At 46.4% G+C, this 71,645-nt stretch overlaps 4 protein-coding genes across 4 annotated transcripts; all 4 read left to right on the top strand.

The window, feature by feature from the left end:
• The first annotated feature begins 18,668 nt into the window (after positions 1–18,668).
• LOC128343743 (olfactory receptor 13H1-like) lies at positions 18,669–19,574 on the top strand. The gene has a single exon (XM_053293175.1). The coding sequence runs from the start codon at positions 18,669–18,671 to the stop codon at positions 19,572–19,574; it is 906 nt and encodes a 301-aa protein (XP_053149150.1).
• Positions 19,575–27,088: 7,514 nt separating this feature from the next.
• LOC128343742 (olfactory receptor 13H1-like) lies at positions 27,089–28,021 on the top strand. The gene has a single exon (XM_053293174.1). It carries the CDS (start codon positions 27,089–27,091, stop codon positions 28,019–28,021), a length of 933 nt encoding a protein of 310 aa, XP_053149149.1.
• Positions 28,022–47,277: 19,256 nt separating this feature from the next.
• On the top strand, positions 47,278–48,234 carry LOC128343741 (olfactory receptor 13H1-like). The gene has a single exon (XM_053293173.1). It carries the CDS (start codon positions 47,278–47,280, stop codon positions 48,232–48,234), a length of 957 nt encoding a protein of 318 aa, XP_053149148.1.
• Positions 48,235–60,897: 12,663 nt separating this feature from the next.
• LOC128343740 (olfactory receptor 13H1-like) lies at positions 60,898–61,854 on the top strand. Its single transcript, XM_053293172.1, has one exon. It carries the CDS (start codon positions 60,898–60,900, stop codon positions 61,852–61,854), a length of 957 nt encoding a protein of 318 aa, XP_053149147.1.
• Positions 61,855–71,645: the final 9,791 nt, after the last annotated feature.

Raw genomic sequence — 71,645 nt, 5'->3', positions numbered from 1 at the left:
TGGCCTCAGAAACCCTGGGTGCTATCTTGGGCCTCTTAGGTGACCACGGAACTAGGGGACCTGCTGGTGCTCACCCACTGCCATCACCCACCCCCCTTCCACCCTGCATGGAAGAAGAAGGGCCAGGCTTCACTGGAGGAGGGACTGCCCCTCCACTTCAGCAGCAGACCCTTCCCCTTTGGAGCCAGACTGGGAGGACCCAACACTGGACTCCTCCATGACCTGGGCATCATCATGGGGGGGCCCACTAAGTGGTGAGAGAAGCGTTGGAAGGGCTGCAAGAGGGAGGGAAAATCTGAATTCACTACCAGACGTCAAGCCCCTGCCCTCCACCACCGCCATGGAAGAAGCTTCTCTGGCAGTAGAGCCCCTTACACTGCCAGGCTCTGCACCAGGCACCAGCCCCGGCAGTGCACCACCTGATGGACCTGCCACTGGTCCAGGACCTGGCCCAGTGGCTGCAGGCTCCTCCAGATAGGAGAGCCTTCATGCCACCGCCTCATCTGGGCCAAAGAATTCACCGATGGGGACCTGTGGGACCCCAGGATGGTGCCTTCTCTGCCCCCCACCCCAGCCTCCAGTACCAGCTTGGGAAGCCCTCCCACCTCTGCCTACCACCCTGTTGCTAGCTTTGCTTGCCACATGGTGCTCAGACATTTCCGAAGACCCTGGGGCTTTTTTAAAAAAATTGGAAAAATGTAAATAATAATAATAATAATAATGGAGGGGGATTTTTTTTTTTAAACCTATTTGGGGGAAAAAACCTTTTTTTAAAAAAAGCCTCTTGGGGGGAACCTTTTTTGAAAAAAACCTATTGGGGGAAAACTTTTTTAAAAAGAAACCCTATTTAATGAAAACCCCTTTTAAAACAAGCCTACCCACCCCACTCCACCCACAACAATACAATACAATACAATACAATACAATACAATACAATACAATACAATACAATACAATACAATACAAACAACGCAATAAAATACACAAGGGCGGGGGGACTAAGTGAGAACCTGTAAAAACAAGAAACAACCTGTGAAAACAACCTGTAAAGAAAAACACATAAAATATATGTTCCCAAACCCAAACACGAAAGGAGGCCCTATTTAAGGAACACTAATGGGGGAAAGGGGGACAACAAAAAGTAATCACTTACCCCCTCGTTGTCCTGGAGATCTTCTGCCCCCCCACTGGTCAGGAGGGAAAAAATTGAATTCCAGATCAGTGGCAGGCTGGCACAGCACAGGCGGGCAGGCACAGCCGTGGATGGGGTAGGGCAGAATGACAGGCTTTCCAGCAATTTCACCCACGCCAAAAACAAATTTAAAGTAAAAACACTGAGAAAATAAATAAAAAGGCTGGTGGGGGAAAAGGCTGTGGGAATGGGGATGGGGAAGTGCAGTGGGGGAGGAAAGGAAAGGGTACTGGACTCTGGAGCAGGTGGTATGCTAAGCACAGCAAGAAAATGATTAACAAAGAAAAGCACCTGCTCCAAAGAAAATAAGGGTGGGAAACCTCCAAAGAACCCATAATAAAATAAAAACAACTGGCACTGGCTGCTGAGCTGAGGAGGGCTCTCTCTCTTTATCTCAACTCAGCCAACAGATTAAAAAGCAGCAGCCACCAAAAGCAAAAAAAGGTGGGGGAAAGTGGGGACTGGGTTAGGGAAATGGGCCAGAGAGAGGCTTTAGACCAAAGGGCCTGCCCCCCGCCCTGGCCCAGAGGAGGGTGGGGGGAGAGAGAGACAGAGAGAGAGACACTCACTCACTCAGGGGCGAAAAAAATATAAGCAATAGAAAAAACACAGCAGAACAGACAGATACACCGGGGGGGGGGGAGTCTAAAGTTTTAGACAGTTACAGTCTAAATACAGTTTTAATGTAAACCACCCTGAGCCTTTTGGAAGGGCGGTATAAAAGTTTTAATAAAATAATAATAATAATAATAATAATAATAATAATAATAATAATAATAATAATAATAAAGCAGGAGAGGTAAGGATAGGGGCAGATTGAAACAGGCAGAAGGGAATAGGGGATTGGGAACAAAAACACAGCAGTCTGCCAAGCAGGCTGTCACCATACCAGCAGCACCAGCACCAGCAGGCCAGAAGGAAGCCAAGCAGCAACTGCAGCCAGAGTGATTTTGCTAGGCCAGAGGCTTGGCTTTTAAAAGGATTTGAAACTGCCTCCTTTGGGAACCCCCACTTTGGCCCTCCTCCTTGGCCAATAGGGTGCCAGTCCTCAAGCACTGACACAGTGCAGAGCCTACCAGAGAGCCAGACTCATATGGCCAATCAGGGAAGCAAGAGCTCAGCCAATTAAATCAAGCAACACAAGTCACACAAAATGGAGGACAAAATATACAATGGCCTCTAGAACCTTCGAAATGGCTCAAACAGGCTCAAATTGAACCTGGCTCAATCGGTTCGAACTCGGACCGGTATTGCCAATGCAATGCCCTGTTTGGTCTGAGTTCTAACCTTTGGACAGGTTTGCATATCCCTAGTGGAGACTGCCTTGGTCAGCCTGATGGATGATCTCCAGTTGGGAATTGACAGAGGGAGTGTGACTCTGTTGGTCCTTTTGGATCTCTTGGTGGCTTTCAACACTATTGACAATAGTATCCTTCTGGAACATCAGAGGGGATTGGGGGTAGGAGGCACTGCATTGCTGTGGTTCTGCTCCTACCTCACGGGCAGATTCCAGATGGTGAGGCGCATCACACGACACGTGTGAAGTGCCTGACGGGGATCGGCCACCCACATGATTGCCGGGATCGGGGGCCGTGCAGGCCCTGGGAGTCCCAGGATGCCCCGGGCAAGTGCTCGGGGCATCCTGAAGAGACCCCTGAGCCTGGGAGGCTGTTTGCAGCCTCCCGGCAGGGGTCTCCTCATGTATTGCCACGCCGCGGAGCCATGCTGCAGCAGTACACGAGCAACCAAACACGGTTAGCTCCGCTAACCTCATTTAAGGGGAGGGGTACTTTAGGTGGTTTGCTGCCGGGAGCAACATGACTCCTGTGGCAGCAGATGACCAGGAGATATCAGGCTAGGTTCCCTTAGCCCGATTTCTCCTCGTCGTGTGAATAGTTTCGGTGTCTCTTGGAGACTGTTCTTCAAAATCTGACCTTTCCTATGGTGTCCCTCAGGGCTCCAGATTGTCTCCAGTGCTATGTAACCACTACATGAAACTGCTGGGAGAGATCATCAGGAGATTTGATACAGGGTGCTATCAGTATGCTGATGACACCCAAATCTATTTCTCCATTTCAACATCATCAGGAGAAGGAATAACCTCCCAAATTCCTACCTGGAGGTAGTAATAGGCTGGATAAGTGATAACCAAATGAGGATGAATCCAGATAAGACGGAGGTACTTATTGTGTGGGGTTAGAACTCAGGATATGATTTTGATCTGCCTGTTCTGGTTGTGGTCACACTCCCCCGGAAGGAAAAGGCATGCAGTTTTGGGGTGCTTCTGGATCTGACCCTCTCTGTGGTGTCCCAGGTTGAGGGGGTGGTCAAAGGTGCTTTTTATCAGCTTCGGCTGATATGCCAGCTGCGTCTGTTTCTTGAGATGAACGACCTCAAAATGGTGGAACATAGGCAGGTCACCTCTAGGCTGGATTATTGCAATGCGCGCTATGTGGGGCTGCCTTGTTATGTAGTCTTGGAACTGAGCTTGGTCCAGAATGTGGTGGCCAGGTTGATGTCTGGGTCATCTAGGAGAGACCATATTACTCCTGTGTTGAAAGAACTACATTAGATACTGATACGTTTCCGGGCAAAATACAAGGTGCTGCTTATTTATTTTATTTATTGTTAAATAAATTACCTATAAAGCCTTAAACAGCTTAGGCCCTGGGTATTTAAGAGAATGACTTCTTCGCCATGAGCCCCTAACCAGTTAAGAACACCTGGAGAGGTACGTCTGCGGTTACCACCAACCCATCTGGTGGCTACTCAGGAATGGGCCCTCTCCATTACTGCCCCTGGACTTTGGAATGAGCTCCTGGTTGAAATAAGAGCCTCCCCATCTCTGGCAACTATTAAATAGGCACTGAAGAAACATTTATTCAGCCAGGCTTTCAATTAGATTTATAGTTTTTTTAAAAAAATTACTGGGTTTTAAATGTTTTAAATGTTTTAAATGATTTAAATTGTTAATTGATTGGATATTTTAAATGATTTTAATTGTAAACTGCCCAGAGATGCAAGTTTGGGGTGGTATAGAAATATTATAAATAAATAAATAAATAAATAAATAAATAAATAAATAAATAAATAAAGCATCTCAGCATCTCCCTCCCACCCCCACAATTGTAGTTGTGCAAGACTGATTTGTCGTGGAGCTCTTATGAGGGTGGTGGTGCAATTGCTATCAGATTAAGGGTTTGCATGGCATTTAAAGTGATTTAAATGCTCTTTACCTACCAAGGGTGGGAGGTCCATCCCCTAAAGGCACAATCCTAGTGGGCATGCCCCTTTGGAGATTGTGGCCAGTGCTGCCACCCTGGAGACGTGTTGACACCTTGCCCACAGTCTGGCAACTTGAGCAGTATGGAACTTGCTGGGATGTGGCCTCCGCAGACCAGGAAGGGCGAGGTCCTCCCTGCCCTGAAAATAGAGGTTGCTGAGCTGTGGTTGGATGAACATCTGCAATGCGATTTATGGTTAGAAAAATTAACCACAGGTTCAGCAGCCTCCGGTTTCACGTTTCATGTGAATGGGGCATCTAGCTGTTTAAGGAGCAAAGGTTGAGAAACCTGGATTACACACACTCCTGCTGTTGTAATGTTCCTGTCCTTTGTTTTTTGAACGGTCAAAGGCTGAGGAATGTTAGGATGTGCAGGTGGCTACAGCTGCCACCAGAACCATCAAGTAATTGGGGAGCTCACTTAGCCACCCAGAGTTTCAAAGGGTCAGATGGAAACCTCCTAAGCCATTCATTGCAAGGCTCTGCAAAGGTGTTAAACAAGGAGGTAAGTTCCTGGAAACCTTCCCTTCTTACACTGCACCCTTGCAGAGCCTTGCAATGGTCAGATTAGGAGGGTCCGATATGACCCTTGCAAAATGTTTGCAAGGTGGCGGTGTGAGGGAAAAAAGCTGTAAGCCACACAATCTTTTTAAAAGCTTGCAAGTGTTGGATCCGGAGCTTTCCATTTGACCCTTGGAAAGCCTTTGCAAAGGCATCATGAGGGCTGTGTGCTGCTGGGAGCCATACCTCTTTGTACTCTGCCCTTGCAGCATCTTAAAAGGGCCGGCTTCCCATCCAACCCATGTAAGGCTCTGCAAGGGCTCCCGAAGAAGATGGAATGTTGTCAGAAGCACCCTGACTTTGTGTGTCTATCCACCTTTGCCATGCTGCAAGTGGTGACACTGACCCCTAGGCATGGTTCTAGTGTAGGGAGGAGGGAGAAAGGATGGATGGGCGAATAGCTTTTTAGTGTGGTTTAAGAAGAAGAGGTTGCTTGCTATCAACTTGTGGTTGACCCAACCCAATATCTAGTGTTCAGAAGGAGAGACACCTTTGTGTCTTATCTCCCGGGTTTTGTGTTATGCTCCCCATAAGTAAAGTGGGTAAATGCTTTCCAGAACATCTTCTGTGTGCTTACTTCCCAATCATGTGTCTTGCAGCTAGCTCACTGTCAGTCTTCTCTACATGTAGGTTATTTCCTGATTTCTAATTCTGTTGCTATGTAGTGGTCTGGTGTCAGATTACTCAACAGCAACAGAATTGGTCATACTTGGTGGCAGGGGATTTATATGTGTATGGAATACATCTGGCCACATCTCCTGACCCTTGACTCACCGGGCTTTGCTAATGGAAGTTGCTGGGCAGGCTGGGTTTAAAGCTCCAGTCTAGGAGGAACCACTTGCTAGTTCACATTATTTCAGCTGAAATATTGACTATTTCAGTGACTTCAGAGTGTTTTTTTTAAATTCTGTTTAACCAGTAGTTCTTGACAGAATCTAATACTTGCCTGATATCTTGTCTCTATGATATATAACTTTCAAGGAAAGAAGGAAGGAAGGGTATCTGATTTGCACACAATAAATTAATCGTGATATGTAAGAGACCTTGAAGACAGATCATCCTGGAGATAATCTATCTATGTGGTCACTAAGAGTCGACACTGACTTGAGGACACTTAATCAATCAATCAATCAATCAATCAATCAAGGTGCATATTTGTAGTCAGGATATTGTAGACCATATAGTTCCCCCTCTTCCATACAGTGTTTATGTAGTCTTAGGTAGGAGAAGAAATAAAAATGGATGTGTTAGTCTAAAGAACTCACAAGAAGTGCTGTCCTTGGAGTTCAATTAAAGACTAGTCCTTGGAGTCACCTGGGACTATCTGTCATACTCCAGAAGGACCTCCAGTAGTGCAGTTTGTAAGCCACTAGAGAAGAGGTGCCAGCAATATTGTTATCTTTGTTCTCCAGGAAAAGGCAGAGATGCTCTCACTGCAAGAATGGGAAATTGAACTTCTAACATAAATTATATAAGCAACTTTCTCCACAAAATTGCCCATTGTTTTCACAATGTCTTTGAAAGGGAACATTAACTTTTCTTAACAATAGCTTTGATGTACAGTATCTCTTTCAAGTTACTAGTCTTTGGTAGAAATGGTTATGGCCCAACTTTTTCCTTGGCAAAAAGCAAAAGCACATTCTGTGAAGACTCCTAAATGAAGAAATGAGGGATTCACAAACTGAATGACCTGACTTTGAAGAGATATGCAAGCCTGATTGACCTTGCTCTTTGCAAATCCTTTGAACAGAGGACACTTTATAAAAGGTCTGACTAATAATCACTGGGACAACTTGCACCAGGTAAGCAAAACCATCTTAGTGATGGGAAATAATGTGTGTATAAATGTAAGGTGTGCATAACGTTTTGAAATTTTGCATGTACCTGAATGCTTTTTTAAAGTCACATAAATCGGCATATAAGTGAAAAAACTTGCAGTGTTAGAAATTCTACTTCAGGAAGTGGCAGAGACAGTCATTGTCAACAAAATGTAAATAATGATTTTTAAAGGTTGGAAACACAACCAGTTCCACTGGTGCTGGGGAGGAGGGCCAGGGTGAAGATAAGAGCCTACCTTCTTTCCCTGACACGATTGTCACCTCTTTGGAGTGCAACTGCTCCTGTGCCTACATGACCAGTGTGATTATGGTTGCCCGATGTGGGATCAGGAGGAGAAAGTCCCCCCATATCCCATAATGCACTGCAAGGGCAGTGGAGAGGCAGCCTGCTGGGCTCCTCTCCTTGTTTGAGCTGCAGTCAGGGCTCTATGACTACCACTCCCAGCAGCCATCATCAAAGCCCCAGAGTTGCATACAACCAAAAAGTGAGATAGAACTGGGACTACGGGGGGGGGGGGTACTAGGCAGGGCAGGTGATGGATGGAGCCACAGGTAGTGAGGGGTGGAGCCAACTGTAGGCAGCTGCAGAGGTGGAGCCAGGACTAGGTGGGTGCCATAGCAATAACTGGCAAAGTGTAGATTTGTACTCACCATTTTGTCTGAGTGTTCATCCTAGCAAGCAACAAACGTTTGTTTGTTTGTTAAATAGAAATCACTTCCTTAATCCTTGCCCAATGAACCATAACCCCCAGTGGACATATTAATGTTACAGATACTGGCCATAATCCAGAGAAAAACCTAATTGGCTCTCTGCATAGCAAATAATTTTAAATAATTATTTCCCTCCTACAGAATCCATTCCTTCTCTACACCACACCCACATGGAAAGCCACTTCTGTAATTATTTGAAAAGCAGTTTGGATTCAGAAATCCATATGCCCTAAAAAAAAACATTCTGGCTTCTTATTCCAGTGTCTAATCTAATTAGTCCAGTCTTACCATTTGCTGTTCCTTCCAATGTTTTACGGCATATTATTTTGGGAATGGGCCATAATGCGTTGCATACAGATCAGATCAGAGAGCAAGGGAGAGACAGCAAAGATTGCATTCCTCCCCTCCAAACCAAAACAAACAAAGAAGACAGCAAAAGATCAGCCAGCCTACCTGCTCTCTAACCAAAATGGTGATTGGATTCTTCTCAATAACTACCTCTGGGCACCTCAGGGCACTCTGATTGGCTGCCTGAGGAGTCAATCAGCCTAGTCCCTCTCTTCTTGGTTTATAGGGCAGTCCTAGGACCACTCACTTTGCAAAACAAAAGTGAGCATGCTTATTGGCTCCTGCCTTATTAATATTAATATTTTAAAAGATCTGCAGCTTTTCATTCATTTTTTTAGGTTGGTGCTACCGTCACCCACCTCACAACTCTTAAAGCAGCTGCAGGCTGCAGGCAAGTACAGCAGGGAAAAACAGAGGGAGGCAGTAGGCACACAAACACAAGTCCAACACAAAATGGAGACAGAGACAACATGGCTGAATGAGAAATTTAAGGGGAGCACTGCCCACTTTGCTGATTGATAAGATCTGTCCCTAGATAGGCTGGCCTATTTTTATGCCCAACCTCACTTTTTGGTAGTGGATCTGGGCTACTTGGGGCTGCAGCTTCTGTGTTGGGAGACCTCCCAATCCCCAGATGACATGGACTCCCAAGTAGTCCGTGTCATGTGAACAATCTTATAATCTTCTTAATCAACAATCCCTATAGCAATAGCAATAGCACTTACATTTATATACCGCTCTATACCTGGAAGCTCTCTAAGTGGTTTACAATGATTTAGCATATTGCCCCCCAACATTCTGGGTACTCAATTTACCGACCTCGGAAGGATGGAAGGCTGAGTCAACCTTGAGCCCCTTGGTCAGGATCGAACTTGTAACCTTCTGGTTATTGGGCGGCAGTTTTACCACTGCGCCACCAGGGGCTCTATATCATGTTAATAATAGCTCACAGGAAATCCTGAAACTATAAACAACTGGGAAGTCTCTTTTTCTGCATTCCTCTGCTCACTCTCACACTGCCTTGATTCGCTTCCCTTTCCTATCATTCGCTTCAACTGACTTACCCCTCTCCAGAGTCTAACTGCTTCTTGGCTGGTTCAGACTAGGGATGTGTGAGCTGGTTCGCACTGACATCAAGTTGGCCTGAATCAGGTAGTCTGAGTTTGAATCAGACTGTACCCCCAAAGCGGGGAGCTGGTCTGTGTTTGAACCAGACTGCCCCTGATTCTAAGAACCAACTCATAGGATGGCTCCGGGGCTATACTTGTAAAGGGGAATCTGGCTAGGGATAGGGTCTGGTCTGGGTCCGGTCCAGTCCAGCCATCGAGCAAGCTGAGTCAGCTAGTGGGTCCCCTTGGTCGGTATACTTGGTAAGTAGTTAATTATCAATGCCAGAAGCCTCCAAGCCAAGATGGGTGAGCTGGAGTGCTTGGTTGCTGATGGAAACATAGATATAGTGCACATAACGGAAACCTAGTGAAATATTTAGAAGCAGAGTGACACAGTTATTCCTGAGTAAAACCTCTATAGAAAGGACAAGGAGGAGAAGATTGGAGGTAGAATAGCACAGTATATTAAAGAAGGGATAGAAAACAACAAGCTAGAAAACCCAGGACGAACAGAGTCCTCCACAGAATCATTATGGGTCACAATATGAGCACTGAAAGCAAATGTGTTACTATGGATGTACCATCACTCTCTGGATCAAAATGCTGAGAGTGACTTGGATTTGGAGAAGCAAACTGGAGAGGCGTCAAAGAGAAATGGAGCTGTAATAATGAGTAACTTCAATTACCCTCACATAGACTGGGAAAATTCACGTGTGGGTATGGACAGAGAGGCCAAATTTCTATTTATTTATTTATTTATTTATTTTTATTTGCATTTTATATCCCGCTCTTCCTCCAAGGAGCCCAGAGTGGTGTACTACATACTTAAGTTTCTCCTCACAACAACCCTGTGAAGTAGGTTAGGCTGAGAGAGAAGTAACTGGCCCAGAGTCACCCAACTAGTATCATGGTTGAATGGGGATTTGAACTTGGATAACCCCAGTCCTAGTCCAGCACTCTAACCACTACACCACGCTGGCTTTCTAGACATGCTAAATGGCTGTGCCTTAGAATAGTTGATCACAGAACCAATCAGAGAGAAGGCAACATTGGACTTAATCCTGAGTATTGTCCAGGACCTGGTGCAAGATGTCAGAGTTGTAAAACCATTGGGGAATAGTGACCATAGTGTGATCCCATTCGGCTTATATGCAAGTGGAGAATTGACAAGGAAGTCCAACACAGATCCGTTGGATTTCAGAAGAGGAAACTTCCCCAAAATGAGGGGACTGGTAAAAAGGATGCTGAAAAGGAAAGTCAGGAGGTTCAAATCACTTCAGGAAGCATGGAACATATTCAAAACCTCAATAATAGAAGCTCAGTTGGAATGTTTATCAAGAAGGAGGAAAGGTACCACCAAGTTCAGGGGGATGCCAGTGTGGCTAACAAGTAGAGTCAGGAAAGCTATAAAAGGGATGAAGGCTTCCTTCAGAAAATGGAAGAGTCCTGCCCAAATGAAGAGAACAGAAAGGAACATAAACTCTGGCCAAAGAAATGCAAGGAAACAATAAGGGATGCAAAAAGAGAGTTTGAGGAGCATATAGCTAGAAGTGACAACATATGAAGCAGAAAACCTGCCAGGTTTAAAAGTTAGACCTTTAAAAATGATGAGGGTGTGAAAGGGATTCTCAAGGAGAATAAGGAGATCACAGAGAAGCTGAATGAGTTATTTGCATCTGTCTTAACAGCATAGGATACTGACCATAAACCACCAGATACTGAGCTACTCAGGCTTGGAGTTTGAAGAACTGGGCCAGTTTAAGGTGATGAGAGAGGATATTCTAAACTGGCTTGAAAAACTAAAAATTAACAAATCCCCAGGCCAGATGACACCCACCCAAGAATTTTTAAGGAACTCAGATGTGAAATAAGGCTCTGTACCAGAGGATTGGAAAGTAGCTCACGTTAATCCAGTTTTCAAAAAGGGATCCAGGGGGATCAGGGAAATTGAGGCCAGTTAGCTTAACTTCTATGCCAGGTAAATTGATGGAAAGCACACTTAAGGACAAAATTATTAAACATATAATAGAACAGGTCTTGTTGAGGGAGAACCAGCATGGCTTCTGCAAAGGCAAGTCTTGCCTTACTAACATTTGGAGTTATTTGTCAATAGGCATGTGGATATAGAGGATCTGGTTTACATAATATACTTGGGCTTCCAAAATGCTTTTGACAAGGTTCCTCATCATAGGCACTTGAGAAAATTTATCAGTCATGGAATAAGGGGACAGGTTCATGTGAAGATTGGTAACTGGTTGAATGAGGGGAAACAGAGGGTAGGAATAAATGGATACTATTCACAATAGATGGAAGTAAGAAGTGGGGTACCCCAAGGATATTTACTTGGACCAGTATTATTTAACACTAGTATTTTTAAGCCCGTTAAAATAATGGGCGCTAGTAGGGTTGTGTAGATATGTTTGTTAGATCCGTATTTCCTCAACATCAAGGGATGTGGACTTTCCTATGTTCTTGGCCTCTTTTTTAGTAAGTCTTTCTCTGTGTATTTTTCTTTGTTGTGCTTATTGCAGCTTTTTGTTTTGGGCTTTTGGGCTTAGTGCAACCTTTTGTTTTGGACTTTCGGGCTGGTCCCACCCCCGCTGTCTCTGCTTTCCCCTTGGCTGGTCCGGTCCCACCCTCGTTCTCTCTCCCCTCCCCATGGCCAGGCCGGACCTGCCACCGCCGTTTCTTTCTTTCGTGGGACTGAGCCGGTCCCGCTGCTGCCGTCTCTGGTTGTCCCTTGTCCGGGCTGGAACCGCCCTCGTTGTATCTCCCCTCCCTATGGTCAGGCTGGACCTGCTGCTGCCGTTTCTCTCCCTGGCGGGTCCGGGCCGGTCCTGCCGCCGCCGCCGCTGGTTTTCCTTCATCCAGGCTGGTCCCACCCCTGTCCTGTCTCCCCTTCCCCTCGCCAGGCCGGTCCTGCCGCCGCCGTTTCTCTCCCTTCCGGGTTGGGTCCGGTCCCGTCGCCGCCGCCTCTTCCTTTCCTTCGGCTGGACCGGACCCGCCACCGCCGCCTCTCCCTTTCCTGCGGCCAGGCTGGTCCCGCCGCTGCCGCAGTTCCCCTCCCCATGGCCGGTCCGATCCCACCACCGCCTTTCCCTTTCCTGCGGTCGGGCTGGCCCCGCCGCCGCCGTTTCTCCCCTCCCCGCTGCCGGGCGGGACGCGCTGCCTCTGCCTCGGCTTTCCCCGCGGCAGGGCCAGTCCCGCCGCTGCCGCTTCTGCCCTCCCTGCAGTCCGTCCGGTTCCGCCGCCGCCGCTTCCGGCCTTCCCGTGGCCGGGCCGGCCATCCGGCCAACATGGCCGCCTGGTGCCTGCGGCCATTTCTCCCTCGGCTCTTCTGCGCACACGCACCATGCATGCCCAGAACGGCCGAGGGAGACACGGGCGCAGACACCAGAGACACGGGCGCACACGCTAGGGCTTTATTATATAGGATGATCATAAATGATCTATAAGCTGGGGTAAGCAGCAAAGTGGCCAGATTTGCAGATGGCACTAAACTACTTAGGGTAGTGAAATCCAAAACAGATTGTGAGGAGCTCCAAAAGTATCTCTCCAAACTGGGGGAGTGGGTGACAAAATGGCAAATGCAGTTCAATGTAAACAAGTGTATAGTGATGTATAATGGGGTTAAAAAACAACTACTACACATATATGCTAACAGGGTCTGAGCTGTCAGTGACTGACCAGGAGAGAGATCTTGGTGTCATGGTGGACTGCTCATGGAAACTGCCGACTTAGTGAGCAGCAGCTGTAAGAAAGGCAAATTCCATGCTAGGAATCATTAGGAAGGGGATTGAAAATAAAACTGCTAATTTTATAATGCCCTCATACATATATATGGTGGGGCCACAGTTGGAGTACTGCGTGCAGTTCTGGTCCCTGTATCTTAAGAAGAACATTATTGAACTGGAAAAGGTGCAGAAGAGGGCAACCAAGATAATCAGGGGCCTTCCTTACGACACAAGGCTACAGCATCTGAGGATTTTTAGTTTGGAAGGGTTGTGATCACAGGGAGACATGATAGAGATTTATTTAAAAAAATATGCATGGAGTAGAGAGAGAGTGAATTTTTCTAGAACCAGGGGTCATCCCATGAAACTGAAGGGCAGGAAATTTAGGACTAACAAAAAGAAGTTCTTTTTTGCACCACACTTAATTAATCTATGGAATTATCTGCCATGGGATGTGGTGATGGCCACTAGCATGGAATGCTTTAAAAGGGGTTTAGACAAATTCATGGACTGGTCTATCAATGGCTACTAGTCTGGCCACCTCATAAGAGCATAAGAACAGCCCTGCTGGATCAGGTCCAAGGCCCATCTAGTCCAGCATCCTGTTTTGCACAGTGGCCCACCAGATGCCGCTGGAAGCCTACAGGCAGGAGTTGAGGGCATGCCCTCTCTCCTGCCATTACTCCCCTGCAACTGGTACTCAGAGGCATCCTGCCTTTGAGGCTGGAGCTGGCCCACAGCCCTCCGACTAGTAGCCATTGATAGACCTCTCCTCCATGAAGTCATCCAAACCCCTCTTAAAGCCATCCAGGTTGTTGGCTGTCACCACATCCTGTGGCAGAGAGTTCCACAAGTGGATCACACACTGTGTGAAAAGTACTTCCGTTTGTTGGTCCTAGAGCTCCTGGCAATCAGTTTCATGGAGTGACCCCTGGTTCTAGTGTTGTGTGAGAGGGAAAAGAATTTCTCTCTCTCCACTTTCTCCATGCCATGCATGATTTTATAGACCTCTATCATGTCTCCCCGCAGTTGTCTTTTTTCTAAACTAAAAAGCCCCAGGTGTTGTAGTCTTGCCTCATAAGAAAGGTGCTCTAGGCCCCTGATCATCTTGGTTGCCCTCTTCTGTACCTTCTCCAGTTCAACAATGACCTTTTTAAGATGTGGTGACCAGAATTGTACGCAGTACTCCAAGTGTGGTCACACCATAGTTTTGTATAAGGGCATTATAATGTTAGCCGTTTTATTTTCAATCCCCTTTCTAATGATCCCTAGCATGGAATTTGCCTTTTTCACGGCTGCCGCACATTGAGTCGGCACTTTCAACAAGCTGTCCACCACAACCCCAAGATCCCTCACCTGGTCCGTCACCGACAGCTCGGATCCCATCAGCATATACTTGAAGTTGGGGTTTTTCGTCTCAATGTGCATCACTTTACACTTGCTAACACTGAACCACATTTGCCATTTTGTTGCCCACTCCCCCAGGTTGGAGAGATCCTTTTGGAGCTCCTAGCAATCCATTTTGGATTTCACTACCCGGAAGAGTTTGGTATCATCTGCAAATTTGGCCACCTCGCTGCTTACTCCTGCTTCTAGATCATTTATGAATAAATTAAAAAGCACTAGTCCTAGTACAGATCCCTGGGGGACCCCACTTCTTACTTCCCTCCATTGTGAAAACTCTCCATTTATACCTACCCTCTGTTTCCTGTCTTTCAAACCAGTTAGCAATCCACACAGGTACTTGTCTCCTTATCCCATGACCGCTAAGTTTCCTCAGGAGTCTTTGATGAGGAACTTTGTCAAAAGCTTTTTGGAAGTCCAGGTAGACTATGTCAACTGGATCACCTTGATCCACACACTTGTTGACACTCTCAAAGAACTCCAAAAGGTTGATGAGGCAAGATTTACCTTTGCGGAAGCCATGCTGGCTCACTCCCAGCAGGGCCTGTTCTTCTAGGTGCTTTTCAATTTTATCCTTGAGGATGCTTTCCATCAATTTGCTTGGAACGGACGTTAGGCTAACCGGCCTGTAATTTCCCAGATCACCCCTGGATCCCTTCTTGAAAATCGGTGTTACATTTGCTACTCTCCAGTCCTCTGGTACAGAGCCCAATTTCAGGGATAAGTTATATATTTTAGCAAGGAGGTCGGCAATTTCACATTTGAGTTTTTTGAGGACTCTTGGATGGATGCCATCCGGCCGTGGTGATTTGTTAGCTTTCAGTTTTTCCAGACAGTTTAGAACATCATCCCTTGTCACTTCTATCTGACTCAGCTCTCTAGCCTCCATCCCTAAAAAGCCTGGTTCAGGAACAGGTATATGCTCAGTATCCTCTGCCATGAAGACAGATGCAAAGAACCCATTCAGCTTCTCTGCAACCTCCATATCCTCCTTAATAATCCCTTTCACGCCCTCATTGTCTAATGGTCCAACTACCTCCCTGGCAGGTTTTCTGCTTCTGATGTATTTAAAGAAGTTTTTGTTATTCCCCTTGATACTTTTGGCTAAATGTTCCTCAAACTCTCTTTTTGCCTCCCTTATTGTCACCTTGCATTTCTTTTGCCAGAGTTTGTGTTCCTTTCTGTTCTCTTCGTTTGGACAGGCCTTCCAATTTCGGAAGGAAGTCTTCTTCCCTTTTGCCTCCAGCCTCAGAGGCAAGATGCCTCTAAATACATTTTCAGGGGAGCAACAGCAAGAGAGCGGTCATGCCATCACCTGGCACGAGCTCACTCGATGGAAGACTCTGGCCAGAAATATATGAAAAAGTTTCAGTTTTACTGCTAAATAGTCAGATTTAACAGTCTCACCAAGGATACAGGAGTGAGAAGCCCAAATTCCAAAGTCACAATCTCTCTGACAAAAGCTCCAGGCAGATTTGACATGTTGTTTCCAGCAGTTTGTTCAAGGCACAGGCTGCCCGATTTATAGTCAGCAGCCATGTGCACTTAATCAACAATCCTCCCCCGCCAGCTGCCATAGATTCAATCGGCTCCTGCTTTCTCGCCAGCCTGCTACTGAAGTTTTTCCCATCTGTGTTCTCAAGGAGATAGTGGCCGTTCAAACTCTGGCTCAGATCCCGACCCGTCTCTCCAAAGATCACCGTGCCCTGCTGGCCCCTCCTGCACCAAACTCTCACCCTGGCCTGTCTCAATTTACCTCCCCAGTCACATCACCAGCCTGCTCCTCCACAGGCTCTTCCCCACTTTCTAGTAAGTTGCCTGCCTCCCACTCCTTTCCAATGTCCTCAAGTGGTGGCATGACCACCTCTTGCATTTGGGCTTCTCAGAGGCATCTCAGAGGCATGTGCACCGTGATATGAAGATGAATCAATTCAATTTGAATAGGATCAATTTGAATGAGTCAACGATGCATCAAATTGCCATTGACCTCAATGGTGATTCTAGAGGAGAAATTGAATTGACCCATATTCAATTTCAATAGATTTGTTGATTCAAACTGCTATTTTGTTTGCACATTCCACTGCTTTTCTGTGGGGAGAGCCGGTCTACCAACTGGGTTTAATGGGTAGACCTGCTCTCTGAGATAACCTAATGGACAGGACGCTTGGGCCTGATCCATTAGGGATGTTCTTATGTTCTTAACGTTCTAGGGCTAGGTCAATAGGTCAAGATAACACTCCAGAGGCTACAAGATGACTTAAGGTTAAGGAAAAGGGAGGAGGAATTCTGTACCCTAGAAAAAGTTAAAAGGAAAGTAGCTGATTAGGGTTAATTCAGTCCCACAGAGCTCTATTTCAATAGTGCAAGATAAGAATGCAGTTAAACAATGGCAATGTATACATTGCCTTCATTATCATCATCAGTAGACGACTTATTCCTTTAACTTGTTCTTTTAAAAAACTGACTAAAGCCCAATGAATTGATTAAAAAGAGAGTGTGGTTAAAGAGGGACTAAGAAGAAGGTGTCAACTAAATGCCAGTGGGAATAATTTCAGCTGCTTGAAACTCACTGATCAGGAGACCTTAGTGACTTGGTAATGCATAGCTCCCACTCCTAATCAATGGTTTCCTTTTCATTGTGTTTTTCCCCCCTGACAGCTGTAGCGCATAGCATGTCTGTACTGGTGTCCAATTTCTGAAACAGCCTCCCACATGGTTACTGAAAGGTTATTAAAAACGCAATGATCTGTAAAGGGAATAGGATAAGGGGAAAAGAATAGGGATGTGCACAAAACTGGCTTGGCCTGTTTGGTTCAAATTTGAACCCAATTCAAACCAGGGTGGGTAGGTCTGGTTTTGGTCCCCTGCCCCAGTTCAGTTCAAATTTGAACCCAACTCGAACCGGTTCTCATAGTTTCTACAAAGAGTATAATGGGAACTCGAACTGGCCTGTTATTGCCTGTGCAGAGCACCTGGGGCACAAAATTGGGGTGGGGTAGTAGGCACCCAGGGTTGCCTACCACCCACTGAACCCCAAAGCAATTGGACAGTCCTGCGATTTTTAATGATCTTTTGAAGATTTTTCTAATTTTTGCATTTTTTCCACAAGGAATAATGGAGATTTGAGGATGCCCCATATGCTCCCCAATGCAATGAAAATGAATTTCTCCCGCAATCAAAAATATAGAACAGTGTGTGTCCTAATGAACTCTGTGTGACCTCAGAGTTCACAAGTGGGGGGGGATAAAAAACTATTCATTGCATTGAGACAGGCTAAAATCTTAAAATATAGATATATTTAAAAACCATGAGCCCCACCAGCTTGGGGCTGCTGGAGGGAGTTTTGGCACAAGGTGCCTTGCCCTCAAACCCATTTTAGTGCTCAGGAACCCTCCAGGGGGCAGTTGGGGCATCCTCAAATCCCCATTATTCCCTAGGAGGAAATGCAAAAAATTGAAAACTCTTCAAAAAAATTCATTAAAAATTGTAGGAGAGTCCAATTGCTTTGGGGTTCAGTGGGTGAACCCCAACCCAGTTTTGGAGGATCAAACCTTTGAACTGGTTAGAACTGGTTTGAATAGAACCAGGCTCTGTTGGTTTGAACCCGGACTGGCATTGCCAATTCAATGCCCTGTTTGGTTCAAGTTCAAACCTCCAAACTGAACCGGTTCAGATATGAAGCAGTTTGAATTTGAACCTGTTTGCACATCCCTAAACAGAACAGTGGCCTACAGAGTTAAAGAAATATTTCAGTTGATATTTATAAGAAAGAAATGCAGTTTTCGTGAGTTTAGAAGCAGTGTGTGACCCTTCACATTTTCATTCCAATGCATTCGAAAGCATTGGAAATCACAGTCCTCCAAATGGGTAATGTTTTCACCAAATTACAATATGTGTCTGGAAGCGGAATGATACTTGCTGGGTGACTCTGGGCCAGTCACTTCTCTCTCAGGCTAACCTACTTCACAGGGTTGTTGTGAGGAGAAACTCAAGTATGTAGTACACTGCTCTGGGCTCCTTGGAGGAAAAGCGAGGTATAAATGTAAATAATAATAATAATAATAATAATAATAATAATAATAATAATAATAATAATAGAATATGAATTAAATGAACAGTTATAAAAGATACTATAGCTATTTCATCACAGCTAGTTTAACACCTAGTCCCAGAGTTAACCAAATTAGAACTTGTAGATTTTGATAACTTCAATCCAATACTGAATGAGCTGTACTTACACCTCACTGATATCAATGAGCCTTAACTGTCCACTTCATTGGATCAAGAAATCTCAGTGCCTTATTCTGTCTTGGATGTTGGCCATTGTATTTTTAATAAACGGTGGTGGGGACTTCTTTCAGAATGGATTCCAGGAAAGCAGCAAGGATACCCAACATTTCTGTATTGCCGCTAAACGTTTCCTTCTTTCTTCCCTGCAGGAGAGACAGGACACAGAATGTAATGGGAGCTTCAAATGAGACAATAGTAATGGAGTTCATCTTAATTGGGTTATCTAAACACCCCAGAGCTCAGACAGTATTCTTTGGTTTCCTCTTTGTGGCCTACCTCATCAGTCTTCTTGGCAATGGCCTCATCATAATATTGAGTATTGCTGACGCACGGCTTCATACCCCCATGTATTTCTTTCTCTGTGTCCTCTCCTTGATAGACTTAATCCTCACCAGCAATACAGTTCCTGAGGTCTTGACCAACTGCTTCATTCACAGGCCCACGATTTCCTTTTCCAGATGTCTGATCCAGATGTATGTTGGACTATTACTTGTCTCAACAGAATGCATCCTCCTTGCTGTCATGGCATATGATCGCTTTGCAGCTATATGCCAGCCTCTACACTACATGCAGATCATGAGCTGGAGATTTTGCATTTGTCTAGTGGCTGTATCTGTGGCCTTTCCTTGCCTGACAACCCTCATCAATACACTGTTGCGGCCTACCGATTTCTGTGGCCAACATATCATCAACCATTTTGCATGTGAGCTGGAGACATTCCTTAAACTGGCCTGCTCTGACACATATACTGCTGAGCTCTTCTTGTATGTTTCCAGTCTCTTTCTCCTAATACCTCCATTTGGTTTCATCGTTGTGACATATGGACGCATAGGTCTAGCTGTATTGCACATGCACTCGACACAGGGTCGCAAGAAGGCTTTCTCCACCTGTAGCTCTCACCTTGCTGTGGTCAGTATCTTTTATGGCACAATCATGATCATGTACTTGAAGCCCCAAGAGAAATCTGTTTCTGACAAGGATAAAGTCATATCTGTAGCATATGGGGCACTGACTCCCATGCTCAACCCTCTGATCTACAGCTTGAGAAATAGAGATGTGAAGGGGGCTTTCTGGAAACTGATTGGGAGGAAAAGATCTGAATAAAGAGTGGTGCCACTCCACTTACTATGGGTGTAGTATGGGTAGCCATTCCATAGTGGGCAATTATCAATAGCCATTTGCTTCCCACAAGTCATTTCTATGTTGAAGAAACCTGTACTGTACTCATGTAGTGAAAATTAATATTCAAAATTAAATTCCCTTTTTAACCAATTCTGGTAAAATATGATAAGACAATTTTAACAACATGGCAAAGAAGGACAAATATCTTCACAAGGGATCACAAGTATCCAAGAAGTAAGACCAGCTTGCTGCTGAAAGTGAAAGGATAGGGTGATTGATTGGAATGAATTAATACAGTACTGGTTACATGATTTGGGGGAGTCTGAGGAGAGACTCACTAGGTCCCCCTTATCCTGGCCACGTATCCTGGCTGAAGTGGGGTACATGGAACTCTCTTGCACTACTTGCAGCCCAGCCTTCTTGAGTCCAGTTTGAAAAGTCAGAATAGTGACCATGTGGAGGCTGTGTGCCCCTTGCTATTCTTGGGTCCAGATAAATGGCCCACATTGCCACATTTTAGAGCTTGAAGTGACAATATGATATGATATGATACGATGTGCTGAAGGCTTTGTCATGCTTGAAAGAAGTTTCGAAGAGCAACACAGGGACTCAACCCTTAAACTCTAGAAAACCGTTGGCTAAGTTTTGCTATCAGATAACACATGTATTAGTATTTTTCATGCCCCTTTAAAAGTTTTTTTTTTTTTAATCAGGTATATGCTGAAGCTTTTAAAAACTTGTTAATGTTTTACAAGTTTTGATGTTTTTAAGTTTTGTTACATTTTTATGTGTTTTTATTTGTATGTGGTGTGTTGGTTTGTTTTGTAGTAACCCAGAAAACACTTGTTATGGGGTGGCTATATAAGTAACATTTTTAATAACATCATCATCATCATCATCATCATCATCCTGTGTTGTTTTGAAAGAATCCATCCTGTATGCTTGAGTAAATAGCCTCTGAAGTAGGGGTGTGCACAAAACCACCTGGCCCGGTTCAGTTTGAGTTTGAACTCAAACCACACCGGGCAAGTTTGGTTTTGGTCTCCTTCCAACCCTCTCACTGTTTGGTTCAGTTCGGGGGTGGGGGGATTCGACAACATTTTTTTAAAAATCCTTTTTTTAAAAAAACGTTCCCCCTCCGGGGGTGGGTGAGAGTAGGGATTTTATTTCTTTTATTTATTTATTCGATTTTTATACCGCCCTTCCGAAATGGCTCAGGGCAGTTTACAATTAAAAAACAGAAACCATTAAAACCAATAACAATTAAAACAGAAATATAAATATAGACACCATTTTAAAAAAATCTTTAAAAAACAATTAAACTATCAGAACAATTAAAACCCTGAAAACCAGGTTAACATTAAAACAATTAAAACTAACTAAAAAGCCTGAAAGGCCAGGTCAAACAGATGGGTTTTAAGGGCTCTCTTGAAGGTCAATAAGGAATTAAGATTACGAATTTCTGCTGGGATTGCATTCCAAGCCTGGGAGCAGCTACAGAGAAGGCCTGCCTCTGAGTCGCCACCAAACGAACCGGTGGTAACTGGAGACGGACCTCCTCAGATGACCTTAACGTGCAGTGCGGATCATGTAAAAGAAGGCGCTCTCTAAGATATCTCGGACCCAAGCCATTCAGGACTTTAAAGGTAATTACCAGCACTTTGTATTTTGCCTGGAAACATATCAACAGCCAGTGTAACTGTTTCAAAACAGGCATAATATGGTCTCTCTGGGTTGCCCCAGAGACCAATCTGGCTGCCGCATTCTGAACTAACTGAAGTTTCCGGACTACATACAAAGGCAGCCGCACATAGAGCGCATTGCAATAGTCAAACTGGGAGGTTACCAGCTGATGCACCACTGTTTTGAGGTCATCCTCTTCAAGGAACGGGCGCAGCTGTCGAATCAGCCGAAGCTGATAGAAAGCACTCCTGGCCATGGCCTCCACCTGAGATAGCAGGGTGAGGCCTGGGTCCAGGAGTACACCCAAGCTGCACACCTGCTCCTTCTGGGGGAGTGTAACCCCATCCAGCACAGGAAGATCTAACTCACCCCTCATATTCTGAGCCCCCACAATGAGCACCTCCGTCTTGCTTGGATTCAGCCTCAATTTGTTATCCCCCATCCAACCCATTATTGCCTGTAGGCAGGCATTTAGAGAATGAGTGCCATTTCCTGAAGAAGGAAGGGAGAAGTAGATTTGGGTGTCATCAGCATACTGATAACAACCAGCACCAAACCTCCTGATGACCTCACCCAGTGGTTTCATGTAGATGCTAAAAAGCATTGGTGACAGAATGGAGCCCTGAGGGACTCCATATAACAGCACCTGTTTTGAGGAGCAACTGTCACCAAGCTCCACCATCTGGAATCTACCCGAGAGATAGGAACGTAACCACTGCAAAGCAGTGCCCCCTATCCCCAACTCCCCCAGGCAATCCAGAAGGATACCATGGTTGATGGTATCGAACGCCACCGAGAGATCCAGAAGAACCAGCAGAGTCACACTCCCTCTGTCGATTCCCTGGTAAAGGTCATCCATCAGGCCAACCAAGGGATATGCACAAAACCAGCTTGGCCTGTTGGGTTCTAATTCAAACCAGCTTTGAACCAGGGTTTGGTTTTGGTTTTGGTTTTGCTTGAACCCTCCTCCCTGGTTTGGTTCTAATTCAAACCCAATTTGAACCAGTTCTAAAAGGTATTACCGTACATAGGGTATAATGGGTACTCAAACTGACCCATTATTCCTCATGTAAAGCACTTAGGGGCACATACCGGGATGGGTGGTAGGCATCCAGGGGTCCCCCAATGAATAGGAGTCCCTCCCCCATTCATATAAGTAGATCAGTGTGTGACCTGACCTACTGACTTTAATTGCTGTGAATTCAGAGTTCAAAGTAATTAAGGTCACACAGTGTTTGTTGCATTAGAACAGGCTATAATCTTTTAAATATATATATATATATTTAAAAAACCGTGAACCCTACCGACTTAGGGCTGCCTGGGGAGCATTGTGGCCATACCTGCCATGCCCCCAAACCCAATGTGGGGTGCCCAGGCAACCCCCAAAGGAGGGGATGGGGCTGCCTCAAACCCCATTATTCCCTATGGCAGAAATGCAAAAATTGGAAAAATCTTTTTTAAAAAAATCTAAAATTGAAGGAGTGTCCAATTGCGGGTTTGATGGGTGGTAGGTACGCCTGGGTGCCTACCACCCACCCTGGGTTTGTGCCCCGAGGTGCTCTGCATAGAGAATAATGGGCCCATTTGAGTCCCCATTATACCCTATGGAAAAATCTACACACACACACCCCAAAAAACATTAAAAATCATAGGAGTGTCTGATTGCTTTGGGGTTTGGGTGGTAGTTGGCACCCATGTGTGCCTACCACCCAACCCAGTTTTGGAGTATCAAACCAGCTCAAACTAGTTTGAACCAGTTCAAATAGAACCAGGCTGTTTTTTCGAACTCAGACCGACATTGCCAAGTCAATGCCCTGTTTGATTCAGGTTTGAACCTTAGAACAGAACCAGTTTGAATTTGAACCTGTTTGCACATCCCAAACGGGGGGCTTCTCCAAGGTGATGGGAGGTCCATGGAGGTTCCTCCTCCCCCCCACACTGGCCTTCCTTTCCCTAAACATTGCTCAGTTTGGGCATCTTTGGCCTTTTCCAGGCTTATTCCCTGGTGCGGTGGCCATTTTGGAGGCCACCACACCTGCACAGTGGGACCCTGCATGAGAACTCTCTGAGAAGCAGCCATGGTGCTAATAAGGCAAAATTAAGATATGGCTGGACAAGAATTCTTCTACTGGAGTTAGATCTTTCTAACATTGTTTAGAAGCAACATCATTTCCCAAAGGGAGATAATCCTCCAGGACTAATTTGCTTGCATGCAGAAGTCTCTAGAGCTGCCTCTTCCTTATACTTGTTGCAGATCTATTTGGGAGCATCATCTAACAGTATTTGCCCACAGAGCTTCGCTTCTGGTTAGCTTTTCCACAAGACTATTCTAATTAATATATGTACCCTTTATATCCATGAGATGAGGTGGCTTCAAGTGTGCTCCCCTGTTGTGGGACATAGAAAATAGCAACCACCTAAACTGATCATAACATATCCAATCAAGCTTGAACAAAGCCCAAATTCTTTTGCACTGCCCAGCTGTTGCTTTGGAAGTTCTTTTGTACCAGTCAGTCCCATGATACACTACTTCAGGATTGACTTCCTATAATGCCTGGGGTCAGGATAGATTCAGTCGCTACCTGGCCTAGATTTCACATTGTCAGGCTGTTTTGTTATCTGTAAACATTCTCCTTCTGGCAATTCCTGTCAAACACATGCCCATCTAGGAAAGACTGCCGAGCTCTGTACCACAGGAAAACATCAGGATTCATTGGTGAGTTCTAAATCTAAAGGGATGATTTGCTGTTTCCAAAAAATCAATGTGGGAGGGAGGAATTAGTTTTATTTTTTACTGAGATCATTCTTGTCTCATATTCCCCCAACCTTATAATTTTCTGCTCACCACTTGGTGCTAGGAGAGTCTTTGTGTGTGTGTGTGTGTGTGTGTGTGTGTGTGTGTGTGTGTGTGTGTATACACACTTTCAGCTGTACTATTGGCTGTACTAACAATTAGAGGGGAAATGGTGCCACCAATGGTGTCAGGCAAATGTAGACATAAGGCGGTTCTAGACTGGCAGCTCCTTTGTCTGCAGACTGAATTTCCTGATTTCCTTTTTAAAGTATGACTATCTCTCCACAAAAGACTGATCATTATGAAGGAATGTAGAAATCCTGGACTTTATCATTGTATTGATTTTACAGTGAAATGTCCTCAAACAAAGTAAGAATGATTCCTGCTAATGATTCCTGTTGTTCCTCAGGATGCAAAAGGGCCAAGGACGCCCCTTGAAATGGTCTCCATAAGTGTTTCAGTAATAATGTAAGACACCTAAGGTTAGTTTTAGACTTCTGTAGGAAACAAACAGCTGGCAGTATGGATGGAGTTTGTGAGGAAAAACGATTAGTCTTCTGGCCAGTGTGTGGGACTGTCCAGTCTTTGCCATCTTTTTGATGAGACATTTCTTGCTGGGAAGAAGGAAAACAAGCCCCAGCAATGGTTGGTCTACTGTCCAATAGAGAGATGGTCCCGTGCCTTGTTCCTTATGTAGCCTGAGAGTAACTGATAGTTCTGAAGGAGTTCTGCCTGGAAGGGACTGATGTGCAAACTACTAGAAATGGTCAGGATTACCCCATTACATGGGTCGGCTATACTGCCATCAAACAGACTTTCGGCCCACCATATGGCTGCTCAGTACTAGGTGGGGTACTGAGTGCAGGAGACAAAGGAGACTAAACTCCTTATTTTAGCTATGAAACAAGTACTGGAGTGGCTAAACATTATTAAGGTTGGCTGGCATAAACTAAAATACACACACCCACACCCATACAATAGTGTTTCTTCATAGGGGCACCTATGGAATCTTACATAGACTTACTCCATAGTAAACCTGTGTTCACTGGGATGAACTAACGCAGGGCGTTTGTAGGTTGTGATGTTTAAGCACCACCAGTGAAATTAATGATGCTCTTTACATAAAGCGTTTTATGAGTCCAAGCGAACAAGCCTCAGTCCTGGGCATGTTTTTTCAGAAGAAAGTCCAGCAGAATTGATTGGGAATTCTAAGTAAGTGTGACTGGATTTTAAGCATAGTGTTTGGAATCGCTAAACTGGCCCACCCTTCCCCAAATGTTTCTCTTAAGAAATGTCTAATGTTCTTCTAGAAAAACAGCTGAGGAGTGTTCATCACTTTCCTTCAAGAGGAGGACTCAAATGTAGATTACTGAGTGGGCTAGGCGTTGAATCAATTCCACACAGGCTCACTATTTTTTAGTAACATACAAAAATGGTAGGTGGCCATCAGTCTATTAAGGGAAAACATCCAAAGTAAGGTAATACTTTATTGGGACCAACTAAAATGTCACAAGCAAACACTGAAGTTATCTTTTTCAGGCCAGGGGCGTAACTATAATAGGGCAAGGGGAGACAGTTGTCTGGAGGGCCACTGCCTTGTGGGCCCCCCCAGAGGCAATTCACATGACTGACTCCCCCAGCCGTGCACCTGCCCCAGCTTCCTTCAGTTGTATTCATCCTCCGAAATTGAACAATTTACAAAACCTTTTTTAAAAACAATTTAGGATGATGTTCTGTTGTGGCACATAGGTTATGTATATATAAATTTTACTATGCTTTTTGTTACCACTATTCAGCCTCATTTAAGATTTCTTTACTTCATGAGCTGAGCTTCAGTGAAGCGGGGCCCATTTTAAAATCTTGTCTCTGGGCCCACTCCAACCTTACTACGCCCCTGTTTCAGGCTGAATGTTAAAGAGAGGCAAGGACAAGCCCCAAATCCTGGTGTTAGGCTTGAAATGGCATACAGGAGATAAAGACTGATAGGGTTTAAGTCGGGTGGGGTTGTCTGCCTTGAAAGAACACTGGGGTTTTTTGTTGGGGTTTTTTGTGCTGCACTTAGATTAAACTAACTGCTAGATTTTACATTAAAGTGGGGTGGGGCAGCTACTTTTTTTCTTTGTCCCAGTGGCCCCCATCTACAGGGGTGTAGCAAGGTTGGAGTGGGCCCAGATACAAGATTTTAAAATGGCACCCCCCCCCTCACTGAAGCTCAGCTCATGAAGTAAAGAAATCTTAAATGAGGGTGAATAGTGGTAACAAAAACCATAGTAATTTTTAAATATATATATATATATATATATATATATATATATATATATATATATATATATAATATATATATATATACCCATGTGCCACAATAGAACATCATCCTAAATTTTTTTTTAAGGTTTTTAAAATTGTGGACGATGCAAGTCATTTAATGGTACTAGAGAAAGACATGCTGTTCTGGTAGCTCCAGGTCTTAACACTCACATCAATTTTGAAGGATGCATACAACTGAAGGAAGCCCGGGCGGGTGCACGGCTGGGGGACTCAGTCATGTGACTTGCCTCTGGGGGGACCCCCAAGGCAGTGGGCCCCCAGTCAACTGTCTCCTCTTGCCCTATTATAGTTACGCCCCTGCCCATCTACTAAGATCTGTTCTGCACCTAGTAGAAGGTGAAGGAGAGGAAGGCAGCAAGGGTCCCATTTTAAAATCTTGTCTCTGGGCCCACTCAAACCTTGGTACACCCCTGGCTCTTCTCACACTCCTTGCAAAGCTTGCAAGAAGCATGAGAAGTTGGGATGACTGGATATCTGCCTTGCTATCCTTTCCCCACCTAGTTTCAAAGCTTGCAAGGGTTGGTTTTGAAAGAAAACCATCCCCCACCAGGGGCATGGGGCAAGGCAGCATCTGGTGCCTCACCTCAGGTGCTGCAATAACCTTGGGCTACCCCTACCCTTGTTTATGCTCATATCTATGCTCAGTCTATCTGTTGTGTTGCCTTTTGCAGGCAGGCACGCCTCACCAACAATGGATAATATGAACAACAGGACCTTTCAATTTGTACTGGTGGGGCTGTCCCAGTACCCTCAAGCCCAAGCTGGCTTCTTCTGGTTCCTGCTAGTCATCTACATGGTAACTTTGATCGGAAACGGGCTGATTGTCATGTTGGTGGTGATTGACCCTGCCCTGCACACCCCCATGTACTTCTTCCTTTGCAATCACTCATTCATTGATATCTGCTATTCATCTTGCAGTATCCCACAAATGATGGCCAACTCTCTGGTCCGAAGACCCGTGATTTCTTTTAGCCGATGTTTGCTTCAGATGTACATAAGCCTATTCCTTGGAATGACAGAGTTCCTGCTCCTGGCCATGATGGCATATGACCGATTTGTGGCCATTTGTAGCCCCCTGCATTACACTCTTATCATAAGCTGGCAGATTTGTGTTCAGCTGGTGGCCACGTCTTGGAGTACTGCTTTTCTGCTGACTCTGGTACATGGGTCACTAGTACAAAACATGGAATTCTGTGGCCACAATGTGATGAACCATTTCACATGTGAGCTTCAAGGATTCATCAAACTGGCCTGCTCTGATACCCGCCTCAACAAGATCATAAGGTTTGTCATCAGCTTTTCTGTCATGGTGGTGCCATTTACCTTCATCCTGGTAACATATGGTCGTATTGGCCTGGCCATCCTGCACATTCGGTCAGCTCAAGGCTGGGGCAAAGCCACATCCACTTGCAGCTCTCATTTAGCTGTGGTTGGGATCTTCTATGGCACAGCTATGGCTATTTACTTGAGGCCCCAGGGCAAAGCCTCCTCTGGTCACGACAAGCTGATTGCCATATTCTATGGAGCTGTCACCCCCATGCTCAATCCCCTTATCTACAGTCTTAGGAACAGAGATATAAGGGGAGCCCTGCAGAGGACAGTCAGAATAAAGGTCAAAGCATAAAACTGTATTATGGTGCCAAGTTTAATTTTAATAAGAGTACAGTGGAGCCCACATCTTTTGCAATGTATAGTGTACACTGCAATGTTCTATAGAGATTAGAAGAGCCAGGTTCACTTATCTGCTGGCATTGATTGATTGACTGATGGATTGATTTGATTTGATTTTTATCCCATAGTCTCAGAGCAGCTTTCGGCATTATTCTTTTAAGTAGTCCTGTTCCCAAGGGCTCACAGTCTTAGAAATAACATGTTCTTCTCTGAGGGGAGGGGGCCAGATGTCAGTAGGTCCTCCTCAGGCCAATAGGAGGGGCCTCGCTGCTTTACCTCACCCTCTGCTGCAGCCTGATGGAAATGGCTGCAGGTGGGACACAGTTGATACAGAGATCATTGGGAAGCTATAGACAAATGGTCTTTCTCAGTTTAGCCTAATTCACAGGGTTAATACTGTTAATAGATCTATTCCAGAATGCTTAGCTGGACACTGAGCCATTTTTGGAAGGGCGGTATAGAAATCAATCAATCATTCAATCACTCCAACTACACTTTTGGTCTAGCGTGGGGAATTAGCTTGACCTGAGGGGAGCAGGCTATTACATTATCAAATTGTGCAAAGTTTTGGTCTGGAAATAATGAAGAGGCAGAAATACAACACAACAGATTTATTTAGGGATAAAACTGGGGTACAGAAAAGTAAAAATTGGTTAGGCAAGTCCATAAAATCTTAACTCGCAATCTCAATAAGAATCTCACTAAGAGGAATTTTGCTTAAGGTCCAAATTATCACTAAATCAGCTTAAGGCGTGCCGTAGAAAGGGCTAAAATGCAGAAATGAGGAGGAAAGAAAAGGGGTAAGGAAATTTAGAGGGATGGAAAGTTAGTACCACCTAGCCTGATCTGTTGGCACGTTTGGTGCACTTTCAGGTAGGCAAACGGGCAGGTCTCCTTTCCAGAACAAAGCAGAAAAGGGAAGAAAAGAGGCAACTGGAGTAGAGTTACCACTCACGAGCTTGAGAACCATTATGGTGAGAGTCCCATGCAGATCCTGAGGCCATATGGCTGGGCCAGGGGTACATGTTGTCAGATTCATGCTCCCTTTCTGGAGGGGCAGAAACTCGTGTTGAGCAATTAAATTCATATTTACATGAATTGGTCAAGTGTGGGTGTGATCCTAAGGCACAAAAGGCTGGGATGGCTTAGAAGAGGATGCATGTAGATCTGAATGGGTGAACTTAAAAGCTTATCTCTGAGTAGGATGTCTCCAGGTGCAGAGATATCTTTTCCATTTAATAAACATTGCCAATTCATTAAATTGTTGATGAGTTACTGTACAAGGATTAGCAAAGCTATCCCTTTTGTAAAAGGGAGATTCTTACTTCTCTCAGAAACTGTCTTTAACTTGCGGTCTACTTTGCTAGCTTCCATCTCTTTGATGTAGGCAAAGAGAGGTTTGGGGGGAATGACTCCCTCCAGTCTTTGTTATTGTGACTTCGGGGTACATTGCCCCATGTGTTGCTTCTGCTAAGCAACCCATTATAAAGTTTGCATGATATGAGTATGTGCAGAGTTTGTGATTCCACAAACTCAGGTATCCAAAATTGCAGCTGTGAGCCCACAGTTCCAAGCATATGATGGGGTGCTTTTGCTAACCAAAAGTAAAGCTGTTTTGGTGATAATAGTCATAACACCATCTTTCTTGGGCTTTTGAGATAGCGCAGCCAAGACTTTTCCCCCTTCAGATTCTCCTTTGAAGAAGATTCTAGAAGAGCAGAGGTGTTCGTCATATCAAACAAGCCAAAGAGATTTGTGGAGCCCTGAAGTCTAATTATTTTATTGTCACATGATGTGTGTGAAAGTCTGTGTCTGTGTGTGTCTCTGTGGGAAACTCCAGGTGTATAAGATGAGATAGGCAGTACATCTTGCTAACAGAGAATAAACCAGAATACTAAAAAGTGAGGTGTGGGGGAAGTCAAATGGCCAACCTCTTTTCAGATCAGTATATATAAACCATTCGCTCAGCCCAGAGCTGGCCCCTTCAGGATTTTCTCTGTCCCTCCTCCTTTCTTTTCTTAATAAAGTTGTGGCATGTTTAAAATTCCTACTTGGCTCCCAGCCAGAACAGCCTGGCAAGCTTCCCCAAACCAAGTTGGGTACCAACCTGGGAGGGGCTGGAATACTTGAAGGCCCAGAAAATGTGGGAGTAGCTGCAGATCAATACTCTCGCAGGAGCCGCTGCTCTGCCAGCACCTGCCAAGAAATCAATGATGAAAAACCCAGCAACGGGCTGGCACAAACAACAGTTAACGTACATAGCGTAAGAACTCTCCAGACCTCCAACGTCCGATCCTCCTGATCTCATCGTCCTGGAAAACCAGGCGACTGGCAGTCATATCAGCACCTATGCGAAAAGAATGCAGAGTAAACTGATGCCCTGGTTCCCCTAGCAACAAGAGGGCTTCTTCAAGACTAACCAGAGCTGGTACTGAGACAAGGGTTCCCCATCTGCATGCACGAGTTAGCACCAGGCAGCATTAGGCTGCAACTCAACATAATGCCATAGTGCACTAACGGGGCACACCCTGCGCATCAATGGTGGAGGTCAATTGAATGATGTGCCCCTCCCCTTCTGATCAGTTTTAGAGGAACCTAACAGCAACTGCACCCCTCCAGCTGTAAAAGAGAGGTCAGCAAATACTGATCCCTGACCACTTGAACACTGCAGGGAAGGACCCCACTGGGGTGGAAAGCCCCCTCAAAGGACACTAATCACACTGCCCAAAACAATGCCACTACCCAGGGAGAGCTACACAAGGTCTGAAGCTGTCCCAACATGGCAGTAACCAGTTCTAAAGCTATCGGCCGTCTCTGATCTTGCCCTCTAGGTAGCCCCTGGTACCAGCCCTGCAGCATACACCTCATCCTACAGTCCCCGGTATTGTCAAAAACACCTCTTGCCTGTACCTCAATGGACAGCACTGTCACATAGCCACCCAGTGTAGACACCGCTCCACCAAAAGAGTGCAGGCGCACCAGGAATTGCATTAGGTGTTCAACAGGGACAAGCCCGGAAGTACCCCTGGGCCCCACACCTGTGAAGGAGCAGCCCACAGGGGATTGGAACCCCAGGCCCCAAAAGGACATAGCAGCCAGGGATATATGGGCCACTGGCCAGTACCATCCTTGGGTGTGTGTGTTGTGTTCACCTGCTGAAGGCAGCATCAGTTGCTTCAGAGGAACTGGGTTTGCTGGTACAGTTACTGCCGGCACTGTTGTCACTAGCGCTGGGTACAGGCATCATAAGAACATAAGAACAGCCCTGCTGGAACAGCCCAAGGCCCATCTAGTCCAGTATCCTGTTTCACACAGTGGCCCACCAGATGCCGCTGGAAGCCACAGGCAGGAGTTGAGGGCATGCCTTTTCTCCTGCTGTCACTTCCCTGCAACTGGGACTCAGGCATCCTGCTTTTGAGGCTAGAGGTAGTCTTCAGTCCTCCAACTAGTAGCTGTTGATAGACCTCTCCTCCATGAAGTTATCCAAACCCCTCTTAAAGCCATCCAGGTTGTTGGCTGTCACCACATCTCGTGGCAGAGAATTCCAGAAGTTGATTATGCGTTGTGTGAAAAAATACTTCCGTTAGTTGGTCCTAGATTTTCTGGCAATCAATTTCATGGGATGACCCCTGGTTCTAGTGTTATGTGAGAGGGAGAAGAATTTCTCTCTATCCACCTTCTCCACACCATGCATGATTTTATAGACCTCTATCATGACTCCCTGCAGCCATCCTGAATCTGTAACCCCCCAGCCGCAGTATTCCACATGCCCTGCGAGCCGCAAATAACCCTGGACTCTCTTGTCAGAGTCCCTCCATCCCGAGGGGCCACCCAAGCACACACTGGCTACTAGGGATGTGCATTTTGTTGTTCTGTGCCCGAAGCAACAAATTTTGGGTGATTCGGCGCCGAGCCGAATCACCCCCGAGGACCCCTGAAATTTTCTGTGCCCGACCCGAATCACCCCGATTTCGGGGGGGGGGAATTCGGGTGATTCAGACCTCCGTGGGCATGCAAGCAGCCTCCATTTTGTGACAGCAGACTTGCCTTCTTCTTCCCCCTCCATTTTCATTCTGACAGCTCTTTGAATTTCCCGCCTTTTTTCCTCCATTGACTTCAATGCAAAAATTTCTTCCCATTCACCTCCATTGAAAACAAAAGTTCCTACCTGCAGAGGAAAATGACCATATAAGGTTTTGATAGTAAATCACACCCTCCCATTGGCCAGGTAGAGGTGGAGGAAGGGTCAAGGGTGGGGGTGATTTTTGGAGGGCTTTGCAGGAGGGTATTTAAGGGGCCGCCAGTAGCCATTTTCTTCCTTTCTGCTGCCTTGCGTGGGAGAAGAGACAAAAGAGAGAGCTCTGCTGCCTTGCTTACTCAGCCTTGCCTCCATTTTGATTTTGGATTTTTGTGGGTGCTGTTTTTCTGCATTTACGCCAGTGACTTGTTGGTTGGTTTTCTGCTTTATTTCAGCAATTTTTTAAAGAAAGAGAGAAGAGGGGGAAATTTTTTTTAAAGAAACCTCTGCCTTGCAGAGGCAAACCTCTGCTCATTTTTTAATCCTTGTTGGGGCTAGAAGAGGGGGAGAATTTATTTTTTTAAGGAAACCTCTTCCTTGCAGGGGCAAACCTCTTTTCAATTTTTAATCCTTTTTTGGGAACAGAAGAGGGTGAGGTGTTTTTTTTTTTTCTTTCCAAGAAACCTCTGCCTTGCAGAGGCGAACCTCTGCTCATTTTTTAATCCTTGTTGGGGCTAGAAGAGGGGGAGATTTTTTTTTTTTAAGGAAACCTCTTCCTTGCAGAGCAAACCTCTTCTCATTTTTTAATCCTTTTTGGGGAAGAGAAGAGGAATAGATTTTAGAATTTTTAAAAAAACATCTGCCTGGCTGCAAGCATCGCCAGCCTGCAGCCCTTGGTGGAAAAGGAGGGTTTTTTTTCTCCTTTTAAATCCCCCCACCCTGTTTTTTGCCAAAAAACTTCTTTGGCAAATTTTTCCTGCGGAGAGTCACTGCTGCCTGTCCCTGCCTGCCTGCCTGCCTGCCTGCCTGCACTCCAGGCCCGCCTGTGTGACCACCAGACCAGACCCTCAGAGGTGGATGACAGAGACCCTGAGTTGGAGAAGCCTACACCTGAATGAGATTGGCCCAGCCATTTATATTTTACACACGCACACACCACACAACAGACACACACAGACACATGCACGTCACACACGGCTTTCTAATCTGTAGTCTTCCGTTCCTTTAACTGTGTGTTTGGGGTTTATTATTTTTTCCCTGTTTTAAGGTTTTGGGGGTTTTAACTATAAGTTTTGTGATAGTTGTAAGATTGGGTTTTAAATAAATAGTGTTTTAAATAAATAGGGTTTTAAATAACTAGGGTTTAGTGTGTGTAGCCTTCCCCGGTAGCTAGCTATTTTAGGAGGTTCAACAACTGTAGAGTAGACTGTAAGAGTAGCCTGGCCTAGTAGTGCTGCAACTTTATATTTCTGTTGCTGCTTTCGTGTTTTTTGCAAAAATATTTTTTAAGGGCCTAGTCTGCCCACAGTTACTTTTCCATCTTGTTTGCCTGTGAAATTGACACAGAGATAATTTTTTGAAACATTTTTGTAACTGTGTGTTACTTTCAGACCACAGAGAGAGTAACTTCCCCTGTGGGTTGAGTGCATTCGATACATTAGTAACAAGTTACTTGCAACAACTTCTCCAGTCCATTCAAAGTGACCACAGTCAGAGAAAGATATATAACTAAACTTACTTTCACTTCTACTGACTAAGTGCACTGCACACTGTGTGCGCAAGGCTCCAGCCTTAAATAACTCCTCCACGCCCTGCACCTGTGCACAGCAGCTGAGCTAATATTTTAATTTTTATATTTTTTTGTTGCACAGCCTGCTTTTGTTGTATCGCGCATCAAGTAACTCTTCTGACTGAGATCTTGCAGCAACAGCATTTGTGCCAACAACAAGCCTTAAGCAAGGAGGCATTGTAAAGTCACCGCAGCACATCCACTGTTTTTCTGGCCCTCTAGTATACCTGCCCCCTGAGAAAACTACACCCCTTCTTCACATTTAAATTTTTTTAAAAAAGTTTTTAAAAGCAATGGTTGGGAGGACAGCAGGAAAAGGGAGGGCGCAAGTAAGCGGGAGGCTTGGCTTCCCTACAGCTGGTCATGGCAGGGGGCGGCCAGAGGGGCCTACTCCCCAAGTCACCCCCAGCCCTGCTTCGGCGCGCAGGCTTGACTTCTTCTCGAGTCAGCCTGGCCCTATGCCAGGGCCTGCGGCTGGGCAGAATTTAGGGGGGGGGTCCCAGATTGCCAGGGAAGAAGATCTTCCTGTGGCAGCTGAGGAGGTGGTGCTGATGGAGGAGATTGGCAGTCCAGCCAGATCCACCTTGCGGACCCCCCAAACGGTCACTATGGGGGGTGGGGGGGCCTCAGTCTGGCATCTGAGGAGGCTCAGGAGGAGGGGAGATCTTCTCCTGCCCCTGGGCCTTCCCAGGCCAGCTCTGAGGGCGTTGGTGGTGGTATGCCCGAGAAGGAACCAGCAAAAGTTCCACCAACAAAGTGACCTCGTGTCGCTGGGGAGTCTGGCAGTGTGGTCTGGGCTCACTTTGAGCTTAGCCCTGGTGATCCCACCCATGCTGTGTGCACCCACTGCAAGGCACTGGTCAGCAGAGGCAAGGACCCTATGCACTTCACAACCTCGGGGCTGTGGTCGCACATGCGTCGGCGGCACCCAGGTGTGGAGACCTCTGCTGGCACTGGCAGTAGGCCCAGTGCCTCACCAGGTAGCAGAAGCATTAGTGACAGCAGCAGCAAGCGGCCAGCGGCTCCTGCCCACAGGCAGGAAAAGCTAACCGATCATCAGTGGGTGCAATCTCTTGGAAAGCGGTCTGATTGTCCAAAGCCTCATCTCGTGACCCGGGCCATTGGTGAGATGATCGCTCTTGATGACCAGCCATTCTCCATTGTCGACAATATCGGCTTCCGGTGTCTGCTCCAGCTGCTTTCTCCGGAGTACAAGATCCCCTCAAGGACCACTTTCAGCAGGAGGGTGGTCCCCTCCCTGTACCATGCATGCAGGGGGGCCGTGTTGGTCAAGCTGCGTGCAGCTGGGCCAAACACCAGTGTGCATTTCACTGCGGATATCTGGACTAGCCGCAGTGGGCTGCACACTGCCTTCATGTCCCTGACAGCACATTGGTGGGGGCATGGGGGTGAGGGGACATCTGGTGCTGCTGGTGCTGTATCTAGCTCCTCCCATGCATGCATGCCTTCTTGGGCAGTGTTGCATGTGGAGGCGATGGACACAGACCACAGGTCAGATGACTTGGCTGCCGTCATGGACCGACAGGTGGGGGCGTGGCTGGCCAGGGAGCCAACCCTCCGCCGAGGCTCCATGGTGACGGACAACGCAGCCAACATCACCAAGGCTGCTAGGCAGGTTTACGGTGTGAACATCGCTTGCGCTGCGCACACCTTGAACCTGGTAGTGAAGGATGCGCTTGGCCTCAAGGAGGCGTCGAAGGCCAAGCTGGAGCACCAGCGTGTGCGTGGGTCTAGTTCAGGTCAGGATCCTGCTGCTCCCGTGGCCGCCCTTGTGGAGCGTTGCTGCAAGCTGGCGGGCCACTTCCACCAGAGTGAAAAGGCAAGGCGCCAGCTCAAGGCCAGGCAGATCGAGCTGGGCCTGCCTGAACACCTAATCCCCCAGGATGTTCCTACCCGGTGGAACTCCACTTTTCTCTTGCTCCGGCGCATGCATGAGCAAGAGGGAGCACTCAACAGTCTGGGGACGCGTGGTTGCTTGGATCTGTGCAAGTCTCTCTATGATAACTGGCCAGTGATCCGCGAGCTGGTCTTAGTACTAGAGCCGTTCTATTCTGCTACGAACGACTTGTGTACTCAGACCTCCACGCTGAGCCAGGCTTTGCCCACTGCTATTCTCCTGGAGAAGGCAATGAGCGATCTCCAGACCACTCTGACCACTGGGGTTGCGATTGCCCTGGCAGATCGGTTGAGGACTGGGGTAGCTGACCGGCTCAAGAAACCATGGGCCGCATCTGCATGGCATGTCCTGGCATGCATTTGTGACCCAAGGCTGAAGGGCAGCGCTGTGCCTCCTGGCGAGCTGCCCAAGTGGAGGGACCTCCTGGTCGAACACGTGATGCGTGAAGAGGACAGGAGGCTAGGGATAGGTGATGCAGCAGACGGCCAGGAGGAGGGGTCTTGGTTGCAGCCTGGCACTGCGCATCCCACCCCCAGCAGCAGCAGCAGCAGCAGCAGCAGCACTGCTACCACCCCCACTTCTTCCCAGTCCAGCGGCGTGGTTTCTCCGGCTGGGCAGAGCAGCCAGTGCGACCTCAAACCACCACCCGGTGGCTCAGGGGCTATGCCAGTCTCATGCTGGGGAGACGGGAGGAGCCTGTCCCTCACCCCAGCCGTGCTGAGCAGACTGTTCTGCAGTACCTGGAGGAGGCGATGGAAGACGTGGAGAGTGAGCCGTTCCCCTTTTGGGCAACGCGTCGCAAAGTCTGGCTGGACTTGGCGGCCGTTGCTGTCCAGTTTCTCTCTTGCCCGCCAACCAGCGTCTCGAGCGAGAGGTTGTTCTCCATGGCCGGGGACATGGTGACTCCTCAGCGCTCATGCCTGGATGCTGAGTTGGTTGAGCAGCTCATCTTCTTGAAGGCCAACCTCCCCCTGCTGGGCTACCCCGAACTGGCCGTGGAGGGCGATTGACTTGCGTCACCCCCCCATGCAGCGCCTCCCACACCATGGCAGTTCATCCCGACCAGAAGATGTGTCACAGTCCATCCCTCTAAGACCACCCTGCCACTAAGACCTGCCCCTTAGTGCTGCTGGCACATCCAGACACGCATGCATACACAGGCACCGCTGCACTGTCAGCCTGGGATGGTGGACTGCCAAGCGAGTGCTCCCAGCATGAGGGAGGGGTTACCACAGATGTGGCAGAGAGAGACTACAACTCCCATTTCCCACTGTCTCGTTGGCTGGCCACCATCGAGACTAGGGACAATTGGAGCTGTAGTCGCTGTCTCTGCAGAAGAAATCTGTGGTGCCCCCCCCCCCCCGATGCTGGGAGCACCCACTTGCCCAGTGCTGAAGGCTGGGCTGTAGGGCAGCACACCATCCATCCACAACCTCAGAGACAGGCTGCTGCGTGTGCGTGGGGGGGGGGCACAGTCAGGATTGGAAGAGACATCCCGGGGGGAGGGTAGTGCCTCTGCGCAATGGCGTGTGCCTACTGGCGAGGGGGGCACACACTGAGAGGGCTTGCTGCTAATTGCTAGCTTTTGCTTGCCTTCTAAAGCTGTCATTGATTTCTCCAATGAACAATTGCATTTTGAAGCTGAAATCTAAAAAACGTCTGTCTGGTGCGCTTCTCAATGTAAATGTGCTTATTTCTGATTTTGGATTGCTGGTCTGGCCTGGTGTTCTTTCTTAATCTTCATGCTCTCCTCTGTTCAAATCCAAAAATGTGGTTCGGCTTGTCTACTGAGCTATAGGTTGTCGCCGCCGCCGCTGAGTGAGATGGGCTGCTCTGCTGCTGCCTGCTTTTTCTGGCCACGATGAGAGTAGTACTACTGCTGTGCCTGAAGCGGCAGCACACACACACACATACACCCCCTTACCCTCCCCTCCCCCCAAAAAGCTGTGTCGCCAATGATGAGCTTGATGCTGGTGCAGCCCTCACACAAATGTCTGTCTCACGCAGACAGAGAGAGTACACATTGCAACCTGAGGCGGCACAGCCAGTTTTTCAGCCCTAACCCTCTTGCAGACTTGCAGAGTGAGTGAGCACACCCGCACACACACAGGGAATAAAGGCATATTACTAGTCTAGACTCTAGACTAGTGGTGATGTTGTGTATCATGTGATTGCACACAGTCTTTCTCCCCGGTACCTGCGGTATGCATTGGTATGCAATCCAAAAAAGCCTGCCAATTCTAGCTTGCTTTGTTGCAGAGACCTCTTCGTGGTGTGTGGTGTTGTTGTGTGGTGTGGTCTGGTGTGGTGTGGTCGGGTGGGGCCTGGGAAAGGACAGGACAGGTGCAATTCACTGTGCCTGTACGTGTGTGGGGGAATATACAGTATTATGTTTTCAAATGAAGATCGGGTCATGTTTGAGAGTTGATTGACAGCATTTTATTTGATGATTACATAGATACATAGATACATACATAGATGCAGCGATCACATGCCACAGAGTCAGACAGGCTGCGGAGAAGAAATGTCCAGAAACATGCGTGCTGCCATTCTCTGTGTGGGCGCTAGGAGGGGGCAACATGCCAAGCCTTGCTGCTCCACTTGCGGAGTGTTGTTGTTTTGCGTGCGTCCTCCACATCCTATGCGTGTTCCTGGCTGCGCCTCTCTGTTTACTGTGGTGGGCAAAAAAAAGTTTGGATGAGGTTCAGGGCAGGGCACTGTTGTTGGACTTAGAGTGGGATATGGGGCAGAAGAGTGGGGTGGGGTGGTATCTCCTAATGGGAGGAGGCTGCCACCCCAATTACAGGGGGATGGGGCAGAGGGCTGATTGTTTGTGAATTTCTGAGGTGTTTGTGTCTTTGGGGCAGATTGGGGGGGCAGAAAGTGGGATCTGGGGCAGAAGAGTGGGGTGGGGTGGTAGTGCCTAATGGGTGTAGGCTGCCACCCCAATTTCGGGGGGATTGGACAAAGGGCTGATTTTTGGTGAATTTCTGAGGTTTTTGTGTCTTTGGGGCAGATTGGGGGGCAGAAAGTGGATCTGCCCCAAAAGAGTGGGGTGGGGTGGTAGTGCCTAATGGGTGTTGGCTGCCACCCCAATTTCGGGGGGATTGGACAAAGGGCAGATTTTTTGTGAATTTCTGAGGTTTCTCTTCATAAGGTGCATCGGATTGATTCATTCATCAATCATAATCATCATACTCAACCCTAAATGACCCCACACTCTCACTTTTTCACACTTTACTATGAGTATGATGAGTATGGGAATGAATCAATCTACTAGCACACTGCACCCAAGAAAAACCTCATAAATTCACAAAAAATCAGCCCTTTGTCCAATCCCACTGAAATTGGGGTGGCAGCCTACACCCATTAGGCACTACCACACCACACCACACCACTCTTTTGGGGCAGATCCACTTTCTGCCCCCCCAATCTGCCCCAAAGACACAACACAAAAACTTCAGAAATTCACCAAAAATCAGCCCTTTGTCCAATCCCCCTGAAATTGGGGTGGCAGCCTACACCCATTGGGCGCTACCACACCACACCACTCTTTTGGGGCAGATCCACTTTCTGCCCCCCCAATCTGCCCCAAAGACACAAAAACTTCAGAAATTCACCAAAAATCAGCCCTTTGTCCAATCCCCCTGAAATTGGGGTGGCAGCCTACACCCATTGGGCGCTACCACACCACACCACTCTTTTGGGGCATATCCACTTTCTGCCCCCCCAATCTGCCCCAAAGACACAAAAACTTCAGAAATTCACAAAAAATCAGCCCTTTGTCCAATCCCCCTGAAATTGGGGTGGTAGCCTACACCCATTAGGCACTACCACCCTACCCCACTCTTTGGGGGCATATCCACTTTCTGCCCCCAATCTGCCCCAAAGACACAAAAATTTTAAAAAATCCCCAAAAATCAGCCCTTTGTCCGATCCCCCCGAAATTGGGGTGGTAGCCTCCACCCATTAGGCACTACCACCCCACCCCACTCTTTTGGCCCCAGTCCCATTTTGCTGATCTGAATCGATTCAGATTCGGATTAAATCCGAATCCGAAATGAATCGGGGGTGATTTGGGTCAGCGAAATTTGGGCACAGAACAGAACAGGGGTGATTCGGTTCAGGTCCCAAACCAAATCACCAAAAACCTGAAATGCACACCCCTACTGGCTACCGCCCACCAAAACAATTGCTGCTGCTCTGTCCCACACTGGTTGTGTTCTGTCCCACCGCGCTGCTCTGACTGCCACCAAACCAGATCCAAGCACTGCCCAGTGGCAGCATGGGCAGCACTAGCTTGCCCGAACGCCCACGAGACACACCCCAGGCAACAACAATGCTGGGAAGGAGCCACACATGTGAGCTCCTTCCTTAAAGCAAACTGGACCCCAACTGATAGTTTGCGGATGGGGATCTTCCCAAATGGCCGTCCAAACCCCGCCTCCAGACTAACCCACCAATGCCCTTTGCTCTTGGGGCTGTCTGGTGAGGGGGTGGAACAAAATACCCTCCCAGCAGCACAAGGCTTAGGGAGGGGCATTGTTTCAACATAGTAACACATACCCTGCCCTGTGGGATGCTGTCGCTAATGTCATTGTTACATGAACAAAATGGATGGGTTCAGATGACTTGCTACAATTAAGGAGGCAGTAACAGGAGGTTCCTGCCTGGCATGTATGCACACGTTTCTGTGTCTCCTGAATCTGCCATGTTGGGCTGCCAATATTGGGCTCCCTCCTGTCACATATAACATACATTCCCATGGTTTTTTTGCAGGTGCACTTTACATTTCTGCCTTTGAAGTTTGGCTGGCAACAAATAAGCGATGAGATAAGGGAGGGCACTTGGAGATAAGCGAGGAAACTTATACAATGTTGGGGGCAAGGAAGTCAATAACATTGTCATTTCCTGTACGAATTAGTCCCAAAGGTGGGTTTTCAGCACTCCAAATTTCAGAGAAACACTTGGTCCTGTTGCTTGGCAGGGGCTTCAAGTTGAGGTTTGGGGTATGAACTCTGTTGGGATATTGCCATGGACATTGACTCAGTTCTTTATATGTGGCATACTTGTATATATTTGAATGTGTCTGTGTACTGACTTGGAGGTGGAGTCACTAAATTCTTTGCCACCTCCTCCTCACTTGCTGTCCTGAAGTCAAACTGAGAGGTTCTCCCTTTCTCTGCAGAAGAGACTCTTAGCCTATGTTTTTAATTAGCAGTAAATATCAAACTTTTGTTTCTCAGTTAAAGTTGGCTTCCTATTTAATTCCTTACAGTAGATAAGTAATTTCTCTGCAACAAACTCAAGACAAATCAGCCCAAGAAAGGACAGGAGGGGCTTTGAGAAGTTCAACAGCATTTAGGCAGCAAACTAAGCAGGGACATATGATACTGTTAGAAGTGAGAATTCTAAAGCATTGCTCTTAGCAGCATAGTCAGAGGTGTAGCTATAACTGAGCGGATATGTCCAAAGAATCCAGGTCCTCAGCTCCTGAGGGGCCCCCAGTACCACCCCTCCCTGTTTTCTTCATTATCTCCCTCACTCTGAGGGGCCGCTGGGGAGAGAGGCGAACATGGACCCCTGCTCCTCTAGCTACGCCCCTGACCGCACTAACCTCTTCTGGCCACTTCAGGAATGAAGAGTTATGTTAATAAGTCTCTTTTGGTCAGTTAAGAGTAAGTTAGAATCTTTCACAACATTCACACGTAATGGGAAACTGGAATTAAATGGGGCAGAGGTTGGACTTCTTGTACATCTGAATGCATGGAAACTCTATCCTGTTCAAAAGCGACTCAAGGTTTCTCTCCCCAAGCTCCAGTTTGAACCTTCGGGTTGTTGTGCATTCCACTGCTCCTATCTGAGTTTTGAGTCATTACATCTGAATGCTGAACTGGAGGCAGCCTTCTCTGCCTCCAAAGAGTTGAGGGGAAGCCATCTTAAATAGGCTGAAGCCATGTGCTTTAAATCATGGGTCCCTGACTCAGCAGCTCTTGTTTGTCGAGCCATTCTGCGCGTGTGTCTCCTTATCTCCTCCTGTCTCTTCGACTGACACCTCTCTACAGCTGAGATCGGCTGCGCCTCCTCCCCAGGAGCTGTTGTGCTAGACTCTGTTCCTTTTTCAATGTCCCGTGAATCAATGCCGCTTGCCGCTGCAACTTCTTGCCTTTGAGGTTGCTGCACTCCTCTGCTGTCACACTGCCTGTCTCCTCCTCATCCTCAGAGTCTGATAGCATGCCATGACAATGAGCCCCACCGCCTGTTGAGAGCATCTGTGAAATTGTGAAATTGCCGACCACCTTGCTAAAATATATAACCTATCCCTGCAATCAGGATCTGTACCAGAGGACTGGAAAGTAGCAAATGTAACACTGATTTTCAAAAAGAGATCCAGGGGCAATCTGGGAAATTACAGTCTGGTTAGCTTAATGTCCATTCCAGGCAAATTGATGGAAAGCATCCTCAAGGATAAAATTGTAAAGCACACAGAAGAACAGGCCCTGTTGGGAGAGAACCAGCATGGCTTCTGCAAAGGTAAATCTTGCCTCACAAAACTTTTGGAGTCCTTTGAGAGCATCAACAAGTGTGTGGATCAAGGTGATCCAGTTGACATAGTACACCTGGACTTCCAAAAGGCTTTCAACAAAGTTCCTCAACCTGAGAAAACTTATCAGTCATGGGATAAGGGGACAAGTACATGTGTGGATTGCTAACTGGTTGAAGGACAGGAAACAGAGGGTAGGTATCAATGGAGAGTTTTCACAATGGAGGGAAGCAAGAAATGGGTCCCCCAGGGATCTGTACTGGGACCAGCGCTCCTTAAATTATTCATAAATGATCTAGAAGTAGGAGTAAGCATCAAGGTGGCCAGATTTGCAGATGATACCAAACTCTTCCGGATAGTGAAATCCAAAATGGATTGTGAGGCTATCCAAAAGGATCTCTCCAAACTCGGGGAGAGGGTGACAAAGTGGCAAATACGGTTCAATGTTGGCAAGTGTAAGGTGATGCATATTGGGACGAAGAACTCTAACTATAGGCCACCTCCAGCCTCAAGGGCAGGATGCCTCTGAGTACCAGTTGCAGGGGAGTAATAGCAGGAGAGAGGGCAAGTCCTCAACAACTGCCTGTGGCTTCCAGCGGCATCTGGTGGGCCACTGTGTGAAACAGAATGCTGGACTAGATGGGCCTTGGGCCTGATCCAGCAGGGCTGTTCTTAAGTTCTTATGTTCTTATCTGAAAAGATTTGTCTGTGATTGCCGCCAACACATCTGGTTGCTATTCAGGAATGGGCTTTCTCCCTTGCTGCCTCTGGACTTTGGAACATGCTCCCTGTTGACATAAGAGCTTCCCCATCTCTGGCAACTTTTAAAAAAGCACTGAAGACACATTTATTCACCCAGGCTTTTAATTAGATTTATAGTTTTAACATTTTTAATACTAGGTTTTAAATATTTTAACTGTTTTAAATGTTTTTAAATCTTCATTGATTTGATGTTTTAAATTATTTTAATTGTAAACCGCCCAGAGACATAAGTTTTAGGTGGTATAGAAATATTTTAAATATATTTTTTAAAAAAAATGTTGATGTGTGTCCTCTTTTGTCCGCTCTTTTGGTGGTGTGCACCTGGCTATCTTATACTGTGAGCAGTGCTGACAGTATGGAAAAGAATGTGCCGTTAAATGATGTACATACATACATACATACATACACCAGCCAGCCTAGTAGGATATGATTTCTTAATTCACTAATTGGGACATATTCTCAGAGGCTTGGATAATCCTGCCTGTACCAAAAGTCTCTGAAATGACTCAGGGGTATAAAGTCCCTGAGTTGATATGCGTTTAAGTATAAAGTTGGTATAAAGTTGTTATGTGTTTTTTCAAGTTATAATTAGATGATTCTTCCATTACTTTCGAGCCATAGAAATGGTTTGACTTTCAATTAAGTTACTTCAGTTTGTCTGGTCTAGAGCTTATTTTACCTCAGATCCAAAAATATAAGAATTTACCAGTGGTGGTGACCAGAAAAAATCCTGAAGCTGTTTGATGATAAAATATTTTTATTTTATATTTGTCTACTTACAAACACCTGAATAGGAACTATCATGGACAACAACATGTTTATACGTTAGAGAAAAGACTTGATTTATTTGATTCGGCTTTTCATTGCAAATTGCCATTTGTAACAGCAGAGGTGTTTCATCTATTTTAGTCTGATATTAATGTAACTTGAAAATAGGGTACGTTATAGGCATAGCCATAGGCTAAAGTATTTGCTCTGTCAAGAAGAGAGTCATTATCAAAAAAAGCCTGCCTGCCTGCCTGCCTGCCTGCCTTCCTTCCTTCCTTTTGATTTACACATCTTTTTAATTATTTGTATGATACTGGTTTAGGAAATATTCTTGCATTCTTTTAGAATGACCCTAAGGTTGCAATCCTTTACATACTTGAGAGTAAATGCCATTGATTTCAGTCTGACTTACTTCAAGTAAATATGCACAAGATTGGGCTACAAATCAATCCAGTTCCATCAATCACCAGAGGACAACATTCTTTTTCCCATACTGAATTTTTCTTGGAAATCAGAAAGTTAAGGTGAGTTCTTCAAGGTTTTTTTTCTATGTACCAATGGACACAGAAAATGTTTACAGGGTTTGTAGTAAAAATGGAGACCTGAAGTACTGCAAGCCAAAATTCCTCCAAATTAGGACTATATTATTTGACTAGGTGTATTTGGCTGAAGGGCATCTTTCTGATAACTTCTTGTCCTGAATAGATTAAATCCATCCACTGCTGTCTAATTCCAATTTATCTTCCCAACAAAAAAAGGATGTAGTTCAGGGGGAGGTGTGGTGGTTTAGAAAAGAACACTTGCAGCTAAGTCCATCACTCAGTTAACTTTGATTTTTAATTTAAATTCCTAGACTCCTGTTTGTTTCTGTAGGTAAGATATTTGTTCACCAAATGACTTGATGTGCCAGCATAGAAAAAAGTGCTTAAATATGCCAGCTGTAATGCTTGTCAACTTCACAAATAGGGATACTAAAATGTTGCAGGGATATTATGGTGTTGTTATGGCAAATGCACCAGGGCGTATGTGTACAGCAACTTTGTGCCTTACATTCATGCACTTTATCTGCAGCAGTATAGGGATCCATCCACATTACATGGAAACCTCTGCCACAAGATCTGGTGATGACCACTAGCTTGTATTGGTGATGACCACTAGTTAATATTGTTTTATGATGGCATTAGACAAATTCATAGGAGGATAAGTCTATTGTCTGTTAGCCACAATAAGTAAATGGAACCTGCAGGTTTAGAGCTGCTGCTCCTTTGAATACCAGGGCACTTACCAGATTAGACCCTGCAACAGGGTCACGTCGTATCTCGGAAATGTGCTTCCACACTTCCTTTATCATGACACCGCCGTCCCTACACGGACAGCGGGGTGCCATTCACATTTCCAATGCCTTGTTTCGAATTAAATCACTGCGATATAGAGCTAGGATGTCGTCTATTTGGCATTTTAAAAGTTGCTGGGTTTTTTGGGTTGTTTGTTTCCGGTAGTGTAGTGCACATAGGGTGCCAACCACCCCCATGGGTTTCTAACCCATGGGGTACAGGGTTCTGTTGTTTCAGAGGTATTCTGAGTGTGGATTCTATGATAGCAAATTAGAGTGGATTCATAGTGTTTCATTGAAAATCTCATTAGCTATCATAGAATCCACACTCAGGATACCTCTGAAACAACAGAACCCTGTACCCCATGGGTTAGAAACCCATGGGGGTGGTTGGCACCCTATGTGCACTACACTACCACTTGCTCTGGGCCACCCCAGCACCCCCCAAGTGCACTTATGGGGCTGCTGAAAGCTCCATGTCTACCCTATGAGGAAAAACCTTAAAGATACGTAAACTTTAACAATTCCCCAAAAATCAGCCCTCTGCCCAAATCCTTTGAAAAAATTCAGGTAGCTTCCTTGACCCTACCTGGCACTACCACCAACCCCACAGTGCTCTAGGCCACCCCTTTGCCCCCCGTGTGAAGCTATACATTTGCTGACACCTCAATGCTTCTCTATGGGGAAAAACCTTAAAGACGTGTAAACTTCAACAATTCCCCAAAAATCAGCCCTCTGCCCAATCACTCTGAAATTGGGGTGGTAGCCTCCAACCATTAGGCACTACCATCCCACCCAACTCTTTTTGCCCAGATCCCACGCTATGCCCCCGAACTGCCCCAAAGACACTAAAACTTCAAAAATTCCCCAAAAATCAGCCCTTTGCCCAATTCCCCTGAAATTTGGGTGGTAGCCTCCAACCATTGGGCACTACCACCCCACCCCACTATTTTGCCCCTGAGACCCATTTTTCTTACCCGAATCGATTTGGATTTGGATTTAATCTGAATCCGAACCAAATCAGGGGTGATTCGGGTAGCCCAGATTCGGGCACAGAACAGAACGGGGGTGATTTGGTTCGGGTCCCAAACCGAATCACTGAAAACCCAAATTGCACACCCCTAATAGATATAGATAGATCTAAGTTTATTCGGTCATTGACCAGCAAAGCCTTATGGATGCAAGAGCCATGATTTTATTAAATAATATAGCTCAGTGTAACTGCAGCAGGTTTAGCTCTCCACCCTGCAAGGTGTGTGGGCACTGCACCCAGACTGGAGGTCTACCAATAGCATCCTTCCCCCAAATCTGTTTGGGCAATCACCCTAGCTCAAAGCACTGGATCAAACAACTTCAGATCCCTACTCTTCCTTGACAACCCTGAAGTGTTATCAAAGTAGATTCAGATCACCACACTATTCAGCCTTTCAGGTTGGTAGTATCCCCCAAAGCAGGGAGAAGTATGAATCATAGCTCTCAAATCTCCAAGCCTTGCGGGCCTGACTGTACAAGCTAGGACCCTGGCAGCATCTGCTCTCAGCTGCAATGTTTCATAGTGACCACTGGGGTTTTTTAGGGTCATGGATAAAAGTGCTGGACTCCTCCCCTCTTTGTTTTTCCAGTGTTAGTCTCCATTTTGTTTCCCCAGAGATGGCTGTTTGTTTTGGTCTCTCTCTTCAACTATGAGCTACAGTTGAAATTAAGCTGCAGGCTTTTCCACATTTGTTTGCAACCTTTTCTTTAAATAAATCCTTGTATTTCTTCGTTATTAAAGAACTGTCTCAAGACCTCTTGCTTGGCTGCTTTCTCACCAAACTGGTTTTGCTCTGCTATTGAACTGCCATTTCCCCCCTACACTGACCACTCCCCCTTGCTAAAACATGTGCCTCCCTAATTTGGATGGAATCCTGGCCTAGTAAGCTGATATTCTTAGATGGTAATATGGAATTTAACACGTAAAGACGTAAGATTAGAGAACACATACCACCATTACTAAGCAGGAAAACATTATTTCACATGTGACGTCTATCTCATATAACATTTTCCATTTTCCCATTCATGCAGATAATTGTATACCATGGCAGGAGTTCACAACTCCGGCATCCTTGAAGGCAATAATGAGACTGAGCCAGATCTCTTCCTACTTACAGGTCTCTCCAGCCAGCCCCTCATGCGAATGGTGCTCTTTGTGGTGTTTGTCTTCCTCTACCTGATCACCATACTTGGGAATGGTCTCATTCTCTTATTGATCATAGTAGATTCCCACCTCCACACCCCCATGTATTTCTTCCTAGGCAATCTTTCCTTCCTTGATGCCTGTTATACTTCCAGCACAATCCCACAGATGCTAGTCCACAGCCTTGCAGAAAAACCAACCATCTCCAATGCTAGATGTTTTGCTCAGATGTGCATCTCCCTTTTCCTTGGGGTAACAGAATGCATTTTACTGGCTGTCATGGCATATGACCGATTTGTGGCAATATGCAGCCCACTTCACTACACTCTAATCATGAACAAGCGGGTATGTTGCTGGTTGTCTGCTTCCTCGTGGGTCTTGGCTTTTCTTCTGTCCGTTGTACCATCCTTCACCATGAAGGTCCAACTATGTGGCCGCAATGTCATCAATCATTTTTTGTGTGAGGTGCAGGCTGTTGTGAAACTGGCATGCTCAGATATCTCAGCTAATCTAAGCCTTGTGTCAGGAAGCAGTGTTTTCACTCTCCTAGTACCCTTTGTCTTCATTCTGGTGACCTACATTCGCATTTGCCTGGCAGTGTTGAGAATCCGCTCAGCACAGGGTTGGAGCAAAGCTCTTTCTACATGTGGCTCCCATCTTACAGTGGTTGGGATGTTCTATGGCACAGCTATGGTCATGTATTTGAAGCCATCGGACAGATCCTCAGAGCAGGACAAATTTGTTGCTGTCTTCTATGTGGCCGTCACCCCCATGTTCAATCCTCTGATCTACAGTTTGAGGAACAAGGATGTGAAGGGTGCCCTGTGGAGAATGATGGGAAGGAAAATGGATTCCTAATAAATATTGTCATGTATTTTCTAACCCCACTTCTCTGAATGCTGATAAGTCTCATCATGTAGTACTATTTGTATCCTGCTTCCTTGAAAGGGGGGATTATCAGATGCTTACAGTATGTTGTCTTTATAATATTTGGTTTATTTATTTTATTTTATTTTTTATTTTTACATTTTATATTCTGCTCTTCCTCCAAGGAGGCCAGAACGGTGTACTACATACTTAAGTTTCTCCTCACAACAATTCCCACAAATATGCAGGTGGAGCATTAGGTGGAGTTGGAAGAGCAGAGCTTTCCTAAAAGCCAGTCACAAATTGCATCAGGGTCCCAGAGAAATACCCCTATACCCGAAAAAGTGTTACTGGTTCTTGGCCTGGTGCATTCTAGACTCTTTCCCAAAATCAGACTAAGTCTCTCAAAGAACAGCTGATTCTCTGAACTGCTCTTTGCTGTGACTTCACACACTTCTTAAGGAAGAGGAACAGGGTGGTGTCACCTCAGCCCCTTTTCTCAGATGGAATATGTGAGTTTTACAATCTTCTTAGTGGTGTCTCCCTTTGACGGTGATAGATCTAAAAGAGCCATGAAGTAGGGATGTGCATTTCGTTTCGGGTACAAAACATTTTGTGCACAAAACAGGCCATTTCGGCTGTTTTGCAGCCAAAACAAAACACCCAATGCTCAAAACAGAAAATTTTGTAGCCAAAACAAAACGTCCCTGTTTTGGATACAAAACATTTTGTTGTTTCGGCTGTTTTGAAACTCCACTTTGCAATCGCAAAAAGTCTTTCTCCTTCGGTCTCCATTTTGAATTTTGACATCTGTTTGAATTTCTGGCCCTTCCAGCCTGCAGATTGGTGAGCGAAAGCATGGGCTGATCTGCTGGCAATTGCCTCCTTATTCCTTTTAAGCAAATTTAAGGGTAAATTTTATCCTTATTGGCTAGTGGGGCAGTGTGCATTTACCCTCATTGCCCAGTGGGGCAGTGTGCTTTTCATTGCTATTGTTTCACACTGTTGTGTGTAGATCAATTGCATTGGGGGGGGGGATGTGGATGTGCATGACCTTTGGAAATCTGCCTGATTTTTTCCAAAGCTCTGCTGTTGTTCATGGGTGATGTTGATGTTATTTGGGGTGGATTTGGGGCAGAAAGGGGGCTTTGGGGGCAGAAGAGTGGTTCAGGTGGTAGTGACCCAAAGGGGGCCTGCTGCCACCCAGATTCCAAAGGAATTGGGAAACGGGCTGATTTTTAAAGAATTTCTGAAGTTGACATGTCTTTGGGGCAGATTTGGGGCAGAAAGGGGGCCTGAGGGGCAAAACAGTGGGTTGGGTGGCAGTGCCCCAAGGGGTGCCTGCCACAACCCAGATTCCAAAGGAATAGGGCAAAGGGCTGATTTCTTAGGAATTGTTGAAGTTTACACTTCTTTAAGGTTCCCCCCCCAGGGAATAATGGAGGTTTAAGCAGACCCATAACTCCACCTGGGGGGCACTGGGGTGGCCAGGAGCGAGTGGTGGTGTAGTGCATATAGGGTGCCAACCACCCCCATGCGTTTCTAGCCCATGGAGTGCTGGGTTCTGTTGTTTCTGAGGTGTTCTGAGTGTAGATTCTCTGGTAGCATATGGGATTTTCAATGACAAACCATGAATCCACTCTCATATGCTACCAGAGAATCTGAATCTACACTCAAACATCTCAGAAAAAACAGAATCCAGTACCCCATGGGTTAGCAATCCATGGAGGTGGTTGGCACCCTATGTGCTCTACACCACTACTCGCTCTGGGCCACCCTGGTGCCCCCCAAGTGCAGTTATGGGGCAGGAATTATGGAGGTCCATCATTCCCTATGGGGAAGAACTTTACAGACGCGCAAACTCCATTACATCTTTAAAAATCAGCCCTCTGCCCAATTCCTTTGAAATAACTCTGGCAGCTTCCTTGCCCACACTGGGCACTTCCACCCACCCTACTCTGCTCTGGGCCACCCCTTTTCCCCCAATATGAAGCTATACTTTTGCTGAAAACTCAATTCTTCCCTATGGGAAAAATCCTATACTTCAAAAATTCACCAAAAACCAGCCTTTTGCCAAATTCCTCTGAAATTTGGGTGGTAGTTTCCACCCATTGGTCACTACCACCCCCACCCACTAGTTTTTCCCTGGGGCCATTTTTCAAAATCCAAAATGTTTCGGATTCAGATTTTGCAGTTTCGAACAAAGAACAAAATTGGGGTGTTTTGGACTGGCTGATTTCAAACAAAGAACAAAATGGGGGTGTTTCAGATTTGGGCCAAAAACAAAACAAAAAAAACCACCAAAACGCACAACCCTACCATGAAGGAAACATCACTTTGTCCACCAGAACTATTACTAGTAATTTTATTTAACAAAAAGCTAAATAAAATGAGAGGGTCAGGTAGCCATTACCTATTTTATTTATTTTACATTTTATATCCCGCTCTCCCTCCAAGGAGCCCAGAGCAGTGTACTTCATACATTAGTTTCTCCTCATAACAACCCTGTGAAGTAGGTTGGGCTGAGAAAGAAATGACTGGCCCAGAGTCACCCAGCAAATATCATGGCTGAATGGGGATTTGAACTCGGGTCGTCTCGCTCCTAGTCCAGCACTCTAACCACTACACCACGCTGACCTTCCTAATCCATAACAATATGTTGGAATACTCATCTTAGAAGATTGAGTGCCATTTTACCTTTTCTTCAATGTAATCATCATACTACTTGATCTTATGTTAGTCAATAAATTATGTGACTACTTAAAGTCGAACAAATGTAATGTGTAATGAGCTTTAATGGGCAATAGCCTAGCTTCCTTGTTTTGTGCATGAAGTCCAGAGTGAAGGTATTAAATGCATGCAGTGGAGTTTAATGGACAGAATATCAGATTAAGTCTATGCAGACCCAGGTTGAAAATCCCCACATAGCCATGATGCTTCCTGAGTGTCACTCTCTCTGTCTAAGATATTTTTAGGGTTGTTGCGAGGATAAAATGTGGGTGGGAAACCATGTATGATGCCCTGAGCTATTTGGGGGAAGGACAGATGACGACAACAACAACTACTACTACTAGAAGACTATCCAAAGATTCAGTAGAGCAACAGGGAGACTGCTTCTATAAACTGCCTTTATCAGCTAGCCCCTGAATCCATCTGCACTAGACTACCATAAACATGTGCATCTAGATATTGTACCTTATAATTATTATGTATATTGTAAACCACTTTGGGAGCTTGTCCAGAGGTATAAATACAATGCATAAATTTAATTTTAAAAAATACACAGTGCTGGATGGGGATCTATTATATAAGGTGAGATTAAAATGTACAGGAATATATCCAGAAATAAGAAATACCCCATTCCATGAGGAGGAGGGGGACTTGCTCCCAGACTTTGCACCCAGCCGCTCGGGAGACAGGGCTTGCATGTAGCCTGCCTCCCTGGGGCATACTGGAAGAATGTAATGAAACCTTTTTAAAGGCAGCCCAGCCTGAAATAGTCTAGTTGTGAGAACTGGCAGGATCCCTTTGTATCCCACTGCTTCCTGCCCACCTAACTCACCCTAGTTAAGGGTGCACCCTTAATACAGCTGCTGGGTATTGTGTGTCTCCTCAGGCTGTGTGCAGCTTGAGGAGACACAGAGATGGGCACCTAGAGCGCCCATCTGACAGGAGGATCCCCCAAAGCACCGCACACATGGCACAGTGCATTGTGGGATATGGGCAGCTAGAACAACAGGTTCTGGCTGGATAACCGTCTGCACTCCTTTGTGGAGTTCAGAACATGTGGGTGTGTGGGAGATGCGCCAAAGATGACCTGCTTGGTAATCTGGGGGGAAGGTATTGGTAAGTTGAAAGAAGCCCCCCCCCCCACCGCCCACCCTTCCTGTCCGCTCCTGGCTATTTTGCGAATTGGCTTCTGTTAAGCCAGGGTTGCTCAACTCTGGCCCTCCTGCAGATGTTGGCTTACAACTCCCATAATCCCTGGATATTGGCCACTGTGTCTGGGGATTATGGGAGTTGTAGTCCAAAAACAACAGGGAGCCTAAATGGATTAGGCCTGTGTTAAGACCATTAAAAAGCCCATTAATAAGAACATAAGAACAGCACTGCAGGATCAGCCCAGGCCCATCTAGTCCAGCATCCTGTTCCACACAGTGGCCCACCAGATGCCACTGGAAGCCTACAGGCAGGAGTTGAGGACATGCCCTCTCTCCTGCTGTTACTCCCCTGCAACTGGTATTTAGAGGCATCCTGCCTTTGAGGCTGGAGGTGGCCTCTAGCCCTCCAACTAGTATCTGTTGAGAGACCTCTCCTCCATGAAGTTATCCAAACTCCTCTTAAAGACATCTAGGTTGTTGGCTGTCACCACATCCCATGGCAGAGAATTCCACAAGTGGATTATGTGTTGTGTGATAAAGTACCTCTGTTTGCTGGTCCTAAATTTCCTGGCAATCAATTTCATGGGATGACCTCTGGGTCTAGTGTTATGTGAGAGGGAGAAGAATTTCTCTCTATCTACTTTCTCCACACTATGCATGATTTTATAGACCTCTATCATGACTCCCTGCAGTCATCCTTTTTCTAAACTAAATAGCCCCAGGTGTTGCAGCCTTGCCTCATAAGAAAGATGCTCTAGGCCCCTGATCATCTTGGTTGCCTTCTTCTACACCTTTTCCAGTTCTACAGTGTCCTTTTTTAGATGTGATGACCAGAATTGTACACAGTGCTCCCGGTGTGGCCGCACCATAGTTTTGTATAAGGGCATTATATTAGCCATTTTATTTTCAATACCCTTCCTAATGATCCCTAGCATGGAATTGGCCTTTTTCACAGCTGCTGCACAATGAGTCAACACTTAACAAGCTGTCTACCACGACCTCAAGATCCCTCTCCTAGTCAGTCTCTGACAGCTTAGATCCCATCAGCATATACTTGAAGTTGGGTTTTTTGTCCCAATGTGCATCACTTTACAAGTGACAACACTGAACCGCATTTGCCACTTTGTCGCCCACTCTCCCATTTTGGAGAGATCATTTTGGAACGCCTCACAACCTGTTTTGGATTTCACTAACTGAAAGAGTTTGGTATCATCTGCAAATGTGGCCAACTCGCTACTTACCCCTACTTCTAGATCATTTATGAATAAATTAAAAAGCACCAGTCCCAGTACAGATCCCTGGGGGACCCCACATCTTACTTCCCTCCATTGTGAAAACTCTCCATTGAGACCTACCCTCTGTTTCCTGTCTTTCGATCAGTTAGCAATCCACACATGTACTTGTCCCCTTATCCCATGACCACTAAGTTTCCTCAGGAGTCTTTGATGAGGAACTTTGTCAAATGCTTTTTGGAAGTCCAGGTAGACTATGTCAACTGGATCACCTTGATCCACACACTCATTGACACTCTCAAAGAACTCCAAAAGGTTGGTGAGGCAAGATTTACCCTTGCAGAAGCCATGTTGTTTCTCTCCCAGCAGGGCCTGTTCTTTTATGTGCTTTACAATTTTATCCTTGAGGATGCTTTCCATCAATTTTCCTGGAACGGATGTTAAGCTAACCAGCCTGTAATTTCCCGGGTTGCCCCTGGATCTCTTTTTGAAAATCGATGTTACATTTGCTACTTTCCAGTCCTTAGGTACAGATCCTGATTGCAGGGATAGGTTATATATTTTAGCAAGGAGGCCAGCAATTTCACATTTGAGTTCTTTGAGGACTCTCGGGTGGATGCCATCCAGCCCTGTTAATTTGCTAGCTTTCAGTTTTTCCAGACAGTTTAGAACATCATTTCTTCTATCTGACTCAGTTCTTTAGCCTCTGTCCCTGAAAAGCCTGGTTCAGGAACAGGTATATGCTCATTATCTTCTGCCATGAAGACGGACGCAAAGAACTCATTGAGCTTCTCTGCAACCTCCATATCCTCCTTAATGATCCCTTTCACTCCCTCATTGTCTAATGGTCCTAGTGCCTCCCTGGCACGTTTCCTGCTTCTGATGTATTTAAAGAAGATTTTGTTATCCCCCTTGGTGCTTTTAGCTAAAAGTTCCTCAAACTCTCTCTTCGCCTTCCTTATTGTCAGCTTACATTTCTTTTGCTAGAGTTTCTGTTCCTTTCTGTTTTCTTCATTTGGACAGGCCTTCCAATTTTGGGAGGAAGGCTTCTTCCCTTTTATGGCTTCTTTGACGTTACCTGTTAGCCATGCTGGCATCATCCTGGACCTAGTGGTACCTTTCCTCCTTTTGGGTATACAATCTAATTGGCCTTCTTGTATTGTGGTTTTGATTAAACTACATGCATTCTGGAGTGAAGTGACTCTCCTGATTTTCCCTTTCAGCTTTCTTTTCACCATATTCCTCACTTTGGAGAAGTTTTCTCTTCTGAAATTCAAAATGTCTGTGTTAGACTTCCTTGGTGATTTTCTCCCCACATGTATGCTAAAGTTAATCACACTATGGTCACTCTTCCCTTCGCACCAGGTCCTGCATGCCACTCAGGATTAAGTCCAAGGTTGGTTCTCTCGGGTTGGTTCCAAGACCAACTGTTCTAGGGCACAGTCATTCAGTGTATCTAGAAATTTGACCTCTTTGTCATTACCTGACTGTGAATTTACCCAGTCTATGTGTGGGTAATTGAAGTCACCCATTATTATTGCTCTGCCTCTCCTTGACGCCTCCCTGATTTCCTCCTGCAATTCCTGCATTAACAGGCACAGGGTGCTTGATCTGGATTAGGACCATGATGTGGGAGGAGGAAACTTTATCTCTTTATTCCTCCTTCCATCTTGATCTGGATCACACACCCTCCCTCTTAATGTCTGCTATTAGCCCCAGAAGGAAAACTCCAGTTGCTGCCAAACCGCAGGCCAAATGTGGTGTCCAGACCCAACTAGAACTATGGTGGGGGCAAAGAATTAAAGCCACTCTCCCTTACACCATGATCCTCATTTGGACTGGGTCCCCCACAGCTGCTGTTACTGAGTAAGACCAAAACTGTGATGTTTTCCAATTATGAGTTAATTGCATATTTGGGACATATTCCCAGAGGTCAGAGGTCTAAGTATTTTACTTTGTGCTGAGACCATTTGCAGTGGCTCAGGGCCATAAAGATTGTTTGTAAATGCCAACAAGTTATAATTAGAAGGTCCTTATGTCATTACTGTCTAGCTTGACAAACAGGTTGGCTTCCAGGTGGGTCACTTCACACAGCAGAGAAAAATGCTTTCTCCTAACTTCTCCTAACAGATTTCTCCTGGAAAGTCAGAATATGAGGTAGGTTCTTTTAAGTTCTTCTTCACACATCTCATGGGCTTTGTAAATGCTCCTAGATTTTACAGTCAGAACATGAAGGCCTTCTATCTCCACTCCCCTTGTGAGCATGAAATGTATGCAAGATGAGCTGGATCTCCCCATTCTTAGCAAGAAGTGGATGGTTGCAGTAGGTATTCCTGCACCTAACAGAATTCTTCTGAGCTGGAATGAACTCCTCTGTCATCCACAGACTAGTTGGGGGCTCTCTACCATTATAGTAAAGAAGGAACAGCCCAATCAAACAGAAAGGCAGGGTAAAGAGATGACCCTCTAAGGTTGCCCCTAAGCATTTGAGGAGTCTCCCCTCATTTTATCAAACTTATGACCCTAGCCAAACCTACCCCCACAAAAAGTATATTTACTCCCCCACCAATAAATAATTAAATTGAGGAATTACAGCTCAAGGTTTCCCTCTGCCTACACCCCTGGAGATGATGTCTGTACTCATGAAAAAACTGAAGACTGTTGTGGATTTACACACATTTGTTCCCAACCTTCTTGACTATGCTCCTCTGCTAGTTAACTTGTCACACTTCCATTCTGTTCTTTTGCCATAATCTCTTTTGATCCTCCATTTTATCCTCACAGCAATCTTGTTGAGGTGGTAGGGTTTAATTCTAGTTTAATTCAAAAGATAATTTCAGGGTTCCTAGAAGGGAGAAACATTGGAGAAGTCTCTCAAATGGGTTATCCACACCCCCAACAATGGTTTATCTGAGAGATAATTAAGGTTGTGCACAACGATTAGGGTACGAAATGATTTGTACCTAAACCTGGCCAATTTGGGTGATTTGTAGCCAAAACAAATCACCGCTGTCCTCAGTTGCCCAGATTCGAGTACAAAACAAATCACCCCATATTCGGACTGGAAGAATTCAGAGATTAAAGCCTCCATTATGTGACCAAAGTGGGTTGGGTGGTAGTGCCCAATGGGTGGAAGCTACCACCCAAATTTCAAAGAAATTGGACAATGGGGTGATTTTTGAAGAATTTTTGAAGTTGGCGTTTCTTTAAGCTTCCCCCCATAGGGAATAATGGGGATTTAAGCAACCTTATAGCTCCATGTGGGGGTCACCATGTTGGCCCAGAGTGGGTTGTGGTGGGTGGTAGTGCCCAATGGGTGCAAGGAAGCTACCATCCAGATTTCAGAGAAATTGGACAAAGGGATGCTTTTAAAATGATTTTTGAAGTTTTCACATCTTTAAGCTTTCCCCCATAGGGAATAATGGGGATTTCAGCAGCCTTAGTTATAACTCCCCAGGGGGGTGTAAACAGGGTGGCCCAGAGTGGATTGTGGTGAATGGTAGTGCCCAATGGGTGCAAGGAAGCTACCACGCAGATTTCAAAGGAATTTGGCAAAGGGGTGATTTTTAAAGAATTTTTGAAGTTGGCACATCTTTAAGCTTTTTCCTATATGGAAAAAAGGGAATTTCAGCAGCCCCATAACTCCACTTGGGTGGCCCAGAGCGAGTGGTGGTGTGTTGTGTTGTGTGGTGGTAGTGTTGGCACTACCACCCAACCCACTCTTTTGGCCCTGGGACCCTTTTATAATTCCAAAATGATTCAGATTCAGAAAATTTGGGTACAAATCTAATCTGGGGTGATTGGGGGGGCAGATTTGGACCCCAAATAAATTGTGGGTATTCGATTTGTGTACAAATCAAAATGAAAATCTCAACCTGTGCACATCCCTAGAGATAATGGTGTGCCCAATGGCCAAGCTCCAGCTAATGTGAGTTTCATGGATGTGTTGGGATTCAAACCCTGGTCAAAGGCCCAACACTCTAACCACTGCAGAGTTACTTGAGTTGTGCATGTTCACATCCTCAGCATTGAGGAGGAGCCTGTTTGGTTATTTTAGAATGGGTCATCATAATTAATTCCTACGTAAATTCTCCTTCTCTAATTTTTAAATCCCTCAGCTTCTATGCTGGGATGGGCAGTAGGAGCTGAAATAAACAAAATGTACACATCAAATAAATGGCGACCCATATAAATGCTTGGGAAGCCCAATTCAATCAATTTTTAAAAAAATATTTTCATCTCCTTTTGCTGCTGAAAGGCTTCTTTGGATGGGTGGTGGGATTGGTATCCAATGGAATAGTCCTGATTCCCCCATCCTTTGAGATTGTGTTCCTTCCCAGCAAAGGAGTTATGATTTTCTCCACCAACATGACAGATGCATACATGCCCCACCACTGTGGGTTTGAGTACTGTTTGGGTTCTTCTCTCTTCTTAAAGAGAGAGGTAGCTTCTGTCACAAGCAAAGAATCCCTATTATGTTGCACACCCCACCACTGGTTTCCAGTCTTCAGCATCTGTCTCCTTAGTAGGAAAACATATTTCTTAAAATACAGAGTAGGATTTTCAGTACACAGCAGAATCCCTTAGCTTGATTCAGTATGTCCTGATATCTTTCAATCAAATGACAGTCAACTGTCATTATCAAGCTGAATATCACAGTAAAAGAGAAAGCCACCTGTACAGGGGCGTAGCTATAATTGAGCAGATGGGTTCAAAGAAACTGGTCCCTTCAGCTCCTGAGGGACCCCCAGCTCCACCCCACCCTATTTACTTATTTTATCTCCCTCATTTTTAGTGGCTGCCGGGGAGAGGGACAAACACAGGCCCCCCTCTCCCCTAACTACGTGCCCCTTTACTTTTTTGCAGAAGTGCAGATCTGAATAGGATATTTAAAAGAAACATCCACAGATATTCACTCCATGAAAGTTCCCAAGAATAATAAAAACAAACATACAAACCAACAAACCAAACAAGCTACTTACATTTTGTGCAGCATAATACAAGTGCTTCAATTCTGCTCATGCTGCTGCAAGTGTCTAACTTGTCTTAACAAGTGTCTTAACACTGCTGGCAGTGTTGCAAAACAGCCTCATGCCACTGCTACTTAAACCTGTGCAATTGACAATGTCCATTGGAAACAATGGATGTTGCATTGTGCAACTGCGATGCACAATTTTAAGTCACAGATGAACAAGGCTGTTCCTCAACACCACCAGTGGTGTTTTAGACAGTTGTAGCAGTACAAGCTGTGCTGAACCTGACATGTTATGAGACACACAATGTGAGCCTACAATAAGAGTTATTATCATTGTTGTGTAACCTCTTGTTTAATCTTTAATAAATAGCTCCAAAGTTGTAAATTATATCAAAGTCTTTAATAAGCAACAACATATTGACTAAGCCTTTTGCTTCCTATCAGTCTCTGGACCGGGTCTCACGATTAGTGAGACCCGGTTTGGGGCAGTGAGCGGGAAGGGAGCGCTGGGCGGCCGGATCGGCTGCCCACACAATGGCCGGCTCCATGACGGAGCCGGCGGGGGGTGGAGGGAGCAGGGGCTGTGTGGCCCCCGCAAGCCCCAGTATGCCCTGCGCGAGTGTGCAGGGCATATTGGGGAGACCCCCGGAGCTGGGAGGCGGCTTCTTGCCTCCCGGTCGGGGATCTACTCACGATCCTAAAAAGCAGGTTTACTGGAGCACTCGCTCTGCAAACCTGCGTTTTAGCAGGGGTTCTTGAGCGGGTTACCCACTCAAGAACCACCGGGCTCGGCTGCGAGCCCAGTGGTTCTTACGATCAACAAAAATCGGGCTAGGCTCTCCTAGCCCGATTTTTGTTGATTGTGAGAATCGCCCCTCTGTCTCTGAGTCTCTGTTTGTACTGCTACTTCATAGCTCTGCTTCACCAACTGCTGGGATCTGTAGTACTGCAAGCAACTCTGTAAGTAACTACACTACAATTATTCTTCTGCTTTTCAACAACAACAAAAGTTCACAAAGCAGTTTTCATGGAAAAAAAGGAGGAGGAGGAGGTCCAGGAGCTGACATACTACGCAAGGGTACGTCAGCTCAGCAGCATTGCATACACCCAAATTGTGCAAATGTTACACATAAGTAAGCCCATTGAAAATGTTTGCACAATTTTTGTGTTTGCACAATTTGTGTAATTTGCACAACTTGCATATATGCAACATTATTGGTCTGATGTACTCTTGCACGCTATGTCAGCCAGTATCCCCAATAGACCCATAATCTAAACAAACACACACAGTAGATACCAGCAAATAAGAAAACATCTATTTATGCTGTCTTAGTCACATAACAACAGAAGGTTTTGCAAATACGTGGGAACAGGAGTACATGACAAATAGCCCCGGTTAAGTTTGTCAGTGGATCTCAGAATACAATAATGAGAAAGTTCATAAAACAAATTTTTCAATGAATTGTTAGTTAGATATGTTTATGTAACATTCTTCCTTTGAATATTGTATTATTTAATAAAAAGATTAACAAATCAAATCTGTTTGAAAGGGAACTAAAACTACTTCATCTAAAAATCAGTGCAGTACACATTTACTATCCTGGTAAATTGATGGATATAGATTGAAGGCTATTATAAACCACTATATACACAAATTTACACCTGTCATTGCCTGAGTGGTGGTTTCAAGTTTGTGTTTGTGGTCTTTCTTCCCCATTACCTATGGGTGTTTTGAGGTCAGGTGCAGGGCTGGCTCACTAATGAAATGTGGTGAGGTGGCCACCAGGCGATGGATTGGTGGAAGAGATGGCAGCTGACGCTCCACGAAAGCCCTGCACACACCCTGTACTAGGGATGTGCACAAAAACAGTTTTCTCGGTTCAGTTTGAATCTGAACCTCCCCTCAATCCACCCGCAAGTCTCCCAGGCCTGGTTCAGCCCAGTTTGGGCCCAGTTTGAGCTTCTGTGCACATGCACCGGCCATGTTTTTTGCCTTCCTGCAAGTGTACAGGCCATTTGCATAACCATGCAATTGCATTTTCAAAAGGCAGAGGGTGGGGAACAGACTGGAAGGAATGGCAGAGGAATTGTGTTTTAGGCTATCTAGCCCACCACTCAACTCCTCCATACTTCCTTCCAGTCTGCTCCCTGCGCTCTACCTTTTGAAGAGATGGGGAGGAGGAATGCGGGGAGGAAGAGCAACAATGGCAGCAGGGAAAGGGGGCTGGGGAAAACTGACAAGTAGAAAGTGCTGTGCACTGCTGTGGGAGCAGGTTGATTTGGTGCTGAGGGGAACTGGCATGTGGTACTCTACATACCATGGGTTGGGATCAACAGTTTCCATTCAGGTGCTGGTGAGGGTCTTGGCCTCAGGTGCTGATTAGATGTCTTATTGGCCTGCCATATTCCTGTTCCTAAATAGCCACATTGAATTTAACATACAAATAAACAAAATTGGAACAAAGATATCACGAGTCCACCATTATTATCCAGGGGGACATCATTTAACATTCTATCTAGTGTATTTTGTGTCCATTTTTGCCCTCCCTGCAGGTAATTCCACATCATGGGAAGACTTCACAACTCCACCATTCTTGAAGGCAATAACGAGACTGAGCCAGAGATCTTCATACTGACAGGTCTCTCCAGCCAGCCCCTCATGCGCATGGTGCTCTTTGTAGTGTTTCTCTTCCTCTACCTGATCATCATAATTGGGAACAGTCTCATAATTTTATTGATCGTAGTAGATTCCCACCTCCACACCCCCATGTATTTCTTCCTAGGCAACCTCTCCCTTCTTGATATCTGCTATACATCCACCACAATCCCACAGATGCTGACCCACAGCTTTGCAGAAAAACCCACCATATCCAGTGCCAGATGTTTTGCTCAGATGTGCATCTGTCTCTTCCTTGGGATAGCGGAATGCATTTTATTGGCTGTCATGGCATATGACCGATTTGTGGCTATATGCAGCCCACTTCACTACACTCTTACCATGAACAAACAGATGTGTTGCTGGTTGGCTGCCTCCTCATGGCTACTGGCTTCTCTTCTGGCGCTTGTGCCATCCTTCACCATGAAGATCCAACTGTGTGGCCACAATGTCATCAATCATTTTGTATGTGAAGTGCAGGCTATTGTAAAATTGGCATGCTCAGATATTTCAGCCAATGTGGGCTTGGGAGTGGGCAGCAGCATTTTCACTCTCCTAGTACCTTTTGCTTTCATCCTGGTGACATACTTCCGCATTTGTCTGGCAGTGCTGAAGATCCGCTCAGCACAGGGCTGGAGCAAGGCTCTTTCTACATGTGGCTCCCATCTTACAGTAGTTGGGATCTTCTATGGCACAGCTATGGCCATGTATTTGAAACCTCCAGACAGATCCTCAGACCAGGACAAGTTTGTTGCTGTCTTCTATGCAGTAATCACCCCCATGCTCAACCCTCTGGTCTACAGTTTGAGGAACAAGGATGTGAAGGGTGCCTTGTGGAGAATGATGGGAAGGAAAATGGATTCCTAAGGCCTATGTTCTGGAGTACTCTTCTTCGTGTCTTGTGTGCCATTATTACTTTCCTTCAACAAAATAAGTTTAGTGCCACTTCTGACTGCCATCAAATCAGTGATATTGTGGGAAGTGGGAGAGAGAAGGTTCAGTCACCAGTTTGATTTCAGTACAGTGGCTTGGAAATATGTTGATGCATTCCTCGGGAAATGTTTTGATAGCTAATTTCCACAAATTTTCTTACATACCTATTCTTACAGATACCACCTTAAGTGGCACAGCGGGGAAATGCTTGACTAACAAGCAGAAGGTTACTGGTTTGAATCCCCACTGGATATATCAGGCAGCAGTGTTATGGGAAGATGCTGAAAGGCATCATCTCATACTGTGTGGGAGGAGGCAATGGTAAACCCCTCCTGTATTCTACCAAAGAAAACCACAGGGCTCTGTGGGTGCCAGGAGTCAAAATCGACTCAACGGCACACTTTACCTCATTCTTCCAGATAGCTGGAATACTTTACCACATACCCAGTCCCTTTCCGTCCCACTAACATCCAAAGCCCTCCTTCCATTCTCTTCAAACCCCACTTTCTGAACTGGCATGGCATGATATTGCCACGGGCAATGCTCATGCAGCATCTTGCTGTAGCTAGTGTGTTATCACCAGCTGTGCCAATTGTTAGTTGGAGTTAAAGGGAAGAGAATGATTATGGGAGGTAGAAGAGAAGGGAGTCAAGGCTTGACTGGGATGGTGTTGAACATAATTTGTCTATGGTTCAGAATTTAACCCAAGCAGAAGAATTTGATAATTTGTTTTTCTAAGATTGTAAATAAAATCAGATTCTGAGGCCCCTGATACTTTACTCTTGTTTGAGGTAAGCATCATGAGAGCCCCCCCCACCCCCAATTCATCTCCATGCCCCAAAAGGATGAGCTCAGGGCTGGCCTTTTCAGTAGGCATTATGAAACACTTGCCATAGGTGGTGTTTGAAAAAGCAGAAGACACCACTCTTCCCACCCCACCCCACGATCTCAGTGGATGCTATCCTACCTGTCTTTCTCCCTGCTACTTATCCCCCAGCCAGTCACCTTTCTACCTACTACTTATTGTCAGCCAGTCAGTGCAGTTGTAAAGGTGTACAAGCCAGCCTGTCGGCCAGTTCGAGCTCTGGCTCAGACAAACCGGGACTGGTCAGGTTCAGCCATCGAGCTGGGCTGAACTGGCTCATGGACTGGCTGGGGTGGCGGGGGGTAAAGTGGAATGTAAAGTGGAATCTGGTGAGGACTCCCCTTTACAAGTAAAGGGCATTCCCATTAAATGTGGGGTGGGGGTGGGAGAAAGGCTTCAGTTTTCCTGTAAAATGCAGGTGCTGGAGGCGGCAGGGAGGGCGGAGGCAGTGGAGACATCAGAGGCAGTGGCAGTGGTGGGGCCCCCCCTCACCGGCCTCCCAAATGACCGCCCAGGCTAGCTGCAGCCTGGTTCAGGCCTCAGCAAACACATGGGCCATTTGCGGTAGGAGCAGGAAGAGGTGGCATTGGTGCCTTCCCTCAGGTGCACACAAATATGATGGGCCTCCCTGGATGAGTGACACATCTGTAGCAGAGTAAGCAATGGCAGGGAGGTCTTGCTAGAGAAAGGATGTCAGTTTTGGAAGGAAGACATGCATTCAGTCCTTCTGAATGAGTCCACCCTTGTAATCAACTATATCTGCTAGTCATGATTAATCTGCCCAATCACACCACAAGGTGCAGCATGCATGGGACCAGTATGGACAAGCGCAGCCCACACAGCATGAGTGGAACTGCATGGAAAAGATGTGCACATCACCAGCATCCCATGCTTCTAGCTCAAAAATTGAACGAGCTAGGTGTGTGTGTGGTGGTGGTGGGGCTGGTTCTCATGATCAAAGTGCCACCAACCGTTGGGCAGAGGAGGGAATAGGAAGCACTTGTGCTCCCAAAACTCAATTGTCCAGGCAGTGAAAATGTCAGTCAGATGACCAGGAAGTGATTGAGTGTGAGGAGTCAATGATAGTTGGGCCTAGACTTGATCTAGGGTGGAAGAGTCACCTGCCTGCATCAACCAACTATGACTGTACCTCACACCCAGAGAAATGTCCCAGTTCTCTGCCTGACATTTTTACCCAGATGATTGAGTATTGGGAGCACGTGCATCTCCTCCTCCCTCCTTCAACTGACTTTCGGTGGCACTTTGATCATGAAAACCAGTCCAGAAATAGAATTTTCTCCTTTGTTTCAATGTACACTCCTCAGCAGCAGACCCATACACTTGGCAGGACCAGTAGTGGAAACAGACTTGAACTCTGGCCTTCTAGGAGTTGTGCCAGAATCCAGCTCATTTGAATGGAAGCCTACATGCAAGCACTGTTAGATATTCCCCTTCAGGGATGGGGCGACTCTGGGAAGAGTATCTGCATGCAAAAGATTCCATGTTCCCTCCCTGGCATCTCCAAGATAGGGCTGAGAGAGACTCCTGCCTGTAACCTTGAAGAAGCCACTGCTACTCTGTGTAGACAATATTGAACTAGATGGATTAATGGTTTGACTCAGTATATGGCAGCTTCCTAAGTTCCTTACTCTTGCGCACCAAACAGCTTTATGGGTTCTTCTCCCCATTGCACTCCTCCTCCTCATAACTGGCTCCTCTCCCTTTCTTTCCCAATATCAACTTTCCTTTTGTGAATTCCTTCTCTGTGCATTCTGGCACTTATGCAACTCATTCTTTCTGCTCACATCTTCCCACTCCTCCTCCTAGCCCTGCAAGTCTTTCTTCATCTTCTCTGGGCATGAGGGTCCCATTGCCAGATTCCTTTCATACCTGCTTTTATAGTATCACTGAGTTTTAGAGCTGGAAGGGGCCTAGGGCATCTTCTTTTCACAGGTGCCTCAGCTCACCTCTCCTTGCTGAAAAGATGTAATAAATGCTAGAAGAATTTAATGAAACCCCTTCTTAAGGGCCAAACTATATATTGCACCCAGACAATAAAGACACAAGACAAACTTAAATGGTATAAAGAGGCCACAACTTTATTATTAATAATTTAAAGAGATGGGGATAGGAACTCTACCCCCTACAGTTTGTTATCTATGGGCACACTACCAATGGAGCGAGCCCGTCCAAAAATGCCATGGCTGACACAACTTGGCTCCAGGCAGCCTCCTTACCCTAGGGGTTGAGGCTGCCCTTCCTAGCTGACCTAATGTCAGGTGTCTGCAAAGAGCATCTGCCCCCACCCCCACCCCGCCCCCTGAAGCTGCAGAGCCTTTCAGGAAGGTGTTGCTTCTTCAGATTGGAAGAAAATTCCCAGTCAAAGATCCCTGAGCCATAAAGCATCTAGGTCTTGGCTGGGTCCTCTTTTCACTAAATGCATGCCTAAGGTGCTCACCAGCCCTAAAAGTTGTAATGAAACCACATTGTACCTGTCATAGCATGGAGCTAGTCTAATTCGGCCCCTTGTGCCGCCCACCACCCCTGAAGCAACACAGCCAATCTCCTCTGTACATCACATAAGAAAATGTCTGTCCCTCTGGGGAAAAGAAGTATTCCATTGCCCCTATAAAACTCTGGAGAAGAAAAAAACAATGTCTGGGTGAGGAATTGCTCCTCCATCGTGGAATGAGATGAACCTACACATGTCCCTGTTAATCTTCTTCCATGCCCTATCTATCTTAACTGGGCTCCTTGTGCCTCTCCAGACCCATCCCCCAACCCCCCAACCCTAAACTAACTCCCAAGTTTCTCCCCCCCCCCCTGCAATGTAACCAAAAAAAAAAAATCTCGAGAGGCATGTTGGGCTCCACATGCTCCCCCCAAAACTGGTAACAACTGACTAAACAGCATCCCATGACAACTGATCCACTAGACGGACGCTCACTGCCTTAGGCTGAGGTGTGTTCCAAAACCGGATTCATGCACCTGCTTGTGGGCCCCAAAAACCATAAGGGCTATTCTCACGACCGATGGAAACTGGGCTAGTTTCCATTGATTTTGAGAACCTCCGGGCTTACGGGCGAGCCTGGTGGTTCAACAGCAGCTAACTCACCTAAATACCCCTCCCCCCTAAATGAGGTTAATGGAGCGAGTGCTCCGTTAACCATGTTTTTGTAATTATGTGTCATCCACGGGTGGGTTGGAGAGAGAGGATGGGGAGAGGGTGAGGAAGAGGGGAGGCAGTGGTGCATTCCTGGGGCTCTGAGGGCTGGGGCACGGCATAGCAGCACTCCCTTCTCAAGACTGCCAGAGCTCCCGTGTGAGCTGTGGCTGGGCCAACTGAAGCTGCTGCTCATCTGGGCAGCTGGATTGGCCATCCGCAATGAGCTACTGCTTATCTGCAGGGTGAGCGGGTCAAGTCCACTCTCCCCGCAGAACCCCTTAAGGCTCTACACACTGATCATGTGTAGAGCCTCATAGAATGACTGAGGATCAGCACTCTGGTTGGTCAAACAGGCACCCAGGGACCTGGGAAAAGAGAAAAAGCTGTTTGGTATTTACTGTGTAACTAAGCATTGTCTCTTTTCTTGTCCAAGGCATCTTGTCGTCTATATGCATGTATCTTTGTTAAGTCCTTGTGGTGGAGTCAGTCTACACTTCTATTGATTGGCTGTTTTATCAGTTTAGTTGGTTTTGTTCTCCCCCTCTTGCAGAAGAGACTGTTACCTAGTTAGCTAGAATTAAGAAAATAATAAATAATTAAAATGTTTCTGCAACCAAAGTTAAGCCTCTTGTTTAATTCCTTATAAATCAAGGAATCACTCTGCATCACTGGATTATGGGCTCAGGTGTGTGTGTGTCCCGATGGCGCTGGGTGAACCTGCAGCACCAACACCTCCCGGTGGCACCGGCCACTGGCCTTCCATTCCCTGGCCGATGCCTGCCATGGGCGGCTGGGGATCAGCCCCGTTCTGGTCCTCTTACACACAACCCTGGGTATTGGGTCTTCCAATGGGCTTTCCAGGGATTACAGCAGGTCTTCAAGGAGTGGATGAGCAGGTACGGCTGGGGCAATAGGCCCGCCCATGGTTCCCTTGCGGGACCAGCGAGTGCAATGCCACCAGGGGTCAGGCAGGTTTTTACCCTATGGGAATCTTACCCTCTTCACAACATGCCCCCTACGGTGGCATGGGGCTGCCTTTGGGCGACCATTTGCTCCCGGCTACCCGGGAAAAGATTTTGAAAGGCGAATATGTTGACATATTTAGTCTTTTATTTCAGGAGCCAGAGGTCAAGCATAAGGAGGGTGAATCCTGTAAGGAACATGAGGTGACTAAGCGCAAACTGGTCGAGAAAACATGGAACAATTGGTTGTCAGGCTTCACTATTTATATGGGAGTAATAGTTCAGGCGCAACTGGCTAGGGGCCCAGCGCTTTTAAAATATATGGACATCATTCATAGGGCGGTTTCTGACTTTGCGGGCTCCTCCTGGATCCGCTATGACGAAAGTTTCTGCATGCGGGCTGCCTTGGACCCCTCCTTACCGTGGGACACACCCCTGCAGGAGCTTTGGCTGGTAATTATGTTTCCGGCCCGCCCCATAGAGGGGGACTGGTCGGATAGTGGGCATTTGCTCTCCAGGTCGCATGGGATCTCACCAGCCACAGCGGTGGGCCAACAGTGGGTTCAACCCCACATGGTCTGCTGGGAATTTAACAACGGTGGCCGGTGTTCGAGGGCATTGTGCCGTTTCAAGCACGCATGTGGGCTTTGCGGTGCCAAGCACCCGAGCTCCACATGCCCTAGGGCCATGGTTGGGAGTCCCGGCTCAAAATTCAGGCCAGGTAGCAATAAGAAAGGAGGCCCCCCTCCACCCCCTGCGGGTAAAGGGACCCAGCCCCATCAGGCTTGAGGTGCTTGGGCACTTGCTGGGGACCTATCCCAATAGGTCTGCCGCCACTTATTTGTTTTCCGGTTTCCAAGAGGGGTTTAGGTTTCCGTCTTTATCCCATCGGGAGCCATGGATGTCCCGTAATCTTAGGTCCGTCGTGGGTAAAGAGGCGGTGGTGTTGAAGAAAATTAATAAGGAGGTTTCTGCTGGTAGGGTCCTGGGCCCTTTTGACAGCCTCCCCTTTCCCTGTCTACGGGTATCTCCCTTAGGGGTGGTCCCCAAGAAAGCTCCTGGTGAATTTCAATTGATTCACCATCTTTCACACCCCAGAGGGTCATCTGTCAATGAGGGAATTCCCGAAGTTCTTTGTTCAGTGCGTTATACGTCCTTTGACGACGCAGTTCAGATTGTGAGGGGCCGGGGAGTAGGTGCGCTATTGGCCAAGTGTGATATTGAGTCAGCCTTCCGCTTGCTTCCTGTGCACCCCGAGGACTTTGACCTCCTGGGTTTTGCCTTCGCAGGAAAATTCTACTTTGATCAAGCCCTGCCAATGGGCTGTTTCATTTCCTGTGCAGCCTTTGAGGCTTTCAGCACATTCCTGGAGTGGGCAGTGAGACAGAGGGCTGGCTTGGTATTTACCGCTCATTTTTTAAATGATTTTCTTTTTGTAGGCAGGAGTAATTCAGGAGAATGTCTGCACTTGCTACGCTGCTTTATGGAGCTGGCAGAAGAGCTGGGCGTTCCTCTGGCCAAAGAAAAGACAGAAGGGCCAGTCACGCAGCTTTCCTTCCTAGGGATTGAGTTGGACATGGTGGCGGGTTGCTCAAGGTTGCCGCGAGCAAAGCTGGGGGTCCTCTTGGACCTTGTTAGGGCTTTGGGGCATGCCCGTAAGGCTACATTGAGGGAGCTTCAGGTAGTAGCAGGGCACCTTAACTTCGCATGCAGGGTGGTGGCCCTGGGGCGGGCTTTTTTATGGCATCTCTGTGATCTGATGGCTGGGCTTCGGGCCCCTCATCACAGGGTTAGGATCATCGAGGGAGTCAGGGCCGATATGGCTGTTTGGGAGTCCTTTTTGTTGGACTTCAATGGCGTTTCATTTTGGAAGAGCGAGCAGCTCCTCGAGGCTGAATTACAGGTCCACTCGGATGCTGCTGGGGGGATAGGCTTCAGGGTCTATTTTAGGGGCTGTTGGTGTGCTGCCCGCTGGCTGGTAGATTGGGCACAGCGTGGGGTCACCAGGGACCTGACATTCCTGGAGTTTTTCCCCATAATGGTAGCAGTGCACCTCTGGGCTGACGAGTTTTCTAACTCGTCAGTTCGTTTTTGGTGTGATAACCAGGCCGTGGTGCAAGTTATCAATACTCATTCCCACTCCCGGAGGGTTATGGGGCTCGTTAGGGTCTTCGTGCTGCAATGCCTTCAGGCCAACATCTTGTTTCAGTCTTGCCACGTGCCAGGGATTCGGAACAATATTGCTGACGCCCTGTCTCGTTTTCAGGTGAACAGGTTCAGGGAGTTAGCACCCGAATCAGCAATGCACCCGGAGCCTATGCCTGCCTTTCTGTGGCATCTTGGCAGGTAGAAACTCAGCTTGCCATAGCGGCTTCACTGGCACCCAGCACCAGGGCGAGTTATTCGTCCAAGATTGAGGCCTTTTCCCTTTTTCGGAAGGCGGAAGGCCTGGCGGAGGTTTGGCCGGTACCGGTTAGTCACTTGCAGAAGTTCCTGGTGCTCCTCCATAGGGCGGGGCATGCTGTGTCTACCTTCAGTGGTTATCTGTCTGCTTTGGCATTTGAGGCCCAAGCCAGAGGGGTCAAAGATTTCTCTAGTGACCCCCGGGTTAGACGTATGCTGGAGGGTTGGTCTAGAGAGTGTCCTGCGGGAGTTGACGCTAGACGCCAAATTACCTTGGATTTGGTAGCTGCCCTGCTTGGGCAGTTGCCAGGCTGCTGTGGGGCCCCCTGGGAAGTCCCACTTTTTCGAGCAGCAGTACTGGTTGCCTTTTTTGGAGCTTTCCGGCCCGGTGAGTTATTACCAAAAAGCAAGGGTTCCCCTAGGGACGGTTGCCTGCGGTTTTCAGATCTGTCCTTTTCAGAGGGAGAGGCGCGTTTGCTTTTACACCGTTCTAAAACTGAACAAAATGGTAAGGGACATGTCGTCCGCCTGGCGGCTGCCAGCAACTCTTCACTTTGTCCAGTGACTGCCTTACAGCTTTACCTGGATTTAGGGCCCTTCCCAGGGGGCTGTTTGTTTGTGCATGAGGATCGGGGGCCCCTCACTCAATATCAATTTTTGGCCGTCATTCGGAAGGCCTTGATTGCAGCCAGGGTCCCTGTGGAGGGACTTACCTTGCATTCATTTCGGATCGGGGCTGCCACCACTGCTACTCACGTGGGTTTGCGAGAAGACGTCGTCCAGAGGATTGGGCAATGGAAATTCACAGTAGTCAGGCGCTATGTGCACTGAATGGGGTGTGTGTACTGATACTGATACACTGTTTTTCTTGGCAGGTGCTGGGGGAGCAGCGGCTCCCGTTCGGGTCCTGGTGTGTGACCATTCGTTGGTCTTTTGGGCCTTCAAGTGGACCAGCACCTCCCACTGGGGCACTCAGTTGGGATTTGGAAGGAGGACCTTGGTTTATTGGTTGGGTATGCAGGATATGCTGTGGAGCCAGCTGCTCCCTGTTATCCAGGACCATTTAGCTAGGTTTCCTGAGCCGGATATCATTGTTCTTCATTTAGGCGAGAATGATCTAGGCAGGCGGACTGGCCTCTCTATCGTTCAGCAAGCCTCTTCCGATCTCGCGGTGTTGCAGGGTTGGATACCTGGGGTTCGCATATTATGGGTTAACTGGTTGCAACGCAGGGTCTGGCGGGGGATTCAGAACGTGCTGGGCATTGAGAAGGCTCGGCGTAAATCTTCCGCTGCCATAGGAAAACTGGTGCAGGCAGCGGGGGGTGAGGTGCTGCTACAGCCCGGGTTGACTGCCTGTTCCCCTGAGTTGTTTTGCCCTGACGGAGTTCACCTTTCTGAGATGGGATGCGACCTGTATCTTAGCAACATTCGGATGCCTCTACATACCAGTCTCAGGGGAGTAACAGCAGAAGAGAGGGCATGTCCTTAACTTCTGCCTTAGGTTCCCAGTGGCATCTGGTGGGCCACTGTATGAAACAGGATGCTGGACTAGATGGGCCTTGGGCTTGATGGAGCAGGGCTGTTCTTATGTTCTTATGTTCTTATGTTCAGTGAAAGAGTTAAGGGCATGATAGCTAGGGGGGAAAATCTGTGGTGCCCCACTTCCCTTGATGCCCTAAGCACGTGCTTGTTTTGCCTTATGGTTAATCCAGGGCTGCTTACCTTGTTTCCAGTCAGTATCATTCATGAGAGAGAACTATGAATACACATTGATCTTGGGCTATTTTCTGTACCCTGTTGGAGTCCTCTCTTGGAGGGAACATTTACAGGCACTTAAGTTTCCCTGACTCAGCACTTAAACTCCAGTGACATAAATATTAGCTGTCATTGTCAACTCCTGCTCCTATATTTTAGAAAAATATCAGGGAATTTTCCTAGGAACAGAGCAACATTTTTTTGTAAGTTTGGTGTAAATTAAGAGGGGGGGGGGATAATTATTAGATCAAACTTTTAATGCCCTTTTTAGATGATAGTTCCTGAACTGATTACACCTCTGAAGTTTTGGAAGGATTTGACATCTACATTTCATATGAGTTTCTTGCAAATTGGACACAAATCTCATGGCAGGACTGACAGAAATCTATTAAAATAATCAAACTGACTTTCCTAAGAACTAGCACTCCAGCATCTAAATTGGTAAAAATGAGCAGGCCCTCATGGAAGGTTTATCCCCTCATGGAAGGTTTCCATTCCTGAAAATTTCATCTGATTCAAAAAAATACATTTAAATGTATAATGAATTGTAATTTGCTGATTGTAATGAGTGGAA

The sequence above is a fragment of the Hemicordylus capensis genome, chromosome 2, assembly GCF_027244095.1.
Source record: "Hemicordylus capensis ecotype Gifberg chromosome 2, rHemCap1.1.pri, whole genome shotgun sequence".
NCBI classification, from domain to species: Eukaryota; Metazoa; Chordata; class Lepidosauria; order Squamata; family Cordylidae; genus Hemicordylus; species Hemicordylus capensis.
This window is presented reverse-complemented; position numbering and strand designations above follow the sequence as displayed.

Excerpts from the sequence above, each read along its gene's own strand:
- LOC128343743 (XM_053293175.1), top strand. The coding sequence starts at position 18,669 with ATGGAGTTCATCTTAATTGGGTTATCTAAACACCCCAGAGCTCAGACA.
- LOC128343742 (XM_053293174.1), top strand. The coding sequence starts at position 27,089 with ATGGATAATATGAACAACAGGACCTTTCAATTTGTACTGGTGGGGCTG.
- LOC128343741 (XM_053293173.1), top strand. The coding sequence starts at position 47,278 with ATGGCAGGAGTTCACAACTCCGGCATCCTTGAAGGCAATAATGAGACT.
- LOC128343740 (XM_053293172.1), top strand. The coding sequence starts at position 60,898 with ATGGGAAGACTTCACAACTCCACCATTCTTGAAGGCAATAACGAGACT.